The 72,089-nt window shown below is 44.0% G+C and overlaps 1 protein-coding gene and 1 long non-coding RNA gene across 2 annotated transcripts; both read left to right on the top strand.

Moving 5' to 3' along the window:
• The first annotated feature begins 12,189 nt into the window (after window positions 1-12,189).
• Window positions 12,190-24,090, top strand: LOC115460411. Its single transcript, XR_003940481.1, has 3 exons — window positions 12,190-12,291; window positions 13,487-13,491; window positions 24,077-24,090. It is a non-coding gene; the product is annotated as an uncharacterized LOC115460411 (long non-coding RNA).
• A 3,628-nt stretch (window positions 24,091-27,718) lies between these two features.
• Window positions 27,719-65,314, top strand: GDF6 (growth differentiation factor 6). The gene is made up of 2 exons (XM_030190187.1): window positions 27,719-28,072; window positions 63,378-65,314. The coding sequence occupies exons 1-2, from the start codon at window positions 27,736-27,738 to the stop codon at window positions 64,265-64,267; spliced, it is 1,227 nt and encodes a 408-aa protein (XP_030046047.1). The 5' UTR covers window positions 27,719-27,735; the 3' UTR covers window positions 64,268-65,314.
• Window positions 65,315-72,089: the final 6,775 nt, after the last annotated feature.

The raw sequence follows: 72,089 nt of genomic DNA, 5'->3' as shown, positions 1-72,089 counted from the left end.
GGTCTATGGATTTTTCCTTTAGGAAGCCATCCAAACCTTTTTAAAATCCCGCTAAGCTAACCGCTTTTACTACATTCTCCGACAACAAATTCCAGAGTTTAATAAAGTGAAGAAACGTTTTCTCTGATTTGTTTTAAATTTACTACTTTGCAGCTTCACTGCATGCCCCCTAGTCCTAGTATTTTTGGAAAGAGTAAACAAGTAATTCACGTCTACCCGTTCCACTCCACTCATTATTTTATAGACTTCTATCATATCTCCCCTCAGCCATCTTTTCTCCAAGCTGAAGAGCCCTAGCCCGGGGAAGGACGCATTAAGGCCAGTTTTTACTACACTATGGTAAAAGGGCCCCATGATCCTCCATTGTCTTAAGTAGAAACATAGGGGTCCTTTTACTAAAGGGTGTCAAGTCCTTAACATGTGGTTAGTACATGCCAACAGGCTGTTGCAGATATGTGTTAAATCATTTTGCAGTATTTTGCCTGTTTTTGTTCTCTAATCTATGCATTACTGATCTAAAAAAATATATTTTAGAGAGGGGGCATTCTTGCATTATCCAGCTAGTGGATTATGATTAATGTGTGAACATAAGAACATAATAATAGCCATACTGGGTCAGACCAGTGGTCCATCTAGCCAGGTATCCTGTTTCCCACAGTAGTCAATCCAGGTCACAAGTACTTAGCAGAAACCCAAATTGTGGCAAGATTACATGCTACCAATCCCGGGGCCAACAGTGTCTTCCCCCATGTCTATCTCAATAACAGACTATGGACTTTTCCTCCAGGAACTTGTCCAAACCTTTTTTAAACCCAGATATGCTAACCATTGTTACCACATCCTCTGGCAGAGAGTTCCAAAACTTAACTATTCATTGAGTGAAAAAAATATTTGCTCCTATTTGTTTTAAAAGTACTTCCATGTAACTTCCTTGAGTGTCCCCTAGTATTTTTACAGAGTGAACAAGTGAGCAATTCTCGCGTCCTGAATAGGAGGTGGGAAGTGCTCCCATGTTAATATTTTGCACGTTCCAGACACTAATGGGAATATTAGAGCACAACCTACAAAAAAACAAAAATGTCCTATAAATTGCCATGTTAAATCTGGGCTTAGCGTGTGAGAAAATTCCACATTACCATGCATTAAGCCCAGATTTTACTACCCTTTATTAAAAGGGCCCCATAGACTGCAAATTCTCTGGGGATAGAAAACTACCTACTCTGTCTCAATGCAACTGAAAAAGAAGTGAGCTAAATCCCAAATCCCTTCTTCTTAATGCATAGTAAATGTATTTTCTCTGTGTTAATTGCATGAGCAGAGGCTGGAAATGCCCCGAACAATTAACATAGAGACTGTGCAGTTACCATGCAGTAATTTAGGCAATTACCACATGGTAAATTGCAAAATTTTACTGCACTTTAATAAAAGAGTCCCTAAACTTTTATGGGTAGCTGAGAAAAACAAGATTCCAATGATACTTCTAGGACTGAATGTCAATGAAGCCTTTCATGGAGTTCATAGGGTTTTTTTTTTGTTTTGTTTTTTTGTGTGTGTATTTTTTTATTACTCTCAGAAGTAAAATGGGAATAGGAGTGAATTTTCTAAGGGGTCCTTGTACTAAGCTATGGTAGAAAATGGCTTTAGCATTCCCTTACACGGGTTTTTCCCATGTCCTGCAGCTAAGGCCATTTTTACCACAGCTGGAAAATGGCCGTTTTTCTTTTTTTCCTATTAATGGCCATACACTAATGTTAGACAAAAAAAAAATCAACTAAAATCCAGAATATGAAAATGGTTATAAAAGGAAAGAAAAAGCCTCAAAGAGCTCAAAAATCATGTTGATTTATAGAGCTGATCAAACAATCTTCTCTTCATCATCGGTAACAAACCTTCCTTACTGATGTCTTTATCTTTTTTAATGTTTATAATTATAATTGCAATATTAATCAAAAGTTTAGTGGTGTAGTCTGTACTATGTTAAGCTACAGCGGATTAACAAAAATCTGATTCTTAACTACAGTATCACTGCTAAATGAAGCAGTCACAATAGCAAAAGCACCAGGACTTGTCAAAGGCATTTATTGTTAATGAGACATTAAATCACTAATCTGTGAGAGGACTTGTAGGACTTGTGCTGTACCGATTTCTTCTCTCCTTGCCCCAGGCCAACGATGGCCAGCGTTTCGCTCTACTGTTTCAGGGTCCTGGTAAGCAGGGCTGCTTTGCATCGCCAGCACCTCTGATTCAAAGTGCCTGATGTGATTCTATATTTCCACACCCAAAACTTATTTTATTTATTTATTTATTGCATTTGTATTCCACGTTTTCCCACCTCTTTGCAGGCTCAATGTGGCTTACAATAATACATCATGGATAATGGAAGTAAGAAGAGATTAGATATTTGGTATTACAGAAAGGATTTTGGGTTGCATGGTAATAGAATACATGATAGTAATATAACGGTAGGCACTAATCTGGCCATTAGCACAGGGCCATTAAAAAGAATGATCACATAAGCAGTTACCGATACTTATTTTGTAGGTGGTAAGAGCTCACATGGTAATCCTGTGGCTAACCAGTTAGCGCACAGTAATTCAGATGCGCTAAGGGGGTCCTTTTACCAAACAGCGGGAAAGAAGGCCCTGTGCTAGTGGCGGGGGCCGTTTTTTCCATGCGCCAGGCAGTGGCGTAGCCACAGGTGGGCCTGGATGGGCCAGGGCCCACCCACTTAGGGTTCAGGCCCACCCAACAATAGCACATGTTTAGTGGTAGCTGGTGGGGATGCCAAGCTCCAGCAGCTGAAGACTTCCCCCTGATGGTAACTCTACTCTCCATGCTACTCTCCACAATACCAGCACCTGCGCATGCTCAGTTTTCAGTACATGCCTGCTGCAGACTGCCAAGATGGAAAGAAGCGTTTTTCTGCCAGCTGAGATATTTTTTGGGTGGTGGTGAAAGGGGAAAACACTTGGTGCCCACCCACTTCTTGCCTAGGCCCACTCAAAATCTGTTGTCTGGCTATGCCCCTGGCGCCAGGGACCTTTTTACTACAGCAGGTAAAACAGCCTCCAGCACATATGGCCAAGTGGTAAGAGAACTCTTACCGCATGACCGTGCAGCAGAGATCCCTTACCGCTACCCATTCAGGTGGCAATAAGGGCTCCTGCTCTAACCTGGTGGTAACCGGGCAGCGAGTGTTTTCTTTTTCCAACAGAAATGGCACACCCTCGGAGCGGGACTACTGCTGGCAGCCATGTTGGGCTGGCGGTAGTCCCGGAAGAGCAAGTGGTAAGCCTGCATTTGGGCTTACAGCTGCTCTGTCAAAGGGCCCCTAACTGATTAGAGCAGGAATGCCTACTCTCTGCTCCAATAATAACAAAAAAAGTTTTAGAATGCCATTAGCGCACTCTGATTTGGAACTTTACCACAGGACATCTGAGTGTGCCTACGGGAAGCCATTTTAAGCTGTGGTAAGTAAGCACACGTTAGTAAAAGTGTCCCTAAATTGGATAAATAAACTTTTTTTTATTAACTAAAAGCCGCTGCAAAATGATCATTTTTATCTGTCTGAGTCAGCATAGGGCACCCATTTGCCCTCTTCAGATAAAATCCCAATATCTCTGAAACACAGGTGGGTAAAGCTGCCTTGAAGGTAACCTTGTTTGTAGATAGTGCCTTTCTGAGGAATGGAAAGGCTAACAGGTCATTCAGTTCCCATTTCAATGCAGTACTGGCAGTTTTTAGCGAGACCTCAGGATTCAAAATGAACTTTCATAAATAATATCAATTGTGTCAACCTCTGTTTGTCATTGTTATGGGAAAATTTATTCTTTGAATGGGCCAACAATGTTATTAAGTATTTGAGGATAAATACTGCCACATGGAGAGATCAAGTACGATATCTGAATCTAATTTTATCCATTGTAAAACAGACTCAATCAGGACCCTCTGATGCATGCTTCCTGTTACTTTGGGAGCGGGACATTAGTAGAGCTCTGCTTTGTCCAGGCACTGGAGGCCTTCACAGGGTACCTTAATGTTTCTATTTAATGCTGTTCTTCTTGTTGCTGCGGCCTGGAGGGTATAGAAGCGCTGCATGGAGACAACTTTGAGGGGAGAGGGGTAGTAATGCTGCTTTGTGGCAGTGACAGTGAGGTCAGAGCTAGAGGTGCTGGACAGGAAGGGGTGAGGAAAGTAGAGAGAAAAGTGGAGATTCTGGACTGGAAGGTAGAGGGGAATAGAGAGGGAGGTGGAGGTGCTGGACTGGAAAAGGAAGGGCAGAGAAGGGAGAGGTACAGATGCTAGACTGGAAAGGGCAAGGAGAGAGGTAGAGATGCTAGACTAGAAAGTCAAGGAGAGAGAGGCAATGATGTTGATTGGCAATGAAGAGAGAGAGATGAAGATGCTGAACTGGTCAGAGGGAAGGAAAAGGAAGTGGAAGTGCCGAACTGGAAAGGTCTTCCTTCAATTTTTCACAGTCCGCATGTGTTTTAACAACATTGAATAGTTTTGTGTCATCTGCATATTTAATCACCTCACTTGTCATTCCAATTTCCAGATCATTTATAAATAGCACCAGTCCAAATACAGATTCCTGTGGCACTCCACTATATTCCCTCCTCCACTGAGAAAAATGGTCATTTAACCCTACCCTCTGTTTTCTGTCCAATAACCAATTCCTAAGCCACAACAGAACATTGCCTCCCATCCCATGACTCTTTAATTTTCTCAGGAATCTCTCATGGGAACTTTGTCAAAAGCTTTGTGAAAATCTAGATGTATTACATCAACCGGCTTACTTTTATTGACATGTTTATTCACGCCTTCAAAGAAATGAAGCCAGTTGGTAAGGCAAGACTTCCCTTGGTTAAATCCATGCTGACTCTGTCCCATTAAACCATGTTTGTCCATGTGTTCCATATTTTGCCTGGCACTGAAGACTGGCCTACCAGTCTGTAATTTCCCAAATCACCCCAGAACCCTTTAAAAAAAATCGGTTTTACATTGGCCACCTTCCAGTCTTTAGGTACTATGGAAGATTTTAACAACAGGTTACAGATTACTAACAGCAGATCAACAATTTCATGTTTGAGTATTTTCAGTACTTTATGGTGCATGCCATCCAGTCCAGGTGATTTACTACTCTTTAATTTGTTGATTTGGCTCAGTACATCTTCCAGGTTCACCGAGATTTCTTTCAGTTCCTCCACATCGTCATCCTTGAAAACCATTTCAGATACAGGTAGATCTCTTACATCTTCTTCTGTAAAGTCAGAAGCAAAGAATTCAATCCATCTCTCCACTATGGCCTTGTCCTCCCGGAGTCCCCTTTTGCTCTTTCATGATCTAATGGTCCTACGGATTCCCTCACAGACTTTCTGTCTCTGATGTACCTGAAAAAGTTGTTCCTGTGAGTTTTTGCCTCTATGGCAAGTTTCTCTTTATATTCTCATTTACCCTTCTTTATCAATGCTTTACATCTAACTTGCCAGTGCTTATGTTGTTTCTTATTGTCTTCATTTGGATCCTTTTTCTATTCTTTTAAGGATGTTCTTTTGGCTCTAATAGCCACTTTCAGTTTACCTTTTAACCATGCTGGCTGTCGTTTGCTCTTCTTTCCATCTTTGTAAATGATGGAATACATCTGGTCTGGGCTTCAAGAGGGTATTTTTAAACAACATCCATGCCTAATTTAACTTTCTAACATTTGCAGCAAATGCTTTTAGCTTCTTTGTAACCATACTCTTTATTTTATTACCGTTGCTGCTACAGTAGATTTGTTTTGTGACTCCACTCCAGATATTAGCTCAAATTTGATCATGTTATCATCACTGTTTTCCAGCGGACCCAACACTGTTACCTCTCATACTTTGCCCTGCATTCCACTAAGGACTAGATCTAAAATAGCTCCCCTCACAGGGGCGATCCAAAATGGTGTTAGAGTAAGATGCACCTCCAGGAACTCCCGCTTTGATTGTGTTGTTCTTGGTTCATTGTCATTCTTCACTGACATGCTTAAGTGTAAGGGGAAGCTGAGAGGGGTTCATCCTTCTCCTCCAGTTCTTGGCAGTATGCAACAGACCGCCATTACATCTTTCGCAGTCTCCTCAAGGCGTTTCTGCTGCTGGGGTGGGAAAGAGCCTGAGCTTAGACAGTGAACTTTCGCTGATCCTGGGAAGACCTGGAACTCCCCCAATTCCCAGAAGTGCTAACCAGGTTTGTTCCCTGCTGGTAATGGAGAATGCCAGAGGACTTGGCATAGTGGAGAACACTGAGAGGCTGACTCCAGGTGGAATTCTGACAACTGTGGTGCTTGTGAATTCATCTTCACCGCTTTCTGGGAAGACAGCGGTTGGGAATCTGACAGTGATGGAGGAGATGGGACCCACAGAATCACCATAAGCACATAAGCACCGCCATACTGGGAAAAGACCAAGGGTCCATCAAGCCCAGCATCCTGTCTCTGACAGTGGCCAATCCAGGCTTCAAGAACCCAGCAAAACCCATAAAAAAAAAATAATTTTTTAATAATGTGCAATGGACTTTTCCTTCATGAATCTGTCCAAACCCCCCTTAAATTCCGTAAGGCCAGCTGCTGCCACTACATTCTCCGGCAACAAGTTCCAGAGTCCAACTACACGCTGAGTAAAGAAAAACTTTCTCCTATTTGTTTTAAATCTACCATATTCTAGCTTCATCTTGTGTCCTCTGGTTCTATTATTGTTTGAAAGTGTAAACAAACGCTTCACATCTGTCCGCTCTACTCCACTCATTATCTTGTAGACTTCTATCATATCACCCCTCAGCCGCCTTTTCTCCAAACTGAAGAGCCCTAACCTTCTTAGCCTTTCCTCATAGGGAAGTCATTCCATCCCTTTTATAATTTTTGTCGCCCTTCTCTGCACCTTCTCCAATTCCTTTATTATTTTTTTTTTTTAGTAGCAGAAGTTCTGTCTGCCTCTTCAGTGTCTGTCTCCACTGAAGCCGCTGGTGAAGCCCCCGACAGTAAGCCTGGACACACTCTGGGAGGCCATTATGAATTTACACCAAGTTTGCTCATCATTTATTTCTGTTTCTATAGCTTCTTCAAGTAAATTGATAAATTTGGAGTCTAAGTTTAACTCCTGCACTATTAAAACTGATTCAATGGACAAAGCTATTGTTGATTTAAAATCCTCACAAACTTTGTTATTACAAGATAAGCCCATATTATTAAGGAAAGTAGAAAACTGGGAAAATATGCAAAGGGGACTTAATCTGCGATTTCTGAATTTTCCCCAAACCCGGATGACTTCAGCAAGTTTAACCACTCCAACCCTAGCTGAGATAATATTTAACCATCAATTTGACCTCATGTGCAACTTTCTTTAAATCAGTCACCTTACTTTCTAACTCTTCTTACTCTCTTACCTATCTATGTGTTTCATCTTTGCTTTACCCTTCACTATCAATTATAATGTTCTATCATGTATTGTGTTGACATTGTAAGTAGTATACCATGCCATATTTTGTATTGTTATTTGAATATTTTTACTGCTGTAATTGCCTATTGCTCAGGTTTGATCTATTCCTACTGTCATCGCCTTGAGTGAATTCCTTCAAAAAGATGGTAAATAAATCCTAATAAATAAATGAGAACTATTTTATACTTTCTTACAAACAATACTGAAGTTTCCAGAAAGCAGCTAGGCCACCTTTGCAAAGGATTTTCTATGTGGCTTCTATTGGAAAAAGATCTTCTGAAGTCCCTATGGATTTAAATATTTCAGATATATTGGAGTTATCAGATTCAGAGAGAACTGTGACTACTAGGGCTTCTTTTGTTTTCCATCAGGATAGGGACTCAATTCTGAGATTATATTTTAAGATTTCTGATGCTTCATTTATCGGTGGAAAAGTGAAGGTGTTTCCGGATGTCTACAATTATATACAGTCTAGGTGGAAGGAGTTTTGGGAGTTGTGTTCTTCTGTTATTGGATTAGCCACTTTCCAGCTTAGATTTTTTTGCAATTGTCATATTACCTATCGGAATGCACGATTATTTTTTATGAACCTTCTCAGTTGAGATTTTTTCTTGAGGGAAAGGGTGTATTTGTAACCTCTGTCTGACCTTCCAGTATTTGAATGTTTAGGATTATTGTTTAAATTTTAGGTCTAGTTCATGAAGATAGGTTTTCTTACCAATTGCCTATTTTTTTTCTTTTCTTATTTCTTTAATAAGATCCATCTTTCCATGGATTTACTATTCTTGGATCTCTGTGGTCTGAGCTTAAAATCTATTTCCTTTTTAGTTTTGAATGTATATTCTGATTTCTTTGTCTATAATCTGGATTTCTTGTCAAAGATTTGTATCTTTGTTGTAAAATTGAAATGCAAATAATAATAATAATAAAAAAAAAGCTCCCCCTCTTGTTTGTTCCTGGACCAGTTGCTCTAAGAAAGAGCTATTTATCCCACCCTAATTTCCTGTTCTTGCAAGGGCAGGGACCAGAGCTGAGAGAGACAGAAGGGAAAACTGAACTAAGCACCGAGCCGAGCCTGCATGGTTTTTACCGCTGCTGCTGCTCTAACCCCGACAAGGTAAGATAGATGACTTTTAAAATTTGGAGGGAGGGGGCCTGGAGCTCGAAGGGAGGAGGGAGGGAGGGAACGAACTTCCGGTGGGTGCAATTTTGGGGGTGCTCGAGTACCCACAGCACCCACGGAGTCGGCGCCTATGGCCATGCTCCCTTTTCAATTATGGGTACGTTTTTGTAGGATAGTGCATGTAAATTCAAATTGTTGCCAATTAATGCCAGTAATTGATTGTACGTGCCTGATTATTGTCACTAATTGGCTCGTTGAGCAATTAAATTGCACGGACAAATACGGCCGCATGATTAATTTTTTCTGCTCATAAATATGATCGTGTTTCTCCATTGCTGCGGGACCTCTACTGGTTACCAGTGGAGGCTCGAATCCAATTTAAGGTTTGCATTATAGTTCACAAGATTCTTTATGGACTAACCCCGGAATATTTGCTTGGTTGGGTTCAAATGGCTAATAAAGACACGAGGCCTTCGAGATCATTTTCTACTTCATCATCCCTAGTAAATAATGTTCTGCTTCATTATTCCTAGTCCTAATAAATTGAAAAACAAGACCATTTACTCTGCAAGCCTGATCTATCAGGCCCCTTTGTCATGGAATTCTCTCCCTATACAACTGAGAAAAATGCAGAATTTATCTATTTTTAGGAAAGCTCTAAAAATGTTTCTTTTTAAGAAATTTTTATAATTAGATTAACTTTTCTTATTTTAATATGTATTAATTGACTGGCTATTAATTTCCAGGGTTTACCTGTTGCTTCTGGTAGTGATCTGCACTGAACTCTTTGGGTAGTTGTGGAATGTAAGAAGTAAAGCAAAGGGTGTGAGCCCAAATTTGTGTGTGCAATTTTGAGCACCATATATAGAATCCAGGGGTTACTGGGGAATTCTACAAATGGTGCCTAAAGCTAGGCCTAATTCTACGACCAGATTTCAGTGTGGAAACGTATTCCAAAAGATGCAAGGTGCCGAAACAGGGCTGAAATGGCAGTTGGTGTGGAAGTAAACTTATGTGCCCAGTTATAGGATAACGCCTAAGTGCATCCATGCGCAACTGCAAAGGGGGGTGTCCCCGTGGAAGGGGCATGGACAGGTCAGGAGCATTTGGAAAATTGCATGCAGTATTATAAAATTCAGCGAATGCGCACCAAACTTGTTTTGTCAGAATTTAATTTCAGTTTATGCTTTAGCATCCAGTGTTCAAATTCTTTTACAATGTTTTGCAATAACTGTAAATGCAAAATAACTGAAAAAGTAAGGAAATCATAATCGTAATATCATCAGCAGAGCTGAAAAGATAAACTCCCAACTTTTCTAAAACAAATCCCGATGATTATAAATAAGCATTAAAAAGAACAGGAGATGCCATGGGGATGGGAATACCATTTATAGAATGGATAAAAGGGTTATATTCATCACCGACTGCAAGAATAAAGATAAATGGGGGATACTCTGAAATTTTCCATATTCAAAGGGGGACACGCCAGGGATGCCCGCTATCGCCCCTATTATTTGCGTTATCTATTGAACCCCTGGCACAGAGAATTCGAACCCTAAATGCGGTGAGGGGAATAAGACTAGGTGGAAAGGAACATAAAATTGCATTATTCGCTGATGACATTCTATTTTACGTGGGCCAACCAATACACACTCTACCTATCATAATTAAAGAACTTGAAGTATATGGGAGACCAGCAGGATTTAAAGTAAATTATGATAAATCTGAAATAATGGGTATCACAATAACAGAGGCAGAATGCACCTACTTGAAGGAAAAGTGCAGTTTTAAAATAACCGAATTGGGATTCCGGTACCTAGGAATAAAAATTACCAAAGATTTACAGAATCTATATGCCTGGAATTATGAGCCCCTGCTTAGGTCAGTAAGGAGGGACTTGAATAGATGGGGGTCAGGTTGGTTATCGTGGTGGGGGCGGATAGCAGTAATAAAAATGAATATCCTGCCGAGACTTCTATTTTTGTTTCAAACACTACCCATCCTAGTACCAAATAGGGAGTTGACAAGATTGCAATCAGAACTAGGGAAATTTGCTTGGGGGCGGAAACCGGCTAGGCTATCCAAGAGGATAATGTGGGGAAGAGTACAGGAAGGAGGGAGAGAAATGCCAAACATGCAATGGTATTACTGGGCAGGACAAATCACACAAATAGCAGAATGGTGTAAGGTAGATCTGTCACACATAACCACATTAGAGCAAGTGTTTGTCAGAGAGGGATACCTGGAGGGACTCTTATGGGCCTCCATCCCAGAACAAAATTATGGGAAAATGACTTTAAACCCGTTTATAACACACTTGTTAACTCTCTGGGGAACCCTAAAAAATAAATTAAGGGGGAGACAACAGAGATCCTCATATGCGTGGATTACGCAGGAGGAGGGATTCCCAGCGGGGAAAGAATCGAGGGTCTTCTCCACATGGTTTCAGAAAGGTTTGATCAGATTTCGTGACTTTATGGATGGAGGGCACATGAGGACATTTGAAGAGCTCCAAGAGAAATACGATTTACAAGAGACAGATAAATACGCATACATACAAGTCCAACACTTTATCATATCAGAAAAATGGATAAAACACCCACCAGTAGACCATGAGAAATTCGAAAATTTATGGGGAGAAATAGATGTGTCAGGCAGGGGAATTTCCAAGATATATGGTCATCTCCGGGGCCAAGATTTCAGAAAACATGCTTTTATGGAAGCATGGGAAAAAGACATGGGTCAGACATTAAGTGAGGCCGAATGGAGGAGGGTGTGTATTGAAATTAAGAAAACATCAATATGTGTGTTGATCAAAGAAAATGCCTACAAGATACTAAGTAGATGGTATTATACGCCAGAAAAAATTAATAAAATGTATCCAGGGGCCTCTGCGGAATGTTGGCGGTGTGGGAAAGGGAAAGGTACATTTTATCATATATGGTGGGAGTGTACCCAGATACAAGAGTATTGGAAAGAAATTGTGAACGAATTATCAATGGTCTTGGAGATTCCCTTTCCACATGAACCTAAATGGTGCTTACTTGGTTGGGGAAACCATAGAGGGCAAAAATGGCAACAAAGAGTTAAGCGGATAGGGCTCGCAGCAGCGAAAACGGGTATAGCACGCCATTGGAAAAGTAAATTGGGGCCCACAAAGACTGATTGGAAGGTTAAGTTAAGGGAGCTCATAGAGCTGGACAAATTAACAGATAAAAGAATAGGGAGATACAACTCTGAAGCAAAAGAATGGACACGATTGCAGGAACTTTTGAAAGATACGGGGAAAGAAGAAATTGATACGATATCCTGAGGATTAAAAGAAGTGGGGGAGGAGTGGGAGGAGAGGGAGGGGGGTGGAGGAGGGTGGGGGGGGGGAAATGTATAAAATACAGATGAGCATTGTTACAATATTATGAGAAATGCAATGTTAAGTCATGCTATAACACAGTTGTGATATTTTGTTTTCAATAAAATTTATAAATTAAAAAAAAAAAAAAAAAAAAGAACAGGAGATAACGGCGATCCCTGTGGGACCCCACGTTGATTATTCCAACTCTCAGAACAGTCGCCATCAAATCTCACTTTATAAAAATGATCTTTTAAAAATCCTGTGAACTATTTATGAACATTGCCAGTTATTCCTATGCTGTCCAGAATATGTAAAAGAATATCATGGTCTACCAAATCAAATGCATTAGATAGGTCGAACCAGAGGCGTAGCCAGACAACAGATTTTGGGTGGGCCTAGACAAGAAGTGGGTGGGCACCAAGTGTTCTCCCCTTCACCCACCACAAAAAAAAAAATCAGCTGGCGGGAAAACGCTTTAGCAGTCTGCAGCAGGCACGCGCTGAAAACTGAGCATGCGCAGGTGCTGGTATCGTGGAGAATAGCGTTTTCATTACCATCAGGGGGAAGTCTTCAGCTGGCGGAGCTTGGGATCCCCACCTGCTACCGCTAATACGTGTGCTACTGTTGGGTGGGCCTGATCCCTAATTGGGTGGGCCCCTGCCCACCCAGGCATACCTGTGGCTACGCCACTGGGTCGAACTGTAGCACTAATGCCTTCTTGCCCTCTGCCAAAATCTTATGAACATTGTCTATCAACGAGGCAATAACAGTCAGTTTTTTTATCTCCACCACTTCCACTGGGAGCCCATTCCACAAATTCATCACCCTTTCCATGAAAAAGTATTTCCTTGTTCCAGAGCTTCCTTTGGAAGAGTCTCACATCCTATGCATTTATTCCTCATAGGTATTTAAATGTATCTATCATGTCTTCCCTCTCCTGTCTGTTGTCCTGCTTCTTCTACTTGGAAAAGATATTTGTTTCGTAGAACACTTAAAGATCTGTTCTGGTCCTAGGACATCACCTTGAAATGATTTGCCTTTGACTTTCAGAGGCATTTGAAGTGAACGATATGGTGAGGTGGAAATCCATGTCTTTCTCATTGGGTAATTCATCCCACTATTTAATTTGTAAGGACTTCAACCAGAAATACACTTTATCAATTTCCAAAAAATCTAAGCAAATTCTGGAGATACTCGATTTGATTTTGTTTCCAGGATTTGTCCAAAATAAACGGCTGCCTCAGTTCAGCACCCAATGGATTTGACAGGGAAAGAGAAAATCAAGCGCAACATGCCCGGTAGGCCAGCATTCGCTTATATGGTCTGTATTCGAACAGTTGGATGATGATACTGAATAGAGCGGAGAAACTGAATTCTACGCTATGCAAAATTATAGTTAAACACAGCAATGGCACCCGTAATCTTTGGCAGCACATTGAAAGACATCATAAAGCAAACATTTTGGATCTGCAAGAGCAGGGCACTTGTAAAAAATCTGTAGGTCTCTGTAGCTACAAAGCCTAAAGCATCCAGCAGTGTCTTCTCAAGCCTGAGTTTCATTATTTTTCCACAAGCCACTCCCACCAGGAGATTAAAAAAATTTGACACTACCCTCATGTATTTTATTCTTAAAGATATGCAACCATTTAGCGTTGTTAAGGAAGATGGCTTTTTGGACTATTGTCAGGCTCTCAACAGAAGTTATGCCGTGCTATCATGCTAAACTCTATAGAATGATTGAATTTAAATATTTATTTATTTATTGCATTTGTACCCCACATTATCCCACCTATTTGTAGGCTCAAATATGACAAAGTGTCCACCTAACGTTTTGATTCAGCTTCAAAGTCTGAGCTATCTAAGTATTACCACAGATCTCTGGACCAGCAGAACCATGGGGGCTTATCTATATATATAAAAGGCACTTTGAAGCCTCAAGCCGGAAACTTGAGGCGCCCGAGATATCCGGTTTGGCCTGCAGGCTCCAGTCACTGTAGCTCCGCCCTCGCGTCAAAACGCGATGATGTTGAGGGCGGGGCGGCCCTCGCGTCAAAACGCGATGACGTTGCGGGCGGGGCGGCCCTCGCAACCACGTCACTGAGGGACGAAGGGACGAAGAGGAGAGGTGTGCAACTCGGAACGGAGGCACGGAGGGGGTGTCTGCAACTCGGGAGGGAGGGAGGGAGGACGGGGGGGGGGGGGGGGGATTACCCTGCTAGCGCCCGTTTCATTTTTGCCAGAAACGGGCATTTCTTACTAGTATTACAATAATACATGACATAGATAATAACTTTCATGCAATAAATGTTGTGCTGGGTACATGCCAGAGAGACACACAGGTGACAATATAGCAGATGCCATGGAAAGTGCAGTGAAGAAATGGAAGTTAGAAGGCAAAGATTTTGCAGTTGTTACTGATGATGCTGCATCAATGAAAAAAGTTATTGGGAAACTTATTCGAAAAGGAATCTATACCGCTCACCGTTGCTGCTTCGGACACACTGCAGTTATGTGAGGAAGATGGGCTGTAGTCTCATCCAGCAAGCAATTACATCATTAATAAATTCATGTGATATCGTCAACACTTTCCATCACAGTACTATACTCACTGACAATTTGAAAACTTTGCAAGAAGCAATGGGAATGCCAATGAAGAAACCGATTGCTGATGTCAACACATTTTGGACCAGTACTTGCATTATGTTTCAGCTGAATTACAGCAACCCATTGATTCTTTAAGCTGCTGCAATAAAAACACAGAGAAAGCTGCACCTGCAAAATGTGACTGTAATCTGGCTCACAGGCTCGTTGATGTCTTGCAGACCTTTGAAGAAGCCACAACAATTGCATCCGGAGAACAGTATGTTACTGTGTCTGTTGTTTATCTGCCGGTTGAACACCTGATTAATTCAATTGACACAAGATACTGGGAAGAATCAGGAGAGGCAGGGGAGGGTTGATGATGTTGATCTACAAGCAAAATGTTGGCTACTTTGGTTTCTCACTGTATCTTTAAAGAGCATGCATTTTCTGATTTGAAATGTGTTGTTTTGGAACAACGTCAGCGATCAGTTCATCATGGCAATTTTAAGCGACTGTTGTTGCAGCATGAACAAAAGTGGATATATTTTTTTTGATACACTGGAACCCAAGGGTTTGAATGCTAAAATATTTATTTATTTATTTATTTGTTACATTTATACCCTGCTCTTTCCGGCTCGATAGCAGGCTCAGTGCGGCTTACATAATATGGGTTACAAAGTATCATAGAAAGAACACAGCAGTAGAATCGTAGAGTTATGATGTGGTTGTTTAGAATAGGTCAAGATGGGTGAGATGTCAAGAGAGGGGGAGGTAGGGGTGGTGTGGAATGGGCTTATAGATTAAGTTGTCTGCATTTTTAAAATCACCCGTTTTTGTGTTGCTTTAAGAGGGTGGAGTTTTTGAGGGACATCGGTTTTAAATTGGTGTCTTCAGTGACCCAGCGCCATCTTGGCAGTTTTTGAGCCGCAGTAAAGAGTGTTCTCCCCTGAAGCAGTTTATGTGAAACAGGGAACCACTGTTGGGTGTATGCTGTGTTGCCTTCATTACTGGTGGTGGAACTGAAGATGATGTGATGGACAGTGTCTTCATTTTTGGGTAAGTATAGTGAAGTGTGGTACAGTATAGTAATTGCTCTATTTTGGGGATGTTGAGAGCACTGTCATTGCTTGTTTCGTACATATATTTTAAGGGTTTTGCTTTTTTTTTCTGAGAGTCCTGTGATTTTTTTTTTCCGTATGGTTGTTTTTTGACCTGCGTTGTGCTGAGGCCTCTCTTTTTTCTCCACATATGTTTTGAGAACATTGTGGCAGTGTTCTCTCATCTTCCATTTATAAGTTGTATTGTGTTTGGGTGACAGATGATGAAATTGAAACAGATTCTGTTATGAAGATACAGATCAGCAAACTTGAAAGTTATCACTGGCTTGAAAGAAGAGCTGAAGAAAGGTTTACTGCACAGATTTCAAGATAAATTGTTAATATATACAGATTAAGCAGCTTCCTGGATCCGAGATTCAAGTTAACCTATGATGAAGTATCAGATGTCATTAGTTGCAACTCAAGAGCTTGTAAAAATGCAAACCACTGATGTACCATTGCCAGTCAGCAGCAGCACAGCCTCTGTGGAGATGGCTCACACATTGTCAGCTGTTCCAAATCTTGGAACACAGTATGTGGATAAACCTCGACACAAATTCAGTTTCAGAGAAATAGTGGAAGATACCAATGTTGCTGCTAAGAAAGCCAGACTTCCATCACAATCAGAGTATGACAGCGATATTCAAATCAGATGCAGTGATGAATTTGTGTGCTATAAACACACAAAAATCTATTGGAAACTGGTGGCGATGTTTTTAGTTTCTGGCATCAAAGGCAGAGGAAATTGCTGCTGCTCAACTGGCTTGCACAGAAGTTTCTGTGTATACCAGTGACTTCTGTGCTGTTGGAAATACTTTTTTCTGCTGCTGGACAAATTATAGCTGCGAGACACAGTTGTCTGAAGCCAGTCAAAGCGAACAAATTGATTTTTCTCAAAACAAACTGGAAGATATAGGACACAACCTAACTTTGCTTTTGACATTATGTAAGACTGCACGGCATGCATGGGCGTAGACTGGAGGGGGGCGAGGGGGGCAGTGCCCCCCAAACGACGAGCGACTTACCCGATGTCACTTCGGTGAACTGGTGGGCGGGGCACCACTGAGTAAAAGCAACAAGCAGGCATGCTCGTCTCCGTCCGCTTCCCTGCCCTCTCAGCGTCCCGCCCGAAAGGAAATGACCTCAGAGGAAGGTGGGACACAGACTCAGAGAGGGCAGGGAAGTGGACGGAGACGAGCGTGCCTGCTTGCTGCTTTTACAATCTCCGCTCGCTCGTTCACCGACCCGCCTGTTCGCCGCTGGGAAATGCTGGCTCCTCGCTCCTGTCTAGTGCACTGGAAGGTAGGAAGCCATTTGGTAAATCTCTGCTTCCACTCCTCCGCGCAGCCATCGCCATTCACTCAAACCTGTGAGCTGCTGCATCCACATGTTCTTTATGGGAGAAAGATGCTGGGAAGGGGGAGAGGGGGAGACGCTGGATAGAATGGGGAAGGGGATGGATAGAAACATATTAGCATATTCATTTGCATATATATATATATATGCAAATGAATATGCTAATATGCTCCGCCCCCATCCTTTGCCCCCCCCCCCAAATGAAACAGTCAAACTACGCCCATGATGGCATGCTCACATTAAGAGTTGTTCATATTACAGTTTGTTCTTGTTCTTACTTGGGATCATGTATGTGTCCTCCTAAGTACCTTTGTTCTTTTCGGAAATGTATTGTGTTTACTTTCCTATGTGATTGGTTAAGTTACTTCATTGCATTATGATTTGTAAAAATCTTGAAATGCTCCATTAAAAAAATGACTTCACATAAATTTAACACACCTAATCTATTCATTTCCATAGTAGCCTTAAAGAAGTGAATCAAATCAAATCAAAAAATCAATTCATATGAGTGAATAGAAGCAAAATTTTTGGACTGAACCAGACAGCACTACTCTAAACTCATACCTTTGGTTAGATTCAAAGAATGCAGCTTCCACACCGGACTGTTTCTTGCCTCTCCTCGGAAGGGAAGCACTACTTGACATCTGACTATGCAAAGACCAGCAATATAATAACGCTCTCTGCAATGGTCTCATGTGTGCTGCATGTCGAAGCAGACTGTATGGATTGAGATGGCATCAACTGACCCTTGGCTGAGTTGACCAGCCAACCTAGATCTTGAAAAAGAGAGAGCCTGATTTGTGGCTTCAATGCTTACTTCAAATGACTTTGCTTTTATTAGTCAGTCATCCAGATATGGTGCACCAGTATCCCTGAACATTGCAGTGCCACCACCACCACAACCATCACTTTGGAGAAAGTTCTTGGAGACATGGCTATAAAAACAAAAAGGGAAGCACACAGAACTGAAATTCTGACCAAGAATTGCAAAGCATAGATGGACTGCATGAACTGGAATATGCAGGTATGTTTCCATAGCGATATAAGAAATTCCTTTGTTCAAACACTGCTGTAATGGATCATAGAGTCTCCATGTGGAATCCTGGAACCCTTAAAAACTCATTGACTCTTTTGAGAACCAAGATAGACCAAAATGTTCCTTCTTTCTTTGGTCCTACAAAGTAAATGGAATAGCAGTCTTACCTTGTTCTCTGTTTGATGCTGGTGCTATGGTCTGCAAGGCCAACAACCTTTCTGGAGTAACTTAAACTAATGCCACTATCAGAAACTGACAAAGAGACTCTAAGAAACTGTCAGGAAGAGGGCGAGTGAACTCTAAGTCATTGCCATCTCTGATTACTTCTAGAACCCACAGATCTGAGGTTATTTGGGCTCACTTCTAAAAAAAACCAAAAAAATCTCAGGTGACATCCCACCTGAGGAACAAGACTATGGGCCCCCAAATCTCATTGTAAAGTTCTGACAAAACTTGCACCTCTGGATGAAATTTCACAACTTCTTTTGTGACCCCTGAAAAAGGTCTTCTCTTGGGACACAAACCTGCCATGAAAAGAACCACTAACTCTTCCTGGTCTGTAATGCCTAGCTTCCAGAAAAAGATCTTGAGTTCACTGAAAACTAATTTGCTTGGTCTGCTCCTCTGGCAAACACAGAGTTTTTGACTCAGTCAAACTTTTAACTGAGCATTCCAGGTCATTTCCAAGTAGCATTTTACCTTAACAAGGCAACTCACTAAGATGGTTATTAGAAGATATATCAACTGCTCAATTTCTCAGCCACAAAGTCTACAAGGAATTCAACCAGATACAGTGGGGGAAATAAGTATTTGATCCCTTGCTGATTTTGTAAGTTTGCCCACTGACAAAGACATGAGCAGCCCATAATTGAAGGGTAGGTTATTAGTAACAGTGAGAGATAGCACATCACAAATTAAATCCGGAAAATCACATTGTGGAAAGTATATGAATTTATTTGCATTCTGCAGAGGGAAATAAGTATTTAATCCCTCTGGCAAACAAGACCTAATACTTGGTGGCAAAACCCTTGTTGGCAAGCACAGCGGTCAGACGTCTTCTGTAGTTGATGATGAGGTTTGCACACATGTCAGGAGGAATTTTGGTCCACTCCTCTTTGCAGATCATCTCTAAATCATTAAGAGTTCTGGGCTGTCGCTTGGCAACTCGCAGCTTCAGCTCCCTCCATAAGTTTTCAATGGGATTAAGGTCTGGTGACTGGCTAGGCCACTCCATGACCCTAATGTGCTTCTTCCTGAGCCACTCCTTTGTTGCCTTGGCTGTATGTTTTGGGTCATTGTCGTGCTGGAAGACCCAGCCACGACCCATTTTTAAGGCCCTGGCGGAGGGAAGGAGGTTGTCACTCAGAATTGTACGGTACATGGCCCCATCCATTCTCCCATTGATGCGGTGAAGTAGTCCTGTGCCCTTAGCAGAGAAACACCCCCAAAACATAACATTTCCACCTCCATGCTTGACAGTGGGGACGGTGTTCTTTGGGTCATAGGCAGCATTTCTCTTCCTCCAAACACGGCGAGTTGAGTTCATGCCAAAGAGCTCAATTTTTGTCTCATCTGACCACAGCACCTTCTCCCAATCACTCTTGGCATCATCCAGGTGTTCACTGGCAAACTTCAGACGGGCCGTCACATGTGCCTTCCGGAGCAGGGGGACCTTGCGGGCACTGCAGGATTGCAATCCGTTATGTCGTAATGTGTTACCAATGGTTTTCGTGGTGACAGTGGTCCCAGCTGCCTTGAGATCATTGACAAGTTCCCCCCTTGTAGTTGTAGGCTGATTTCTAACCTTCCTCATGATCAAGGATACCCCACGAGGTGAGATTTTGCGTGGAGCCCCAGATCTTTGTCGATTGACAGTCATTTTGTACTTCTTCCATTTTCTTACTATGGCACCAACAGTTGTCTCCTTCTCGCCCAGCGTCTTACTGATGGTTTTGTAGCCCATTCCAGCCTTGTGCAGGTGTATGATCTTGTCCCTGACATCCTTAGACAGCTCCTTGCTCTTGGCCATTTTGTAGAGGTTAGAGTCTGACTGATTCACTGAGTCTGTGGACAGGTGTCTTTCATACAGGTGACCATTGCCGACAGCTGTCTGTCATGCAGGTAACGAGTTGATTTGGAGCATCTACCTGGTCTGTAGGGGCCAGATCTCTTACTGGTTGGTGGGGGATCAAATACTTATTTCCCTCTGCAGAATGCAAATAAATTCATATACTTTCCACAATGTGATTTTCCGGATTTAATTTGTGATGTGCTATCTCTCACTGTTACCAATAACCTACCCTTCAATTATGGGCTGCTCATGTCTTTGTCAGTGGGCAAACTTACAAAATCAGCAAGGGATCAAATACTTATTTCCCCCACTGTATACACTTTATCTATTGCCAAATAAATGCCATAGACATGGAAGACCTCTGGAGACGATTGTAAAGTAAGTCTTCTAGAAAAGGACGTACCCATTTCCGTATGAACCAGAGAAGATATATCATTTCTTTCAGTTAACTCAGGAAAAAGATCAAAACTGTTAGCTCTTGCTGCTAAATTGCCATAGACCACTGCCTGCAAGGCCAGGGCAAACACTTCAAAGGCATGTTTTAAAAGTACTTCCAGTTGACTCGCAGCTGTAGCACGGTGGCCGTGACAGACGTAGCAGGTACTCACATGTTCAGTCTACAATTCAATACAGAAAGGAGCCACAAAACCCACCAAACAGAAAAGTGCCACTGAATGCTTGTATACAGTACAAACATCCTCCTCCCACTCCTGCTGAAAATCACTGCCTTGAGTTCTGCAAATTGGCCTTGGTTCTCAGCTAAAGCAGAGCTGTTGATTGAGCATAATAGCAAGGAATCAAATAAAATCTTTGTGTGTGTGTGTGTGTTTTACTCCTGGGGGGCTCTCAAAGAACCCCTCCCAGGAGGATGGTGATTGTGTCTCAGAGGGTGAGGAAGAGGAGTGGCCTAGTGGTTAGAGTGGTGGACTTTGGTCCTGGGGAACTGGGTTCGATTTCCACTGCAGGCACAGGCAGCTCCTTGTGACTCTGGGCAAGTCACTTAACCCTCCATTGCCCCAGGTACAAAATAAGTACCTGAATATATGTAAACTGCTTTGAATGTAGTTGCAAAAACCTCAGAAAGGCAATATATCAAGTCCCATTTCCCTTTCCCTATTTGAGATTCTACATGGAATGTTGCTACTATTGGAGATTCTAGATGGAATGTTGCTACTATTGGAGATTCTGTTGCTACTATTTGAAATTCTACATGGAATGTTGCTATTCCACTATCAACATTCCATGTAGAAGCCAGCTCTTGCAGATCAGCTACGCAGGCTTCTGTTTCTGTGAGTCTGACGTCCTGCACGTATGTGCAGGACGTCAGACTCACAGAAACAGAAGCCTGCGCGGTCGCACTGCTGATCTGCAAGGGCAGGCTTCTACATGGAATGTTGCTAGTGGAGGAGTAGCCTAGTGGTTAGTGCAGCGGACTTTGATCCTGGGGAACTGAGTTTGATTCCCACTGCAGCTCCTTGTGACTCTGGGCAAGTCACTTAACCCTCCACTGCCCCAGGTACAAATAAGTACCTGTATATAATATGTAAGCCGCATTGAGCCTGCCATGAGTGGGGAAGCGCGGCGTACAAATGTAATAAAAAAAACTACAAGGTAAAGAGTGTGTAGAAGAAATGGAAGATTGAGAGATAACTGAAAAAATATGATTGTAGAACTGTTCCAAATAAACCAGTAGAAGCTAATCTAGTCAGCAGTTATGATCTATCAGATCAATAAGCAGCTGTAAAATCGAAATGCTACCTTGTCAGTAACAAATGCTTCATGGAGCCCACTCAGCAGCAAGGTAATAACAGTTTTCATGTTATAGTCTGGTCTAAAACTAAATAAGTGCTTCAGATAAACTTCAGGAAATAGATGCATCAAAAGAATGAATTTTGGTAAGGTTAGAAATGAGGACCAACTGAGGAAATCTGAGGAATGAGGATGAGGTCAGAATTGGTCTGAAACCCCCAAAATACAAATACACTGGGCTTATTATTATTATTTATGGAAGAAGTTTATTAAACATCAAACAAAAATCAAGAGCCTTGCAACCACAAAAGCCATTAAAAAGAAAGCATCTGTAACAGTATCAATGCAGCCACTTACAAGCACAACATCCAAGTAGTATTCTCCCACCGTTTGCAAAGTTTTGACCCTTTTTATTTGGTATGAAACTCACACCCTCTGAATAAATCCCCTACCTACAACCATGCCCCTAGCTCACCCCCATCCTGATCGCCTCATCCCAACAATTCCAAGAGACCTGATAAAAGCCACAGATCATAACGGAGGGGCTAATCAAGCAGTTCACCAGGAAGCCTCAAAGGTATCAGAGGCTTCCAAATTTGCACCTAGTTTTGAAAAGCCTTCCTTCATTTAGCTAGAGACTTTTCCATGTCAGAGACACCACAGTACTCGTTCACTAATGGCCTGCAAGGACCAGCTTAACTGCGCTAAAACAGTGATAAAGCAAGGTGTTCTGAGTAATGTTTAAAGTTGGCATCTTTCGATTCAATAGGATAGTAGCGGGATCCCGTGTAATAGTCCAGCCTGTTCACTTCTGTATAGTGTAGTGTATACCTTTCCAGTATGCCTGCACCTTGGGGCACGACTACCAGACATGCCCTATAGTTCCCTTCTGCCCACACCTCTTTCAGCAGAGGGACAAGACAGAAAGGAGACAATGCTGCAAAAGCACCAGAGTCAAATATCAATGGTACATAACTTTTTAAAAAATATTATTCAATCTTTATTGAAAAATTTCTAGAACTTCATAATACAAAATAAAATGTAATATATAAACAGAACATTATTCTCCAGAATAGCTATTAACAGATACCTAACAAATAAAATAAACCTGGCCAGGGGCGTAGCCAGACTTCGACGGGAGGGGGCACATTTTAGCCCCCCCCCCCCACGGTGCCGCCGACCCCCCGCCATTGCTGACCGCTGCCACTGCCACCACCACCAACGTTGACCCTCCCCCTGCCGATGACCCTCTTGATCCCCCCTCCCGCTGCCAACCCTCCCTTGCCACCGCCATCACCTACCTTTGCTGGCAGGGGACCCCAACCCCTTCCAGCCAAGGTCCTCTTCTTCCGGCGCAAGGCTTCGTTCATGCAGGACATTAGACTCAGAAACAGAATGAAGCCTTGCGCCGGAAGAAGAGGACCTTGGGTGGGAGCGGCTGGGGTCCCCCGCCAGCAAAGGTAGGCGATGGCATTGGCGGCGGGAGGGGAGTTGAGAGGGTTATCGGCAGGGGGGGGTCCAGGACCAAATCTACGGGGGTCTAGGCCCCCGTAGCCCCACGTAGCTTTGCCACTGCTGGCCACACAGAAATAGTCCAACCCCCCCCCCCCCCCCCGTGATTGAGACAATTCTCATAAACTTCAACCAGTAGAGAACTCTCCTCTATAAACACAAACAAATGCTTACAGAAATAACTGTAAGCATGATTACAAGTGTAAATGTAAGTCTACATATAGAGACCAGAAGACATAGAGATAGATACAGGTACAGGGCAGCAATGAAAAATTATTTTCTCTTACTTTTGAAATTCACCCATTTCCACTTAGATGCTTTTTTTTACTAAGAAGTGGTAAAAAGTAGCCTTAGCATGTGTTTACAGGGGTCATTCCTGCATGCTAAGGAATTTTTACCACGTGAGTAAAATGGCCGTTTTTCCTATTTCCAGCATTAATGGCCACACTCTAATTTTTTTCATTAGTGTGTGAGCCTTTAACTACACCTGTTTTGTAAGGGCTGATGCACTAAACATGCATTAATTAATTAGCATACGGCAATGAACCTGCACTAACTGGTTAGCACAGAACATGCCTACTATCTGCCCCCAAGACTAAAAAATAAAACCTATTTTTATGTGGTTTGCATGCACACATGGAGAATTACCTTAGCGCGCCCCATGCTATGCCATTTAATGCTGAGGTAAGCATGCATTAGAGCTTAATGCAGTATAGTATAAGGGCCCCTTAGAGACTGAAGGCCTTTTGGATCCTTCCAAGCCCTTGACATGGTCATCTTGGCTGCTAGCTTTGCCCCCTCTATTTGCTCCCAGTCCTATGCATCATATTGTACACCAATTTCCTTTTCCCATTTCTCCCTGTAAGTAAGTGCCATAGAGGGGCATTTTCGAAAGGTCATCCAAGTCTGAATTAGGATGTTCTCACGAAGTCGTCCAAAATCAGGTAGGTATAATTGAAAAATAGTATGGACGTCCTTAGACATTTCATTATCGCAGTGCAAAACGTCCAAATCAGGGACATCCAAAGTATAGTAAAAAAGGACGCCCATCTTCCAGAACTGCCAAAGGACGTCTCCAAGACAAAGGTTAGCAAATACATTCACTGTATTTGCCAACATTTGTCATATGAACGTCCTTCGGCGGTTCTACGAGAAAGACGTCCTTATTACTATACTTTGGACTTCCCTGATGTACATGGTTGTTCTGCAAGTACAGTGCATGTAGTTGTGGACATCCAGGTCAATAATCGAAATTAGGACACCCATCTCAGGGAAATCCATCATGTTCTTACATGGGCGTCCCTGGGATAGTATTTAAGCGCCCTTCTCAGTATTTTCGATTCTTTGCATCGCATTGGTACAATGATACCAAAGCAAGCACCCACCCGCAAGGGTAATTTCAGTGACCCTGAAATTGAACTGCTGGTGCAGGAAATCCAGAGAAGGCACACACATCTCTTTGCTCCCACGGGCCAGAGACTGGCTGCTACAACAAAGCAGAGAGAATGGGAGGCAGTAAGGGACCAGGTCAACGCGGTCTTCCACTATGGCAAGGATGTGGAAGACTGCAAGCAGAAGTGGCGCCAGCTGAAGCGTGATGTGAGGAAGAAGGCTTGTGCCAACCCCCCAGCAGATGACACTAGTAACGACCCCCCTAGAGCACATCATTCATGGGCTCTTGCCCCAGGAGGGGATCCATGGCATTGGGTCCCTTGACATATTGGTAGGTTGACCATTAGGAAGCTGCGGTGTCTGTTGTGCTGCACTACACTCTGTTTTACACAAGTGGGGGACAGCGTGGTGCTCCTAAGTAGGGGAAGGGGTGAGAACACCACATGCAATACAAATCACTATTCATTACAGACCATGACACAGGGAGTAGCCAGGTGGAGGGGGAGGGGGAGGGTTTCCAGCTATGTGTGTGTAGGTTACCACTGTTTCACAGCTTTGGGGGCCTTCCCAAAGCTTATGACTTGAATTCTGAAGCCATTCAATCACTCCCTTGACTTGGGCTGCCCAATAATAAGTTGTAAAATTAGGGACACCAAGTCCACCCACTTTCCTATCCTGAAATAGAACAGAACGGGGCAACTGCAATCATTTGTGATTCCATTCAAATTGTTGCACAATTCTGATACCTACAATAGAAGAGGTAGTGAGAGAAAACTTTTCCTCTAAGAAAACCAAATAGCCTCATATTCTTGGAGGCTCAGGTCTAGCCTCGGTTGAGTTAGCCACCTAACCACTGCGTCATCATTGAAAAATTTGCCATAGAAGTACCTGCACAGATTTACACATACTCTTTGGCATGGACAAATTTCCTGTTGTATTTTGCATGCATACATAAGTCCAAACCCCAACAATACCTCAGCCCAGGTTGGATAAACATATGAGGATATAGTGTATACACTTAATTTTAAGCATTATGATCCTGCCAATTTTAGAAAAGACCATTTCTTTAAAAAAAAAAAAAAACCACAGAAAGAAAAACAAACAAACAAAAAAAAATAAACAACACCCATCTCCCCCCCCCCCCCCCCCCCCCCCACTGTTTCACCTGTGGAAATGCCTTTTAAAATTGCTCATATTGATAGAGGGCTAAGCGGTTTCTCTTGGAAGGTGACTACTTTGTAATATGAGAGTAATTTTACAGCAGGTCAGCTATTTGTGATGGCCAAGTAGGAGTAAGTGCCACTTCTGTGGGTGCAGTGGGCACTGAGCACCCCCAATATTGAGCAACCTCCTTTTTACCCAGAGAGGGGAAATCTGTGTTGCATTTATGAAAAGTTGGCACTTATTGTGAGACTGTTTTTTTTTAAGTCACATAGGTGCTTATTTACTCCTCACCGGCCTCCCACTTAGCCATCTATCCCCCCTTCAATCTGTTCAGAACTCTGCTGCACGTCCTATATTCCGCCAGAACAGATATACTCATATCACCCCTCTCCTCAGGTCACTTCACTGGCTTCCAATCAGATACCGCATTCAGTTCAAGCTTCTCCTTCTTACCTACAAATGCACTCAGTCTGCAGCCCCTCATTACCTCTCTACCCTCATCTCCCCTTACGTTCCCGCCCGTAACCTCCATTCACAGGACAAATCCCTCCTCTCAGTACCCTTCTCCACCACTGCCAACTCCAGGCTCCGCTCATTCTGCCTTGCCTCACCCTATGCTTGGAACAACCTTCCTGAGCCCTTACGCCAAGCCCCCTCCCTGCCCGTCTTCAAGTCTTTGCTTAAAGCCCACCTCTTCAATGCTGCGTTCGGCACCTAACTCTTACCGTTCAGGAAATCCAGACTGCCCCAATTTGACTGCCCCTATGGGACTGACTGTTCACGTGTCCTTTAGATTGTAAGCTGTTTGAGCAGGGATTGTCCTTCTATGTTAAATTGTACAGTGCTGCGTAACCCTAGTAGCGCTTTAGAAATGTTAAGTAGTAGTAGTAGTTATGTGTCTTTTTTTTTTTTTTTTTACTAGGGGCAAAGTGGCAGAAATTGTGGCTATTCTGAAACCACAGACATTTATGCCTGCTCAGAAGCAGGGTATTTGATATTCCACTAAATTTGTACACCTTCTAAGAGATTTATAAAATTATATAACATTCTAGGAAATATATAAGAAAAAGGAAGTGCATCAAGGTAGGGGAGAGGACAGGTGACGATAAAGCGATAGCCTGGCACTCCCGTCCACTGCCCCCTCCCCTCCCAACAAGGTGCAGAGAAGCAAACAAGAAGTATATTTCTCTTGTCTGGTTTATTTCTTCAAATTTCTAGCCCCTGGTCTGAAAAAATAGCTGGCTGTGAGCACCTTTCCTGTTCTCTGCCTTGTGTTGCCTGCTGCTTGTACTCCTGCGCTCTTCCAAGCTACCTCCCCGGGGCCAGTTTTTCTGACGGTGGCAGTAGAGATTGGGAAAGATGCATCAAGCAGGGCAATTGCTTAAGAAACCAACACCAACAGGGAAAGCTGGATAATGTCAGTGAAGCACTTGGCACCTGCTGGCCCTATTCGCCCTGTGCCTCGGGCTGTCCAGCCCCCCTGCAGTCTTCCCTCCTGCTATCTATCCCGGTCCTTTCCCACCTTAATCTGGCGTCTCACACCTTATTCCTTCACGCGATGTGCTGTATTTGCTCTCCTGCGCTAATACCGCGCAGTAAGGCGCAACCTGCTCCTGGCCGCCCATCCTGAACAGTGCGATCCCGACCTGCCCTGTCCTATTTGCCCGCCACAGTCACCCCGCCGTGTATAGGGCGTGCACCGGGGCGTGTCTGAGCCCCCCCCCCCCCCTCTTTCCCTCCTAGAAGTAAAGTCTCTGGGAGGATCGCACACATCTCTTATCCTCCCCGGCTCCCCTCCGCATCGAGCCAGGAAACAGCAAGTCCGGTGTGGGCAGAAATGGATGGCCAGCGAGCTCTTCTGCTGCTCAGTCTCTTCCTCTGGGATTTACCCTCTTTCCAGCAGGCTTCCATTGTCGGCTCGCCGGAGCTGCTCGCCCTCAGCCCAGACCCCAGGAGGCTCAGCAAAGAGGGCGAAGGGCACCGCGGCAGGTCCCAGGGGCACGGGGGTCGCTTGATGGGCAAGCACGGCAGGACCCTGGCAGTGCTGCCCCACGAATACATGCTGTCGCTGTACAGAACTTACTCGATGGCCGAGAAACTGGGCATCAATGCCAGCTTTTTCCAGTCCTCTAAGTCTGCCAATACCATCACTAGCTTTGTAGACAGGTCAGGAGGTAAGTTGAAAGAGTGCTGCCGTCTTCCTACAGGCTGCAAATGCGAAACGTGCCTGTAGCTTTATCGCGATATATGTGTGTGTGTATGTGTGTGTGTGTGTGAGAGAGAGAGGCTTGAAATGACAGAACCTTTAACCTGAATATTATGAAATCGGATTTAAAATATTAGATATATTCAAATTGAATAGAATTAGAGAAAAGGATGTGAGTTTGATTCATGAATCTAGAAAAAACAATCTCTAGACAGAAAATGTTGAACACGTTTTTATGAAGACAAAAATGTAACCTGTTGCCTTTGCTATTTTATTGAAAAAGAAAGAGGTTTTATTTTAAAAAAAATCTATTCGGTTTAGACAAATATAAAGTTCAAACTGATGGAGAGCAAACATCAGCTGCCTAGCTGTGTCTTGTCAGAGAAACTGTTTATCGAGATTACCTGGACAAACAGCAGAGATTTTGGATACTAAGGCATTTTTTTAAAAGCTGTGTGCTTAAAGTTCAGAGAATGCGCCTGTTTTATTCTTTAATACTGACAAGTAACGTTGTTTCCCGTGCATCAGAATCTCAAGGCACAAGCAACGAATGTGCCTATAATAATAATAATAATTTTTATTATTATTATTATTTTGCCATTTGCTAGCAGCAGCGCCTACAGCGTCTTCCTTTTATATCTGCCCACAGAGCCGCTGCTGAAAGCCCTGTAGAGCAAATGAACTTACTATGTTTTATGCTGATATTAAGAGGACTAACTCCACTTTCAAAAGCCAGATGACTCCTTTGTAGTTAAACGAGCTGGTTATTTGGTCCTCAGCTTCAATTTTAAAAAGGCAGAGTTGAGACTTGCTTCCCCCCAAAGGGCATCTTTTTTGATCTGCAAAGGGACAGCCTGTACTTTGCGGCAGACGAGAACGACTGTAAAAATCCTCGAAAGAAAGTTAGAGATCTTTCTTTTTTTCCACTCTCTTCCAGCAGAATATAGTTGAGGCGAAAGGTCTGTGGAAAATAATTTTGACAAAAGAGAGGCATGCACATAATTGGGGCTCGAGGGTTTCTGTCAGTGTTAACATTGTCTGAAACAGTATTTTAAATTAAGACTGATACGTTTTTTCTTTACCACCTGTATTGTAAGGCTTCATTTTCATATAGAAAATTCATTCAGTTCTGAAAATGGGAGAAAAAAAAGGCCCCCGGACAATACGATGGGAGTTTAAACAAATGAATACCTGCTTCTGTTTTTTTCTGTGTTCCTTAGTGCTAAGTGAAGCCCGCTGAAAAATTGGCGCACAAAATATTGTGCGTTAAGCGCTATTCTATAAAGGGTATCCGCACGTTATGCACTTCGTTATAGAATAGGATGTGCGGCTAACTCCCAATTAAGTCCAATAATTGATTGTTAACAGCCAATTATAGGCGCTGATCTGCTTAATCGATTAAGTTGCGCGTTGCGTGCACTAAATCTGCACTTTAGTCGCCATATATAGAATCCGGAGGTTTGTGGTTAATTTAATAACATTTTTGTCTTCGGCATATGACAAGGAGACGGTGTACAGAGGAAAATCGATTCGAAGATAGAGCAGGATGTGGGTAAACACGAAAAGGTTATTCTGAAAGAATAACAGTTCCCCCTCCACCTGGCAAAACTTGCAAGAGTCAATGAAAAAAAAATTGGGATTACTTGTCATGGGAACGCTGATGAAAAACTGGTACAACATTTGCACGGGAGCAAAACTGAAACAATCCTTAAACCAGTTCTAAAGTTTACTAAAAGCTCCTAGAAGTGACAAAATAGTTTTCTCTCGCTCTCTCTCTCTCTCTTCCCGCCAGAGTTTAAAGGTTTCTTTACCAAATCTGCCACAGGGGGCAGTTTTGTGGGTTTCTTATTTATTTAGTCTCTTTGGGAGAAGGGAGGGGGGGGGGGGGGGGTGAGCGAGAGGATTATTTGCTCAGCTACTTTCCTACCTAATTAGAACCAACACGACCGAGGCCGGTGTCAAACTTCTTTACTACTTCACAATCAGGTCCAGCGTTTTGTTTTGTTTTTTTTGCATTTTTTTTAAACACTTTTGTGAATTGCTCTGGAAAACGTTTAGCTTTCTGCCAGGCTGTATATATTTCTGGTGGCAAAGTCTGTCGCCTTTAGGGGCAATTTTGTCCTAGCCTTGGCCTGCCTAGTGCAAAGAGCTTCGTTGTGCGTAAAGTCAGCAAACGAAGTTTAGAAAGGGTTAAGCTGCTCCTGTGTGCGGTAGAGTTTATGTTTCCTCATAATCCGTTATGTTTGACACTTAGTGCGTTGGTTGTCAACGTTTTTAAAGTCAATAAAATGAAAGCATGCACGGATTTTTTTGCGGGGGACGGGGGAGACAAAGTTGCCCCATTCTGATTTTATGACTTTGCTACAGTTATTAATATTACACTCTGGAACGTTGTAAATACAAATATATGCTTTGTTTTCTCTGCAGATACGATTTATCTGGTGTGCTAGGGTATAGGAATAAGTTTGTTGTTTTAGGCTATTTTTGCATTGTAAAGATCCCCCTTTTCCCCCCCTCAAATTACTTCTGAAAAAAAAAACCCCAACAACTTTCATCCACCGGCCAAATACGTCCCACTGAAACCATAATCCTTCCGAGAGCAACATTAGAACAGTGAAAACATTAGGCGCATTTAAAGCTGCGATAAATACGGTTTTAACAAGACAGTTCAGCAACAGTTCGTCTCGCTGCATGAGAGTCTTCTGTGGGGAAAGCGGTTTGTGAACAGAAGTCCTGGTTTGATTAAGGAAAAACCTCACATTTTCCCCTCATTGATTTTGATTCGATGTGTCATAAGCTGTGACCTTGTGCCGGACCTTCCTCATGGAGCCACTGACTGGAGTATTTGAACTCGGTGATCTAATTGAGTAGTAGCTCAAATATTGTCTAGTCTCCTATAATGAAGAGTGCCAGTCAATGACATAGCATCAAAACATTTCCAGAGAACTTCCGTGGTAGTTGTTTGGGTTGTTTTTTTTTCCTGCCCATTTCCCTGTGAGATAGTTGCCCAGTTAATTGCTGAACTGCAGTGCGACGGCAGCTGAACCCTAGATGACTCGGGAAGGTTATGTCAATTCATTTAGAAACAGTAGGATACCTCCTCCCCCTCCCCCCCCCCCCCCCCCCCCCCCCCCCAACGCTGACTGAGCTGGAGATCTGGGAATAGGAAGCTGCCTTGTTTGTTTCGGACACTAATCTAGTCTAGGGAAATTCTAATACAGAATGTGGGCAAATTTTGTGTGTGTGGGTGTGTGTTGGGGGGGGGGGGGTTATGATGATCTCCTTTTTCGTTATACCAGAAAGAGCGTTGTTTTGAGATACAAAGATAGTACTAGTTTATGACATCTCTAAATACTTAAGGAGAAAAAAAAAGATTCGTTGGATTATTTCATGAAACCGAAGCCAAAGAACATAACATCAGAAGTTCATTCCACACCCAGGATTTAAGAGCATCTCGGGGGAGAAAGAGCACCAGTTATTTAACTCATTGCTCATAACATTATTATTATTATTATTATATTATTATTACTTCTCACTTGCTTCCTTTGCACACAAGTTAATGAGATCATTCACCGTCACCCCTGTCCGAAAGTGTTGCTTGTTGAGAAAGTAACAAAAAAAAACGTGCTTTTTTTTTTTTCTTGCTACGGTTGTCAGATTAGACAAGACCTTGCCGATGTAGGAAAATTACTGTTGGCGCATAAGGTAACTCATTAAAACGCAGATGGTGCTCACTGGCCTCAGGACTCCCTAGCACTGGAGCTGCACAGTAAACCAAAGACAGGGCCTGGTAGGGAGAGGGGAAATGACTACCTGACGGCCGAAAAATTAATAAATGCACACACAACAGACTTTGTTGCCTGTACCTATAAAAGTAGAAACGATTCAGACTAAAACAAAGTCAGAGAACCTAGAGAAACATTTGTTAGGCATTTTTATCGACATGCATCATTCTGATTGAAAAGGAGGTTTCAGAGAAACGTTTTTTTTTTCAGAATATAATCTAAAAATGTACAACATACTGTATTTCAAACATAACCCCCCCCCCCCATATTTCCAGTTATCGTACCCCCTTCTTTTTCTTGCGTCCAAAATGTTAAGCTGTTTCTTAATAATAGAAATAAAGGAATCGTCTTTCAAACGCATCTTCTGAAACTTACTGAGGCAAACCCAAGGGTTTTGGGTGGACCAAAAGTTGTAGTGCGGGGTGATGAATAGGGAGGGCAGCGAATGTTGCCCCAGCCCTGGTGTTGATGGCAAAGGGGAAATGAAATATAATCAGGGAAGTGTTTTAATGGGCAAGAAGGGAATTCACAACTGTTAATTATTTGGTGACCTTGTACTGGATTTGTTGGAGCCCCTTATAGAAACACTAATTCAGTCCAGAAACAGCAGAAGGTTGTACTGTGTTGGTTTTAGGAGAAATTTATAACAGACAGCAGCTTATAAACCCTTTGTAGAAAAAACACCATCTATAAAACTCCGAAAGCTTTCTGCAAACTCCTACACACACATTTTTAACTATGGGCCCCCTTTACAAAGCTGCTGTACAAGGGATCCTGCGGTAGCGTTGACGCGTGGATTTGCCGTGCACTAATACCCTCATGATCAAAAGCAAACGCCAGCGCTAGAGGCTGTTAGCGCCATACTAGCACTGGCGTTTGCTACCGCCCCATGATTAGAGCCCTCGAGCGTGTGAAACAAGGCGCTCGAGAGCTCTTTGCGCAAGTAGCATGCTAATGCATGCTAAACAGGGCTCAGCGCATTCATCGCCAATGATCAGCGGCCAGCGTGCCAAAATTTGGGTCTCTTTTACTGGAGCAGGTAAAAGCAGAAGCGGAGCCAGTTTCAGCCAGGTGGACGGCGCAGGGGGAGCGAGAGCGAACTTCCGCAGGTGCACATTTTCAGTGCTACACAACAAAAAAAAATAGGCGCCCGCAGAACTCCATTTTGGGGGAGCGGCCGCTCCCCTGGTGCCCCACCTAGCTATGCCACTGGGTAAAAGGCAGAAAAAAAGAAATAGCTGGGCATTAAGTTCACATTTGCCAAGTGGCCATTTCCTGGGGGAGCTCTTACTGCCCGATTAGTGCCAGGTAAACCCCCAGCACTAAAAATAAAATCAATTTCCTGTTACATGGGGAAAAGGTGCATGGTGGGGGCGGCATTACCGCCAGCCCCCCGCTGCAGGCCAGCAGTAGTGCTGGATGGGTACATGTCAGCACCATGGTTGCTCTACCGCGGTGTTGTAAAAGGGCCCCTGTATTCCCCGAGAACTGGGAGGAGTATTAATATTAATGCAAATTGTTTGTCTGGGGTTCTTTCCTCAAATCGGACAGTCTTATACTTTTGGCAAAATACAGAACTTGGGAAAATATCTGCAAAGTTTTCAGTCATGTTCACGCTAAATTAAATTGATCATACAATAATTTTTCATTTCTGATTTAAATAAGTTACCAGCATGGTAAGAAAGAAAAAGAAAGAAAGAAAGAAAGAAAGAAAGAAAGAAAGAAAGAAAGAAAGAAAGAAAGAAAGAAAGAAACCAAAACGTTGGAGCTAATTCTCTTCCAAATGTACAATCTTGTCAAAAGCCACTAACCTCTGTTCTTTAATCATGTACTCTTGGATAAGTTAGGGAAACAGGAATGGGATTATATACCACCTTTCTGTGGTTTTTCCAACTACATTCAAAGTGGTTTACATATTATATACAGGTACTTATTTGTACCTGGGACCATGGAGGATTCAGTGACTTGCCCAGAGTCACAAGGAGCTGCAGTGGGAATTGAACTCAGTTCCCCCAGACTCCGCTGCACTAACCACTAGGCTACTCCTGCACTCTAGCCAGAAACTCTGATAATGTAAAATAAATTCAACAGATGTGCATTCTATCTGCTTATATATTTAACCCTGGGAGATGATAAGGATTCTAAAATCTTGTTAATATATATATATACACACACACACACAACCCCAAGGTCCAATATCCAATATCCTTTTTTTTTTTTTAAGAAGGGACCCACACACAGGCAGCTAGTAAACTACAGGTTGCAATTGAGTCCTTATTATTAGAAAGTAAAATAAATTATTTTAGATGTGGTGCCAGAGTGTTGGTGTGTGTGTGAGGGGGGGGAGGGGGGGGGGAGACTGAACTGTTGAGTAAAGGAAAGAACTTCTCTTATATGCTTTTACCAATATTTGTATTCATCAAGGTTTTTTTTTTTGTTTTTGGCTACAAGAGGAAACGTTAGGATGTGGGGCAGAGCTTTGTGACAGGCATATACTTGTCCCATCTGCCTTGAAGTCTGTCCATGGAATTAGAAAGAGCGATAGAGATGAAGAAGTTGGCAGTAAGCCCAGAGCAGAACTGCCAAAGCAGAGAAAAGCCTGTTTCAATTTAACCTACAGAAGGTGCAGATTTAGCCTTGCAGTCAATAATTTCAGAAGTTCTGAAGGATGAGTGGTGGGTCCAGAGACCAATGTCAATGGGGGGGGGGGGGGGGGGGGGGGAGCGAGCCTAAGCATTTATGGTGGGCATCAGGGATTCTTGTTTGCCCAGACCATGGGGGACTAGAGGCCATAAAGTTTTGAGGTTGACCAGGGTGGCGGAGGAAGTCTCTGCTGGCCATGGCCAAGCTCTGGGATTGGGCAGAATTATTTAAAATTGGCAGCTGTGGGAAGGTTGCCCAGTTGCAAGCTTCCTTTTTGTTTGCTGGGAGGAGCTGGAAAGGGAATTTTAAGGCTGTGCCTCCAGTGAACAGGATTCTTCCTGCTCCTCAGAGGTTTCCCTTCCCAGTCACCCTTACTTTCATTACTTGCTGCTTGTATATTGTCACAGCTTGAGGGGGGGGGGGGAGGTATAATGGAGCTAGGAGCACCTTCAATGGAGGTCCTTTGAACAAGGCCTTAACATCCACCATGTGGTCAATTTTAGGCCTATGTTCACAAGCTCAGGCCTGGTCCTTTCTGTAGCTGGTATGGCGGGGAACAGGGTTTTTTCTCACGTTTTTGTTAAAGTTTACTTGGGCACCTCCCTGTATATGGCAGGCTGTCCACCTGTTGATACGGTTAAGTTTTATTCTTATGGCTTGGGTAAAAATTTGTAATTCGTCAATAAATGGAAGCTGCAGCCTTTGTTGTATTCCAATAAAGTTTTTTTATTTTGAAATAAATATATGTTATGGTATTATATGTTTAAATTAGTTTGGCATGGAGGGGTGAATAGTTTCACATCCCCTGTTAGTAAGACCGTTCAAAAATATAGAATCCAATGGCAAGAACTGGGAATGTGCGATCTTAATAAGTTATGTTGTGCACAGTACAGAAAACAGCCAGTGCTGGGAAGGAATGCTTGTGAAGAATTTCTCTTGACATAGCTGGGATCTGAGATGCTTCAGGATATTACATGATTTTCCCCACAAATTAATCGGGAGTGTGCAGTTTAAGGCTCGCTTCCTGTGTGGGGCTTTACATGTGGTTGGAAATAGCTTCTCAAAGCAGCAAACTATTATTGCAACTGCGGTTTTTAGTGTAATTTGCCATGATGTAAAGTTAAGATCCCAGCGCTGATGAGCTGGCCTGGAGCCCAGCACTTGATCCGCCATGAAAAAAGAAAAGTTCACAAAAATAAAAGAAAACAACTTTCCTTTTTTAATTAATCTCACCATTTCGCCAGAGTCCATCTCTATAAGGGGAATGACATGTAGACAGTAGGCGTTTCTATGTCCCCAGAGGGTTTGGGTTTTGACCCCTGCCTTCTCCTCCACTCGGAATTAAAAAAAAAAAAAAAAGATTCTGTTTTACGGGCAGATAAAAACTGTCTCCGGAGGGACGGTGTCCTAATTAGTAAGATAATGAAAAGACTATTTCCTCTTTTCGTTTCTAAATATGTTGGTTTGATGGAAAAGCTTTATCCAGCTATATTATTTGAGGGTTGGCAGGGAGGGGACGATAATTTCTAGCGCCGGAAAATAATTGTATTAAATTTAAATGTAGACTGCTGTGGCTCCCTCTTTTTAAGGAAAACGTTTAAAACAAAATGAATCAAAACAAAACAGAACTATACATACATAAATACACATACACAAAAACACCAAGCCTGCCTCGCTTCCCTAATTAGACGCGCATACACATCAATAAGTAAGTAACAAAAATCAGATCAGTTATTAAATTAAATCCAGCGCTTGAACATTCTCTGCTTTGAATCTCTTCGATTTCCTACAGCAATGACATCTGAAAACTAGGGTGGACTGAACGAACCAGGAAAAAGGCTGTCGTACATCTGGCCCTTAGTTGGTGAACAAATATTTCACGGGGGCTAATGAAGATGTTAAGTGACGGTCTGCATTCCAGAGGGTGCAGCAGAAGGCAATGGACAGGAATTCCTTTTCTCTGGTCACCTGTGGTCTTTTTTGTGTGAGAAAAACCCAAAGCAAATTTAAGGAAAGATTAGGAAAGGGACCCAGCTAGTCCTTACAGCGTTTCACTCAGCTTGCTTTCATTGTAAATACGACTAATGTGCTCTCCCCCTCCCTTTGTCTACCTCTCCTGAATGTTTGCACCGCTAGCAAGTCAATATGCTTTAGGGATTATGTATTCACAAGAGAACAAATACAGTTTATCCGACTAGATTGAAAGCTGATTTGTAGTACCAACCGGTCTCTAATCACAAAACGTGTGTACTGTCGGGGATGAAAAAAAAATGCTTGTCAGCAAAGATCCCCACACAAGGAGGAAATTCAGGACCTCTAGTGTTCGTTAGCCCACGTTCAGAAACGAACAATTGAAGAAATATTTTTCTAGGATAGAAAATATTTTTAAACCCTGCTGCGTGCACGTTTCCACCTCCCTCTTGGTTGACGCTTCTCTCCCTACGTGTTTGGATCGTCAGCTGTGCTTTTTTTTTTTTTACATGCTCTTGTTAAGATGAACTCAGAAATATATTAGTTACGATGTGCAATATATTGTATAATCGGTAACATTTTTTTTGTTAATAATCTTTATTGGCAAGAGAAATACACAAGTGTAACTATCAACAAACCGTATCAATAAAAATACACTACATCAACATACATATATCAGCAAACAGCATACATATAGGTCTCCCAGCTCAAAACCCCATCTCGAAATGGTTATACAACATAATATATTAGCTATGAGAACTCTGCTGCAAACACGACTTGCCCTATTCCCTTGCACCAATGAAAATTGGTAACATTTCAAGGCAAAACTATGCCAGCTTCAGTGTTTAACACAAATACTGTGTTGTTTGGCATTAGAAACCAAATTGCAAAAGTTGAGCAAAAAAACCCTCTGTTCAAAAGGAATTAAGGATAAATAACCCCTCACTTCCACATTTCAACTTGGGGAAAAAAAATTCTGCAGAGCATATTTGTCAGCATGAAAACATAGCGGCTGAGTTAATTACTTAATAGGCGGTGGGAGCGGGATGAGCCTGGAAATAGCAGATGGCTGGTGAGTCTCTCGCGTTTCATCGGAGTAACATGGGGATATGACATTCGCTTCTAGAGATTTTCCTGAGAAAGGAAAAGGGATACTGCTTATACACGAAGTTCAAAGCATCTGGATGACCGCATGCGTAATTAAAAAGGAATCTTGGTTTGGTTGTTATGATTATAAGTGAAGACGGGGGGGGGGATCTGGGGCCAAAAACTTTGACAGCTCTCTCTGCCCCCTAGGAACAGAGACACACTCTCTGCCTGTCTTGCTTTCAGACTGTGAAAACTATTGGCGTGACATTTTGTACACCTGTTGCCAAAATATTATATACACTGTGATTAAAATAATAGAAGACCATGTCTGTGTAAGTTACAAAATACTAAAATAAAACTAAACACAATTTCGGGATTCCGGTATTATATGCTCAAAGATTCAATGTTTTAAAGATTAGTGGGCACAAGATTCATCTGACCAATTCGACTACATCCTTTTACCGGTCCCTCTGAAAGTTTTAAACCTCACGTTGTCTCTGGTTTTTACCAAAAAAAATATAACTAGATGATCCGTTCTTAAAAGGCATCTGCGCGCCAAAGAAATCAGGACATTTGTCAAAAAGACTGAAATCCTGTAAAAGAGAAACATATTGGCGTTGTCTGATTTTCGTCACAGGGCCCAGCTGGACTGTCACTTATGCTTTGCTGGTTTTGCAGCCCGCGCAGTTATAGGGGAGAAATGAAACACAGAGCAAACGTCTCTTTGGCCAAGACTACAAGGGCAAACCCGATCTTTTCCATGAGGTCTGCACTTTACTCTGAGTCAGCATACATCAGAATCAAAACTCATGGTTCATAAGGCGATTTTATATCTCCAATAAATATTTAAATGCACTGTTGGGCGGGGATAGTGCTGGGCAGACTTATACGGTCTGTGCCCTGAAAAAGACAGGTACAAATCAAGGTAAGGTATACACAAAATGTGGCACAGACTATTGTTGGGCAGACTGGATGGACCGTGCAGGTCTTTTTCTGCCGTCATCTACTATGTTACTGTATTAACACAAGAGACCTTAAATCTGATGGGGGGGGGGGGGGGGGGGTAGCTTGCCTGCCGAAACTTAAAGTAATTATACATTTTTCCAAGGACATCTGCTAACTTTGCCCTATTCTGTGCTCGAAAAGGGAGACTATTTCCGTCAATATTTTGTTAACAGCCTAGCAGTAGTAAAAAGTAGGCTACAAAGTAATATTAAAGATTGGTCCACATATTTCCTGTGAATTAACATGGGGAGCAGCAAATGCCCTTAACAACCTATTCAACCTTTCTCCCCCTTCAGGCTATCCCTTACCCACATGACCGTTTGGTCCCACCTATATTAACTATAGCAATCTCAAAACCAGTTAGAATAAAAGAACACATAAGCAAGAATAACTGTAGCAGTAATCAGGTCACAGCTCTGTTTATTGTTAAAGAACTTAAATTAAACATAATTGATCATCCACCCCGGATGTATTACAAAATTGCATTTTAAACACAAGATAACTTGAACCAATCAGTCAGTGCTACCTATCATTTGAGCTAAGTAGTTTGTCCATTTTCCATTGTCTTCTGCTCACCATTCCAGTTAAGGCTTCAGGAAACCAGCAAGGACCCCCTTGCTATGAAGCTGGATCAGATGATCCACATAACAACTTAATTTTCTCCTACTGGGTGAAATTAAGGAGGACTATTTGTTATCTCACAAATAGGCAAATCAGCTCGGGTTCTGGCCAGCTGCAACAGTTATAGAACCCCCCCCCCCCCCCCCCCCCACACACACACACACACTCTTCAAACATGTGGAGGCATAGGAGCCAACTTTTCAAAATAATTGGGGGTGCTGAATTTTTTTTTTAATAGGTGGTGCATTCACCCTTTCCCCTCCTCCCCCTCTCTCCCCCCTCTCTCCCTCCCTCCACCCTCCCCATCCCCCTCCCTCTCCCCCTTTTCTCCTCTGAGTTCCAGGACCCCTCCCTCCCTCCCTTTGAGTTCCAGGCCCCCCCTGTCATAGGTGTAGTTTGACTGTTTCATTTGGGAGGGCAAGGGATGGGGCAGAGCATATTAGCATATTCATTTGCATATATACATATGCAAATGAATATGCTAATATGGAGGAAGGAAGGGAAAAAGAGCTGGCTTTTTTGGGGAATAACCATAATGAATATGTATGAGGTATCAAGCCAGCTCTTTCTTCCTTCCTTCCTTCCTTCCTTCTTTCCTCCTTACCCAGCACTCCCTCTTCCTCTCCAGTAGTATTTCCCCACCTCCTTTCCCATACCATACCAGTGTTGACCTTAGAAATGCATAGGCTCTATATGTAGATCCTTCAAGAGGTAGTGTGTCATGATTTAGGCTCTACACCCTTTCTGATGTTTTGGTGCCACCTCAGTAAGGCCAACACACAATCTCTCCACTGCAAAATGCTATACACAAACTTGTGCAAAAACACACTCATATCCTTACTAACCCATAGCAGCACTAATTTCAAGGACAGGACGAGCTACAACCTAATGCGTGAAAAGGCAGAACTGTAATTACACCAGGCTCTAAAACACCAATACACTACCTCATGAAAAAAAAGCAAAACAAAAAGGGCTGAAAATACTACATGCTAGCAGAATACTGCACCTTGATCACACATGAAAAACACATGACACAACAGACATGACACAAGGAACTAGAAATCAAAAAATATGAAGGCAAAATACTGAACTGGAAAGTTAACTCAAGAAGTCAGACTCAGCATGCAGCAATACCAGAAAAATTGAAACTTACATGCAAAATATCACAGATGCACATTTCCAAAAGCTGACATATTCCAATTAATAAATTCTGAATAAAATATTTTTTTCTACCTTTGTTGTCTGATCATTTAGTTTTTCTATTTGCTTTGGTCCCAGTGTCTTCTGTTTTATGCAGTGTCTTCTTTCCATTTGATATTTTTTCTCTCACCATGTCCACCATCCTCCTGTGTCCTTATGCATCCTGTCTACCATCTATAGCCCTGTCCCTATCCTTCCTCGAGTTTCAGTATCTGCCCTCAACGTGTTCCAAACCAGCCCTTAAACTCAGCAGTTTTCCCTCCATCCATATCCATTTCTCCTCACTTCCCTCCATCCATGTGCATCTACTTCCTCTGTCTTCCCTCTCCTCCATCCATGTCCAGCATTTCTCCTCTCTCCCTTCCCCTCCATCCATGTGCATCTCCTTCCTTTGTCTTTCCTTCCCTCCATCCTTGTCCAACATTTCTCCTCTCTTCCCTGCCCTCCACTCCATCCATGTCCAGCATTTCTCCTCTCTTCCCTCCATCCATGTGCATCTCCTTCCTGACTTCTATCCCCTCCCTCCATCCATCCGTCCAGCAACTCTCCATTCTCCCCTGCCCTCTCCTCCATCCATCCATATCCAGCAAATTTCCTCTCTCCCCTTCCCCTCCATCCATCCATGTCCAGCAATTCTCCTCCTTCCCCTGCCCTCCGCTCCATGTCCAGCGATTTCTATTCTCTCCCCTGCCCTCCTCTCCATCCATCCATGTCCAGCAACTCTCCATTCTCCCCTGCCTTCTCCTCCATCCATCTCCTGCAAATTTCCTCTCTCCCCTGTCCCCTCCATCAAGCCCTGTTGTCCAGCAATTCTCCTCTCTCCCCTGCCCATCCTGTTTCTGCTTCCTTAACTTTCTTTACAAGATCTCCAGTCCATTTTTTCTCTCCCTTCCTGTCTTCTTCACTTCTTCTCCCATTTCCAGCATCTCCCCTGTCTTCTTACTCACCCTATGTCCAGCATCTTCCAATATCCCTTTTTCCCTTCCAGCATTGTCCCTATGTGTCCTTATCCCCTCTCTGTCCAGCATTGTCCCTTTGTGTCCCTGTCTCTATGCTCCCTCGCTGACCAGAATCTCGCTTCTCTGTCTCCCTGACACTCTCTTTTCTCTTCCCTTCCTCTTACCATCCATTCACGGTCCAGTGTCTCTCCTCCTTTCCCCAAGTCCAGTCTCCCTTCTTCCCTCCTACCAGCTAATCCACATCCACAGCAGTGACTCTTGGGATTTGCTCACACCAACCGGCTCCATTCTATCCAGGTTCAGCCTCCTTCCTGCACAACAGCCAAACACCCTGCGACTTTTCTGCCTGCCTTGTTTGTATTCCGGTGGTGACACGTGGCCAGGAGAACTGCAGTGCAACTTTCCTAGAGAATGCAGGGGACTTCATGCTATGTCTGAGAGTTTGCTGGTGGCTGAGGGTCCTTCGCTTCTACCAGGGGCCTCTACTAGTGCAAGCAGTGAGTGAGGGCAATGTTGTTGGCGGTAGTGGTGCCTCCAGGAACCCGTTCTCCCGGAAGCTGCACAAGATCAGGCAGCAGGCTCGCTCAGGCAGGCTGCTCGTGACGTCACTCACGTCATCAAACGTCTTCACTCTCCCAGTCTCCGGCGGGGGCGGGGTGCAGCTGCTGCAGGCATTTAAGAGAAGCCTGCAGCCCGCCTCTGTGGGGCTTCTATTGGTCCAAATTGCCAGCAAATTGCAAATTGGCAGCAAATTGGACCAATAGAAGCCCCGCGGAGGTGGGCTGCAGGCTGAAGAAGGGAGGGGAATGCTGGGCTTGTCATCGGACCTGCTTAGTGCTTGCTGCTTTTACTATTGGAGTGGCGCCCCACCCACCAGTTCACCGCTGCGGATCATCGTTGTTTGGGGGGGGGCAATGCCCCCCTCGTCCCCTTAGTCTATGCCCATGCCCCCTGTCCTCTGAGTGCCAGTCCCAACCCCAGCCTGACCTCTTCTCCCACAACAGTCCTCCGCCCTTGCCTTCCTGTGTGCCACCCAGAATTTTAAAACTCATCTTACCTCAGGGTCCCAGCGGCAGCAGTGAAAGGCGAGCAGGCTCGGTGCTTCAGTCTTCCCTTCTCTCTCAGCTCTGATCCTGCCCTCATTTCCTGTTTCTGCAAGGGCAGGGCCAGAGCTGAGAGAGAAGGGAAGGCTGAAGCGCCAAGCCTGCTCGCCTTTCACTGCTGCCGCTGGGACCCCGAGGTAAGATGAGTTTTAAAATTCTGGGCGGCACACAGGAAGGCGAGGGCGGAGGGCTGCACTGGGTAGGTCGGACTGGCTGGGAAGGGAACTTCCGGCAGCTGAAAATATTGGGGGTGCTCGAGCACCCTCAGCACCCACGGAGTCGGCACCTATGTGTGGAGGGGCATTTTCCATATGACGTTTAAATCTGGTTTTGGACATTTTGTGAAAAACATTCAAAAGTAGCAAACATGATCATTTTCAAACCAGAGAAATGTCCAACTTTTTGTTTCGAAAATGGCAATTTCCTAGATGTTTTAGTGCTCAGTGCATCTATCTTGTAGGACCATTTTTGGAAAACAAAAAAGTCCAAGGGAATACCACACAAAAACAAGCAATAGGTGGGAAAATGTGGGATACAAATGCAATAAATAATAATTGGGATATAGGAGGAGCCAGCATTCTTAGTAGACTTGCTATGCAGACATCCCAGCAGAGGGGGCACTGCAGTGGACTTCACATAAAAGGTTCCAGGTACACATTTTACTGTTATCCCCTTATATTGTATGGCAAGCCCTCTAAAACCCACCAGAAACTTGCTGTACTCAACTATAGACCACTGCAATATACCTTGTACTGCAAGTGTCACCTATATGTAGGTACAGTAGGCTTTTGGTGGGTTTTGGAGGGCTCAAACTTTCCACCACAAGTGTACCAGTTACAGTGGGATATGGGCCTGGGTCCCATTTTCTACAGTCCACTACTCTTTCCACTAGACTACTCCAGGATCCTGTTTGTTGCTTGAATATGACTGGCCATAACATCTGAAGCTGTCATAGAGGTTGGTATGTACTGTTTCTTTCACATCTTTGGGGGGTGGGAGGGGGTCATGACCACTTAAGTAGTAAGGAGGTTTATGCCTTAATCCTGCCAGTGGTCATCTGGTCATTTAGGGCACCTTTTTGTGACTTGGTCATGAGCAAAACAGGACTAGACCAAAACATCTAACTTTTAGCCCTGGACATTTTTGCTTTGTTCCAATATGGCAGAAAAACATTAAAGTTTTGGAAACATCCAAATCCTTCTCCCAACATGCCCCTTTGTGATTTGGATGCACTGCAGAGGAAAACATCTCAAATCTGAGAAAAATGTCCAAATGCCACTTTATGCCAATTTTGAGTCATTTTTCTCTTTTGAAAATGAGCCCCATAATGTTATAATAAAACAAAGAGCAGCGGCTGGACTTCAATACTTTCATGAGATAAGGGGAGGAAAGGAATTAACCTGAGCCCCCAGGGTGCAGCTATATAAGAGGCTACATGGCTCTCTCCCTGCTAGTGAATCCACCTCTTATGGCACGGGAAATCTGTGCCAAAATGATTTTAAAACATTACTGCCCAATTAGGGCAAGAAAGGGCAGCCAAGGGGGGGGGGGGGGGCAGGGGGGACAAAATTCTCTGGGCCCGGGTCTCCAAGGGGGGCCCAGCGCTGCAGTCCCCTAACCCCCCCCCCCCCCCCCGTCCACCACCGGGCACCCCTGAATTCAAATCAGCGCCTCACCTCGACTTCACTCCATGTGTAAGAAGTGCAGCAGCGGCAGTCTGCAGATCGCCTCCCTTCGGGTCTTCCCTCCCTGTGTCCCACCCGAAGGGAGGCGATCTGCAGACTGCTGCTGCTGCGCTTCTTTCACACAGAGCGAGGTTGAGGTGAGGGGCTATGATTTGAATTCAGGTGGGTCCAGCCCAGTGGTGGACGGAGAGGGGCAGGTGGAGGAGGGGCGGTGATGACCTGGGGGGGGGGGGAGCGGCGGGGTGGCCCAGTCTCTCAGCGGCCCTGGGGCAAGAGGACTGAACTTGGGTGCTATGTCTGACCTTAGCCACCCCTCTCGCTTAGGCAACTAAGGTGGAGGCTTGAGACAGGGCCCTCACCCTAGAAAAGTAGGGGTCCTTTTACAAAGGCTCACTGAAAAATGGTTTGCGGTAGTGTAGGTGCAGGTTTTGGGTGCACGCAGAATCATTTGTCAGCGCACCTGTAAAAAAGCCCTCTTCCCCCCCTCTCCCCCGAAATTGGACATGCGGCAAAACGAAAATTTTCACTTCTCCATTTTGGGTCTGAGACCTTACCGCCAGCCATAGATCTAGCGGTAAAGAATTTGGGCGGTAATGACCTACGTGCGTCAGATGCTACTTGGCGTGCATCCGCTACACGTGTCAGAAAATAAAAAAATATTTTTCAGACACGCGTATCGGATGTGCGCCAAAAATGAAATTACCGCAAGAGCCATGCGGTAGTTGGGCAGTAACTCCATTTTGGCATGCATTGGGCACGTTTAGGCGCGTACGCAGCTTAGTATAAGGGGCCCTTACTGTCAGGACTTTGAATTTTACAGTAGGTATTAGCCTCCCAGCCAGGGGCATAGCTACGTGGGGCCACGGGGGCCTGGGACCTCGTAGATTTGGCCCTGGACCCCCCTGCCGGTGACCCTCTCAACCCCCCTCCCGCCACCAACCCACTGTCAACCCGCTGTCGCCGCTGCTACCTTTGCTGGCGGGGGACCTCAAGCCCCGTCAGCCGAGGTCCTCTTCTTCCTTTGTTCTGTTTCTGAGTCTGACATCCTGCAGGACGTCAGACTCAGAAACAGAACGAAGGAAGAAAGGACCTTGGCTGGCGGGGGTTGGGGTCCCCTGCCAGCAAAAAATAGGCGATGGCGATGGTGATGGCGGGGAGGGTTGGCGGCAGGAGGGGGTCGAGAGGATCGTCGGCAGGGGGGGTCAAAGGTGGTGGTGGTGGTGGTGGCGGCAGCGGCAGGGAGGTAGGCGGCGACGGGGGGGGGGGGCTAAAATGTGCCCCCTCACCTCGGGCTCTGGACCCCCCTCCTGCCGAAGTCTGGCTACGCCCCAGCTCCCAGCAGCACTTAGATCAAATTAACTTATGTCTTTCTGCCCTGTTGATGAAGATTTGCCTCCATCTGTTCCTGTCATTCCTTTAAGAACTGTACTCCTAAAAAGCAGAAGCAAAGAGGCACAGAATTCACTCTGCCTAACCGTTAGGCAAGAGTAGGCGGCTGCTTAGTGGAGAAGCTTCTTGGAGAGGTAGCAAACTATAACATGGAGAAGTAGCCTAGTCAGTGGCATAGCCACAGGTGGGTGGGCCTGGGTGGACTGCGGCCCACCCACTTAGGGCTCAGTCCCACCCAACAGTAGCACTCATTTAGCGGTAGCTGGTAGGGAGCCCAAGCTCCGCCAGCTGCCCCCTGATGGTAACAGCCTAGTGGTTAAAGTACAGAGCTTAACATCCAGGGTGCCTGGTTCAGTTCCTACTGCTATTCCTTGTGATCAGTAGGCAAATCACTTAACTCTCCACAACAGAGGGAAGCAGCAACTCAGCCGTTGCTCCTCCCTCTATCCTCCAATTCTCCCTTTTGCCTTTTTCTCGCAGTTTTTTTCTTTTCAATGAAACACACCTGCGACGAGGTTTATCTTCCGAAAGCGGAATTTACTGTGAAGGCCGCAGCAACACAAACAGTACATTTTATTTTCAAACTTAACAACAATTTTAACCATGTTTATCTAATACAACATCTATCTTAAACAGTCATCCTATGCTAACTTTGTATATATAACCCTCCAAGGACAAGGAAATAGCCACCTTGAGCTACTATTGAAACAGGTGTGAGCAAAAGCCTATTAAATAGACGTATTCCCCCGGATTCTATATAGCATGACTTATGTCGCTTGCGTAAGAAACAGGCATGTTCTGTATTTGCACGTACAACTTAATTAGTTAACAAGCCAATCAGTGCTGATAACTGCCAATTAACAAGCAATTATTGACACTACTTGGCATTAATTCGAATTTATGCGCAGAACTGTCTAAGCATATTTTATAACGTGCTGCATGTAAATTCTAAGTCGCATAGTTGAAACATGACGTGGCCATGGGCGTGGACTGGGCGGGTTGTAAGTGTTTCTAAAATCTATGCGCATTGTTATAGAATACACCCGGCCCACGCCTAAGTTAAGCATGGGTATTGTAACTGCCTGCGTCTTAATTTAGTCACATGGACCAGCTCTCAATATTTTTTATACACCACATGGAAATTTAGGTTTATTCTATAAAGTACGCCTAAATTAAGGTATACTTTATAGAAAACGCTTAGGCAAATTTCATTTCAGTGCCGATTTTTTAGGCATGATATGTAGAATCTAGTCCATTATGTCCAATTATACATTTTTATATGATAGTTGTGGGTTGATCATGATTGCTGAGCTTAATCATCAAACTCTTGGGGAAGGGGAAAAGGGCTCAAGGCTAGAAGTGTAATTAAAGGGGGCACAAGGCTGAAGGTTTGCCTAGGGCAGGGGTAGGCAACTCCGGTCCTCGAGAGCCGCAGGCAGGTCAGGTTTTCAGGATATCCACAATGAATATGCAGGAGACAGATTTGCATACCATGGAGGCAGTGCTGGCAAATCTATCTCCTGCATATTCATTGTGGATATCCTGAAAACCTGACCTGCCTGCGGCTCTCGAGGACCGGAGTTGCCTACCCCTGGCCTAGGGGCACCTAACCCTCTTGCCTGATGGTTGGGCTGGTCCTATTTCGGTACATTGAGATAAAAGCCTAATGTAGGGAACAGCTATAATTAGGTTGAATAAAACAACTGAAGCAAACACCCCTCCTTCTAAACAAGAGCCCTATGTGCGGATTTCATGAAAAAGTGATAGTTTCAACCACCACCACCACCTCCACCTTTTCAGGCCCCATTTTTGATTATCCAAATGCACATGTGGAAAACGTTGCCAAGCTCCAAGGAGAATTGCCATATAATTTGTTTCCCTTTCCTTTGAAGGCTGCCAGAGGATTGTTTTGAAAACACCTTAATTACATTAACTGCTAACACAATAGCATGATAACTGGTTTTTTGCATTATTTTAATGGTTAGCATGCACATGTTAAGGACATCGGGTGTTAGGGGACAGTAGGTGGGGCATAGGTGGAGACTGGGTATGGAGACTATACTGCAGTTAGCCCATGGCACAAACCTTGAACTAATCAACAATTGTGCAGTTAGCACAGATCCACATGGGGTGGGGGGGATTCTATATATGATGCCTAAAAAATCTGTGTGGAAGACGTTTCCCCGTAAGCATAATCTATAAACTGCGCTTAGATTTAGGCACAGTATATAGAATACTAGAAATAAATGCCCGTTTCTGAGGGCAATGAAACGGGCGCTAGCAAGGGGCCCCCTCCCTCCGAGCTACTTGCCTTGTTCGGTGTTCGCGTCGCTGTGTGTGGGTAGGGTTTTTTTTTTGTTTGCTGCGCCTCCGTGGCCGTGCCTGTGGCGTTTCGGTTTCGGGCCTCGAGTGTTATAGCTCCGCCCTCGACGTCATGACGTTTTGACGCGAGGGCGGTGCAGACACTCCAGGGCACACCGGATATCTCGGGCACCTCAACTTCCGTGGAGGCTTCAGAACGTTGGGGTTGCCTTTTATATATATAGATGCTTAGTTGATATCCTTGCACCTAAAGCTATGCGCGTCCATTTACACCATCGAAAACATGGTGTAAATCCTGGCGCGTAGATTTAGGTGCAGGGCCGCCGAGAGACTTGGCCGGGCCCGGGGCAAGGCCGCCCCGCCTCCGTCCCCCGCTGCCCCGCCTCTGCCCCTGCCGCTCCCCCCGCTGCTGCAGTCCGTGGTCTCACCTGCCTGCCTTCACGGCTCCGGGCCCCCTTCATTCAAAGCGGCAGTCACAGATCACCTCTCTTCTGGCTTTCCCTCCCTGTGTCCCACCCTCATCTGATGTAACTTCCGGTTTCCGTAAGGGCGGGACACAGGGAGGGAAGGCCAGAAAAGAGGTGATCTACGACTGTCGCTTTGAATGAAGGGGGCCCGGAGCCATGGAGGCAGGCAGGTGAGACCGGGCACTGCAGCGCCGGCGGCCTGACCCCTGCTCCGGGCCCCCCTTGGAGGCCCGGGCCCGGGGAATTTTGCCCTCCCTCTCGGCGGCCCTATTTAGGTGTACTGGGTCATATTCTATAATTACACGTGTACATTTTGGAATGCCCATGAAATGTCCATTTCCTCACTCATAACCACACCCCTTTTTGGCTGCATGCATTAGAAGTTAGGCACACTGCGTTACAGAATACACTTAGAGAGTTCTGTGCATAAATTCTAATTATTGTCAATTATTGCTCATTATTGCTTGTTAAGTGTTGTTATCAACACTGATTGGCTTGTTAAGCCAATTAAGTTACGTGTGTTGTTACAGAATACGCTTGGATTTCAGCTCAAATCTCTAGGCGTGCTATATAGAATCCGGGGAATAGCTCTTCCTAAATAGGAGACACCGGGTGCATGTTTGCTAATTGTGATCAGGTACCGTGTGCTAAGGGACATTTTAACATAGGACCTTTAAAGGACTTGCTGGGCACACCCTCAATGTTTCTCACATTAAATTTGCCCTTACTGCACATTAATTTATTGCAACAGTCCTTCAAAATCTATTTGGGGTATAGAATCCAACTCTACCCCCCTAGACCCAATTGTTTTCATTTCTAGCCTGTTTATTTTCTTTGTTTGTTTTTTTAAACATACATTAGCTTTACTCAGTTTACATTGTGGGCCTTGCCTGTTATTTGCCTGTGTTGCATTCCCTCTTTTTCTTTTAAGACAGCCTGGTAGCTAGATTTCATCCTGCTTGCTCTCGAAGAAAACAAAGTTACTTACCTGTAGCAGGTGTTCTCTGAGGACAGCAGGATGAATATTTTTCTTACCCTGTCCACCTTCCCTTGGAATTGCATTTTATAAGCTATTACAATAGGCTGAGCAAGTCCCTCTTGAGGATGGTGGGAGAGGAGGGATGGTGTGTGTGCATTGAGCCAATGCTGGAGGCTTCTGAGGGGGGACACTTGGGGTTGTTCCCGTGCTAGGTTCCATTGGATGACATCACCTGGTAGTGGGAATATTCATCCTGCTGGCCTTGGAGAACACCTGAAACAGGTAAGTAACTCCATTTTCTCACATGCTACAGACCCTAAAGCCCCTTTGATTTTGTTTTGTAAATACTTTTTCACGTAAAGGGTGGTGCATGCCTGAAATGCTCTCCTGGTGAAGGTAGTTGGGACAAAAGCAGTGACAGAATTCAAAAAAGTATGGGTTAAATACAAAGTACATAAGTACATAATTATTGCCACACTGAGACAGATCAAAGGTCCATCAAGCCCAGTATCCTGTTTCCAACAGTGGACAATCCAGGTCACAAATACCTGGCAAGGTCCCAGAAAAGCTCAATACATCTTATGATGCTTATCCCAGAAATAAGCAGTGGATTTTCCTAAGTCAATTTAATAATAGTCTATGGATTTTTCCTTTAGGAAGCTGCCCAGACCCTTTTAAAACCCGGTTAAGCTAACCGCCTTTACTACATTCTCTGGCAACAAATTCCAGAGTTTAATTACACATTGCGTGAAGAAAGATTTTCGCTGATTCATATTAAATTTACTACATTGTAACTTCATTGCATGCCCCATAGTCCTAGTATTTTTGGAAAGAGTAAACAAACAATTGATGTCTACCCGTTCCACTCCACTCATTATTTTATAGACCTCTATCATATCTCTCTTCAGCCGTCTCTTCTCCAAGCTGAAGAGCCCTAGACGCTTCAGCCTTTCCTCATAGGGAAGTCGTCCCATCCCCTTTATCATTTTTGTTGCCCTTCTCTGTACCTTTTCTAATTCCACTATATCTTTTTTGAGATGCGGCCAGAATTGAATATTCGAGGTGCGGTCGCACCATGGACCGATACAAAGGCATTAAAACGTCCTCACTTTTGTTTTCCATTCCTTTCCTAATAATACCTAACATTCTATTTGCTTTCTTAGCCACCACAGCACACTGAACAGAAGATTTCAACGTATCATAAATGACGACACCTAGATCCCTTTCTTGGTCTGTGACTCCTAATGTGGAACCTTGCATTACATAGCTATAGTTCGGGCTCCTCTTTCCCACATGCATCACTTTGCATTTGCTCACATTAAACATCATCTGCCATTTAGATGCCCAGTCTCGTAAGGTCCTCTTGTAATTTTTTACAATCCTCTCCCAATTTAACAACTTTATGTCGTCAGCAAATTTAATTACCTTACTAGTTACTCCCATCTCTAAATCATTTATACATTTTATTTTTTTTATTTTTGTTACATTTGTACCCCGCACTTTCCCACTCATGGCAGGCTCAATGCAGCTTGCATGGGGCAATGGAGGATTAAGTGACTTGCCCAGAGTCACAAGGAGCTGCCTCTGCCTGAAGTGAGAATTGAACTCAGTTCCTCAGGACCAAAGTCCACCACCCTAACCACTAGGCCACTCCTCCACTCAAAATAAATATGTTATAAAGCAGCAGTCCCAGCACAGACCCCTGAGGAACCCCACTCTCTACCCTTCTCCATTGAAAATACTGACCATCTAACTCTACTCTCTGTTTTCTAACCTTTAACCAGTTTTTAATCCACAATAGGACACTACCTCCTATCCCATGACTCTCTAAATTCCTCTGGAGTCTTTCATGAGGCATTTTGTCAAATGCCTTTTGAAAATCCAGATACACAATATCAACCGGCTCAGCTTTATCCACATGTTTGTTCACCCCTTCAAAGAAATTTAATAGATCAGTGAGGCAAGATTTCCCTTCACTAAACCCATGTTGGCTTTGTCTCATTAATCCATACTTTTGAATATGCTCTGTAATTTTGTTCTTTATAATAGTCTCCACCATTTTGCCCGGCACCGACGTCAGGCTCACAGGTCTATCATTTCCCAGATCCCTAACTAGCAAGAGGATAGGATCAAAGCAAAACAAATGCCATAAAAGAGTGTCGCCTACATAGAGCAGCAGGTATGATCCTAAGCAAAGGCATAAAGGAGGTAACCTGCATGTTCTGCACAGAGCAGCCGGTACAACTCTAGTCACCTTGCAATGCAGACTAGATGGACAAAGCTGGTCGTTATCTGCCATCTGTTATTATGTTATGGCATAGTGACTGCAAAATCTAATGCACTTTAGTGAAAGGGTCCCTTTATGTGCTTGTAGGAGATAGAAATATGCTGCCCTTTTCTTTACCTCAGAGTGGGCTGCACACATTTAAGACCTGTTGGGTTCCTGTGTATACGGGTTCTGTGCATTAACTTTTGGGAGCTATTTTTTCTGCTTTCTCTTCATAAGAACATAAGACCATCCATACTGGGTCAGACCAATGGTCCATCTAGCCCAGTATCCTGCCTGCAACAGTGGCCAATCCAGGTCACAAGTACCTCACAGAAACCCAAATAGTAGCAGCATTCCATGCTACCAATCCCGTGGCAAGCAGTGGCTTCCCCCCTGTCCATCTCAATAACAGACTATGGATTTTTCCTCCAGGAACTTGGCCAAACCTTTTTTTAAATCCAGAAACACTAACCACTGTTACCACATCCTCTGGCAACAAGTTTTTTTTTTTTATTACATTTGTACCCCGCACTTTCCCACTCATGGCAGGCTCAATGCGGCTTACATGGGGCAATGGAGGGTTAAGTGACTTGCCCAGAGTCACAAGGAGCTGCCTGTGCCTGAAGTGGGAATCAAACTCAGTTCCTCAGTTCCCCAGGACCAAAGTCCACCACCCTAACCACTAGGCTACTCCTCCACTCCAGAGCTTAACTATCCTTTGAGTGAAAAAAAACTTTTCCTCCTATTTGTTTTAAAAATATTTCTATGTAATTTCGTTGCATGTCCCCTGATCTTTGTACTTGTTGAACGAGTAAAAAATGGATTCACTTCTACTCGTTCTACAACACTCAGGGATTTTGTAGACTCAATCATATCCCCCTCAGCCGTCTCTTTTCCAAGTTGAAGGGCCCTAACCTTCTTAGCCGTTCCTCATATGAGAGGAGTTCCATTTTTTTTGCGAAGAACACCTGCAGTCAAAGCAGAACACTAGATCTTGACAGCCACACAAACTCAAAAAAACTGTCTTCTCATACTTTTACCTGTGAGGAGGGGTAGACAGTTTTAATATAGCTCATTTACCAGGATAAATAACCCTCATTAGATCTGTACATATAGAACACAGTTTATTATTTAAAAGTGTGATCTCCATCTATGCATTTTTACAGGATTATTCTGGGATGGATGAGGTGGGGTAATTCTGAATGTTCATACACGTTATGTCAGGGGGCATCTTCAGGAAATGAAAAATAATCGGGGAAGGGGACAAGGCTGAAGGGTCACCTAGGGTGTTTAATACCCTTTAACTTGCCAGGTTGTTTCAGCTGCAACAAGCGTTTGACTCTATCGTACTTCTACATGGAAGGAATTATGAGACAATGGCCTATATATTATTTTAGCCCATCCTAATTTTGAACTATGAAGGTGTTTAATAGATCCAATAGTTCACCCTTCTAACAGGGGATGTGAGATATCCACCCCTTCGGTCTACCAAATCACATAAAGTTAAAATTCTGATTTGTTACTAAACTACAAGAAAGCAGTCAGACAACCAAGTGAAACAAAACAAGCTGCAGCTTCTTTTATTGATGAGGAACAAAATAACTAACCCGAGCAATAAAATAAAATACTTTAACAAACCGACAATGGACTACCTGCCATCCACAGCTAGAAGTCCGAGTACAAACAGTCAAAGCATAGTAAACATGAGTTACTCTGCCATAAACAGTAAGAGCAAAGAGAGACCTGGACCTCCAGGACTGAGTTTGAAAGCTTAGGCCCAACCATCACCACCTGGTGACAGTTACGGCCTTGTTCAAAGAACCTCCTTTGAACGGATTCCTAGCTCGGGTATCCTGGAAGGTGAACCCCCTCCCCCCTCAGACCATAAGAAAATGAAGCTGCAGGCCACGATCATTCAGGAACAAGTCAAGGCCCATGTCTGACAAATAGACATTATCCCAGCCATAAAGGCCCAGGCAGGACACATCTGCCCGATCATGGCAAATAGGATGGCCGCTCTCTTGTCACCAACCATTTTCCAACTTGGCAATTCACTTTTGCGAAGCCTCTAGTCCACCTCCTGTTGCCAAAGCAGCTTGGGTGAGGAATAATGTCTAATCACAGAAGGGTTTTGTAGAGAAACCTATTCAACAAGATCCTGAGGTCATTCTTGAGTATATTCACCAGCTGCTTTCCCGTTAGGGAGCTGACATTTTTTCTACCAAGATGTAACACCAACAAGTTGGGGCAGTTGTCTTGCTGCTTATATCACAGGTCCTGCCACCACATTCCCCGGTCTCCCCACCATGATAGCTTAACTCGAAGATGAGATAGCCCCAAGTGCAATCCTCTTGGATGATTTGCCGCCTGCCGACTCACCGAATGGATAAAGGAGTGGTCAACAATCCAAATGTAGGAGGCAACCACACCTGCAAGAAAAGAAAAAACACCAGGAAGCAAGAAAAAGGACCCACAATAACAAGGAACCATGATATAACAGATAGACCAATGTCAGCCATAATAAAGCTTGGCAAAATAATCCTACTTCCTTACATAGCCCCTGAAGGTCCCATATTTCCACCTGCCGACACAAAGCTATTTAAAGTTGTTAAATCACAAGAGGGTTGCACAAAATTAAAAGAGGACCTTACAAAACTGGAAGACTGGGCATCCAAATGGCAGATGAGGTTTAATAGAAGCAAGTGGAAAGTGATGCATGTGGGAAAGAGGAACATGAACTATAGTTACGTGATGCAAGGTTCCACTTTAGGAGTCATTGACCAGGAAAGGGATCTAGGTGTCATCATTGATGATATGTTGAAACCCTCAGCTCAGTGTACGGCGGCGGCTAAGAAAGCAAATAGAATGTTAGGTATTATTAGGAAAGGAATGGAAAACAAAAATGAGGATGTTATAATGCCTTTGTATTGCTCCATGGTGCGATCACACCTCAAATACTCTGTACAATTCTGGTCACCACATCTCAAACAAGATATAGTGGAATTAGAAAAGGTACAGAGAAGGGCGACGAGAATGCTAAAGGTGATGATACGACTTCCCTATGAGGAAAGGTTAAAGTGGCTAGGGCTCTTCAGCTTGGAGCAAAGATGGCTGAGGGGAGATATGATAGAGGTCTATAAAATAGTGAGTGGAGTGGAACAGGAGATGTAAATCGCTTGCTTACTCTTTCCAAAAATACTAGAACTAGGGGGCATACAATGAAGCTACAGAGTAGTACATTTAAAATGAATCGGAGAAAATAGTTCTTCACTCAACGTGTGATTAAACTCTGGAATTCTTTGCCAGGGAATATAGTAAAAGCAGTTAGCTTAGAGGGGTTTAAAAAAGGTTTGGATAGCTTCCTAAAAGAAAAGTCCATAAGCATTATTAAAATGACTTGGGGAAAATCCACTGCTTATTTCTAGGATAAGCAGCATAAAATGTATTGTACTGTTTTGGGGTCTTGCCAGGTACTTGCAGCCTGGATTGGCCACTGGGCTTGAAGGACCTTTGGTCTGTCCCAGTATGGCAACACTTATGTTCTTATGTTCTAATGACCTTTGAAATTCCTAAATAACTAGATTCCTGTTCTCTTTCTGGCTGAGTTGGTTTTGAAATGCCTGCTGTTACATTACATTACAATCAGGCTCATTTTTGAAAGAGATGGACGTCCATCTTTTGACATAAATTGGCACTTGGACATCCATCTCACAGAGACGTCTAAATCGGTATAATCGAAACTCGATTTTGGACATCTCTATTGGAAGTCTGTCGTAAGGACATCCAAATCTCGGAGGCGTGGTGGAGGCGGGACTTGGGCGTTCCTAAGACTTGGACATCTTTGAGCTATAATGGAAAAGAGCAAAGACATCCATGACTAAAACTTGGACGTTTTCACCCGGACCTGTTTTTATTATGAATAAAGCACAAAAAGGTGCCCAAAATGACCAGATGACCACTGGAGGCAATTGGGGATGACCTCCCGTTACTCCCCCAGTGGTCACTAACCCCCTCCCACCCTAAAAAGCATCTATGCCAGCCTCAGATATCAAACTCATGTCCATGACAGCACATGCAGGTCCCTGGAGTAGTTTCGTAGTAGGTGCAGTGCACTTCAGACAGGTGGACCCAGGCCCATACCCCCCTTATCTGTCACATTTGTGGAGGAAACAGAGAGCCCTCCAAAGCCCACCAGAAACCCTTTGTACCCACATATAGGTGCCCCCTTCACCTGTAAGGGCTATGGTAGTAGTGTACAGTTGGGGGTAGGGGGTTTGGTTTGGTTTTTTTTTTGGGGGGGGGCTCAGCACACAAGGTAAGGGAGCTATGTACCTGGGAGCATTTTATGAAGTCCACTGCAGTGCCCCCTAGGGTGCCCGATTGCTGTCCTGGCATGTCAGGGGGACCAGTGTACTACAAATGCTGGCTCCTCCCACATACAAATTGCTTACATTTGAACGTTTTAGACTTGGACATATTTGGTTTCAAAAATCGCCAAAAATCAAAGACGTCCAAATCCAAGGACGTCCATGGTATTTTTGAAACCAAAGATGGACGTGCATCTTTTTTCGAAAATGATCTTCTCCCCGCCTCCAAATTTGGACGTTTTACAAAGATGTCCAAATTCCAACTTAGATGTTTCTTTCGAAAATGCCCCTCACTATATACTTATATTCCATGTTTACCTTGTTGGCAAGGGACTGCAGGTCTGACACTTTTTCTATTGAAAGCTCTGCCAGTTGTCACCTTTCCTGCCTTGTGTAGGGGAAAGAGGGGCCCTGAGTTTGTGTGCTTGCTGGACTGTAAACATTTTGTTGGAAGGATGTTCATGGGAAACTAGTTTAGTTTTTGTGCTGTAGGATGCTACACAACCCAATCAGAAAAAAAATACACTCATATTTTTGTGTACTGAGCATGAGATCACAAAAAGAAAGAGAATTTAACATACACTCAAATGTACACATGTAAAGGGAATTTTAATAACTGGCTGGTCCTGTACAATTTTTCTCTGGTCCTCCCTTTTTTTCCCCTCTATGTGCTTTCCCCCTCCTTCCCAACACATTTTACACCCTGGCTTTAGAAATATGCATGTATTTGCATTGCAGCAGATTATTTTTTATGATTTAAATAAACCTACATATGGAGCAGACACCATGCAAAACAGAGACTGGCTGTATTCTGTGAACATTTTTGTAAAAAGGTGCAATATGTCAAAAAACATGCAAAATGTCAAACTTTGGGGGTAGTTTTTGGTATGTTTACAGACATTCTGTTCATTTTAGCCGGCATTGTTTTCATTTGGGGTCCTTTTACTACGCTGCAGTAAGAATTGGCCTTAGCACAACCTTACGCATGTCTTTCCTGTGAGCTAAAGCCATTTTCACCACAGCCATAAAAAGTCTTTTAAAAATGATTTTCATTAATGGTCATGTGCTAATGGTAACAGTGCATGGCCATTAAAAAAATTACTGTGTGAACACTTACTGACACCTATTTAGGTGATGGTAAGGGCTGCTGAATTAATTGTGCACTAATCAGTTAGAGCATAGGTTTTTTTTTTTTTTTTTGCTTTGGTGGTTTCTTGATAGCGTTTTCAACATCCACTAAACTAAGATATTTATCTCATCTGTATGCACTAAAAATGTGTATTTTGTTACCAGGATTGTATTTGCAGTGCATCATTTTTTACAACTAAGCCCTGTTAGTGACAGTTTGGCTACCACTTTAAGAGAGCTCTGCAATCTTATGTGACCTCTGATGCAGACAAACAGTTGCCAAAACAGGACCTGTGTCTGGTCCATCTAATGAAAGAATTGTGTCATTTCCATTGTCCTGCTCCTGAAAGTCTCTTTCTGCTTTTTGTTCAGCAGAGGAATGCCCACTTTCCTCCCCTGGCAAACCCCTCAAAAAATTCCCCCAAAATAATTAGTTTTTTTTAGTAGCCAAGAGATCTGTGTGGATAAGTTAATATTAATATCAATATCAATGTTATATTAATATTCTTAATAATTTTGCTCTGAAAATGTAAAAAAGAGGCACTTTGTAATCACTCAGATTTTATTCCCTTATAATATTACCCATATAATAATCCCACTTATGTAATCTTGGATTCTATATTGTGGGCTTGAGTGTAACTATTTGATAATTCCCTTTAGTTTATAATTATATTGTGTAATTAAATAGCGAATAGTTTACTTTTCTGTACAAGTTGTATTTGATTGAAAGAACTGAAAATATAATTAAAAAAATAATAATTAGGTTTTTTTCTGTGTTAGACACATTGGGCTAGATTCTATGTATGGCACCTGAAAATTTTGAGGGGAGGTATGATAGAGCTCTGTAAGATAATGGTTGGAATGGAACGGGTCGATGTGGAGCGTCTGTTTACGCTTTCCAAAAATACTAGGACAAGGGGGCATGCAATGAAGCTGCAGTATGGTAAATTTAAAATGAATTGGAAGAAATTTTTCTTCACTCAACGCATAGTTAAACTCTGGAATTCGCTGCCGGAAAAGGTGGTTAAGGCAGTTAGCTTAGCGAACTTCAAAAAAGGGTTGGATGGCTTCCTGAAGGAAAAAGCCATAGAATGTTATTGAATGGACGAGGGAATAATACAGTATTTCTAGGATGGGCGGGACAAATTGCTTGTTCTTTTGGCCGCTGTCGGTGACAGGGTGCTGGGCTCGATGGACCCTTGGTCTGTCCCAGCATGGCAATGCTTATGTACTTATGTACTTCCACCTAAGGGTATTCTATAAGTGGCACCTAGATTTAGGTGCAGTATATGGAATACGCTTAGTTGACATCCCAGTGCCTAGAACTAAGTGCATCTGTTTACACCAAGGAAAATGTGGTGTAAATACCAGCACATAGATTTAGGCGCAGACGTTTTGGAATGTCCAAGAAATGCCCATTTCCCTGCCTATTACCTCACTCCTGTTTTGCTCCACGCATTAGAATTTAGGTTCTGTGCATCACAGAATATGTTTTGGGCCAGATTCTATAGAAGGTGCCTAAAATATTCTGTGCAGTAAACATTGTGGCCTGAGCGTATTCTATAAGCAGCGCCTAGATTTAGGTGTGGTTTATATAATACACTTAGTTGATATCACAGCGCCTAAAAGTAGGCACATCCATTTCCACCACTGAAAACATGGCATAATTCCCTGCAAGTAGATTTATATGCACTGGGCCATATTATTAACTATGCATGTAAATTTCATATTGCCCACAAAATGCTCATTTGCCCACCCATAGCCACACCCCTTTACAACTACACACATTAGAATTTAGGTGCAGTATATGCTTAACAAGTTAGTTGTGCACATAAATTCTAATTAATGCCAATTAATGCTCATTATTGCTTGTTAAGTGCTGTTATCAATGCTGATTAGCTTGTTAAGTTAGTTAACTTATACACATTGTTATGGAATACACTTAGATTTCAGTGCAGAACGCTAGGCACACTATCAGGGGAATTTTCGAAAGAGAAGGGCGCCCATCTTCCGACACAAATCGGGAGATGGGCGTCCTTCTCTCAGGGTCGCCCAAATCGGCATAATCGAAAGCTGATTTTGGGCGCCCTCAACTGCTTTCCGTCGTGGGGACGACCAAAGTTCACGGGGGGGGGGGGGGGGGGGGGGGGGTGTCGGCACCATACCGAAGGCGGGACTGGGGCGTGATTAAGAGATGGGCGTCTTCAGCCGATAATGGAAAAAAGAAGGGTGTTCCTGACGAGCATTTGGCCGACTTTACTTGGTCCGTTTTTTTTCACGAACAAGCCTCGAAAAGGTGCCTGAACTCACCAGATGACCACCGGAGGGAATTGGGGATGACCTCCTCTTACTCCCCCAGTGGTCACCAACCCCCTCCCACAAAAAAAACATTTAAAAACATTTTTTGCCAGCCTCTATGCCAGTCTCAAATGTCATACCCAGCTCCATCACAGCAGTATGCAGGTCCCTGGAGCAGTTTTTAGTGGGTGCAGTGCACTTCAGGCAGGCGGACCCAGGCCCATCTCCCCCACCTGTTACACTTGTGGTGGTAAATGTAAGCCCTTCAAAACCCACCCGAAACCCACTGTACCCACATGTAGGTGCTCCCCTTCACCCCTTAGGGCTATGGTAGTGGTGTACAGTTGTGACAAAGCAGTATAATTTTATGGTTTATAATATATTCTGATATATGTCATCATTTGCTCATTTCTGAATTTCTGATCCAAAGAAGAAGGGTTACCTTCGAAATGTATTAAGTTAGTCCAATAAAAAAGGTATCATTTTCTTTTCTTTTCCTTTACTTTTTTTAATTTCCATTTATTACCTAAAAATGTTTTAATGCTAATATCTTTAGTGCATAATATCTGCACTTTACTGACTCATATTAATGGTGCCAGGTGCTTCCACAATTCTGAATTATCTGTCATAATGTACCTGTCCCTGGATTCTCTATATTGTGCCAAAAGTGGCGTGACGAATTTTGGGTGCATGCCCAAGATGTGTGCGCAACTGAATTGATTAATGAGCCCTTAGCTAGCGATAATTGGGGGCAAACAACCAATTTTTGCAGTTAATTGGATTCGCTTGGCAGTTGTGTGCTATTCTATAAAGATCCATGCACAACTTTTATAGCATGTATCTTAAAAGGGACTGTGGCCAGGGGTGTGTTGGAGACATTCCGAACGTTGCACATGGAATTATAGAATCAGATTGATTCATGCCTTAGGGGTCCTTTTACTCAGCTGCTATAAAAAGGGCAACTTCACTAGCAGTAGGGGCTGTTTTTGCTGTGCCCTGAGGCCCTTTTAACTGCAGCAGGTACAAAGGCCAAAAAAAGACATGGCCATGTGGTAAGACTTCTCTTACCACGTGGCCATGTGTGTGTGTGTGTGTGGGTGGGGGAGCACTTACAGTCAACCATTGAGGCACTGCCCGATTACCGCTGGGTAAAACCCCTGCAGAAATATATTTTGAATATTTCCACTAATGCTGGAAATGCTGTATGTTGGGGGTGGAACTTCCGCTGATGCCCATGTTGGGCTGGCTATAGTCAGGGCCGCCGAGAGACTAGGCCGGGCCCGGGGCAAAGCCTCCCCGCCCCCTCCCCCTGCCCCCATCGCTCCCCCTGCTGCTGCCATCCCCTGTCGCTCCCCCGTCGCTGCCGTCCCCGGTCTCACCTGCCTGCCTCCACGGCTCCAGGCCCCCTGCATTCGAAGTGGCAGTCACAGATCGCCTCCCTTTGGGCCTTCCCTCCCTGTGTCCCGCCCTCATCTGATGTAACTTCCGGTTTCCGCAAGGGCGGGACACAGGGAGGGAAGGCCTGAAGGGAGGTGATCTGTGACTGCTGCTTCAAATACAGGGGGCCCGGAGCCGAGGAGGCAGGCAGGTGAGACCGGGGACTGCAGCGCCAGCCGCCGGGCCCCCCTTGGAGGCCCGGGCCCGGGGAATTTTGTCCCCCCTGACCCCCCCCCTCTCGGCGGCCCTGGTTATAGCTGCAGATTGGCACATGGTAAGCCCGCGGTGGGCTTACTGCTGCTTCGTAAAAGGGCCCCTGAGTTAGGTGCAGCCATTCACTCCTGCTTTTAGCAGGCATAAATCCCCTGTCCAACAGTTAGGGGTGGATCCGCTGCCTAAGTGCAATTCTGTAAAGCGCACGCACCCTTTATAGAATTATGCTTAGCACTAATTTTTTTTTTGGCTGTGGAATTTTGAGCACCATTTATTGAATTCCCTCCTCTGTGGGTAACATGGGAACACCCACTATCTACCTATGATATTACCCCTCCCAAAAATTATTTTCCAAAAACGAGGTAATGTGTAGGGTTAGTGTCAGCAAACAGGCAAATTACTGTAAAGGGCTATATCAGGGGTGTAGTCAGACTTTGGCGGGAGGGAGGTCCAGAGCTCAAGTTAAGGGGGCACATTTTAGCCCGCCCTGGTGCCAACGACCCCCCTCATTTTAACCCCCCCGCCCCCCATTTTTAAACTCCACGCCGCCACCACCACCTTAGACCCCCCCCCCCCAGCGCCAACCCTTTTGACCCCCTCTTCCCGCTGCTGCCAACCCTTCCCCACCGTCAGGTACCTTTGCTGGCGGGGGTCCCCAACCTCCGCCAGTTGGTCCTCTTCTCCGGTGTAGCCACGTTGCTGATCTGCAAGGGCAGGCTTCTGTTTCTGTCAGACTCACAGAAACATAAGCCTGCGCGGCCGCGTTGTTGATCTGCAAGGGCAGGCTTCTGTTTCTATGAGTCTGACGTCCTGCACATGCAGGAGGTCATACTCACAGAAACAGAAGCCTGCCCTTGCAGATCAGCAATGCGGCCGCTCCAGAGAAGAGGACTTTGGCTGGCAGGGGATGGGGACCCCCACAAGCAAAGGTACCCAATGGCGGAAGGGGAGGGTTGGCGGCAGGAGGGGGGTCGAAGGGGTTGGCGGTGGGGGAGCCAGGGCCAAATCTACGGGGGTCCATGCCCCCATGGCCCCAAGTAGCTACACCCCTGGGCTAGATTCTCTGTATAGCGTCTGAAAAATCTGCATGGAAAAAAACATGCTTAGACATACTTTATAGAATAGGTCTAAATTTCCACGTGGTTTACAGAATACACCGAGCGCCCATCCCATCACGGGCAGTTACGTCAAGGATAACTTGGTGTAAATCCCAATGCCTAAAATAGGCGCAGACTGGCTGTATTCTTTAACAACACACGTAGATTTGAGAAATGCCACCTTTTCAACTATGCAACTTACAATTTACGCGCATCATGTTTCAGAATACTCTTAGTTGGGTGCGTAAATTCTAATTAATGCCAATTAGTGTTAATAATTGCTTGTCCAGTGGCAATTATCAGTGCTGATTGGCTTGTTAACTAAGTTGCATGTGCAAATCTGGAATGTGACTGAATTTGCACACGCAACTTAAGTCACGCTATATAGAATCCAGAGTGAGCGCATGCTCAGGCACAATTCTCCCGCACTTCTACCCCATGATCAGAGATAATTGCGCTGCTTAAAATTGCATGCATTATCTCTGATCATAGGTCTAACAACGGCCCGCCCTGTTCCAGCGCTATTTTAGAGCGCTGTTTGGAACAGCGCAGAGCTTTTGATCATCTGCCTATAAGAGCCCTCGAGCGTGTTGTTTCACGAGGGCTCTGATCATGGGGCGGTAGCAAACGCCGGCGCTAGTATGGCGCTAACAGCCTCTACCGACGGCATTTGCTTTTGATCATCTGCCTGTAAGACTGTAAGCCCTTTAAGGACAGGGAAAATACTATAGTATCCAAATGTAGGTTTCTTTGAACCATTATTGGAAAAAATTAGAGTTTCAATCTGTACAGAAATAGAAGAAAAGTGATGCTGGCTTTTTGCTGTTTCTTTGTAAAAGATAGTGCTGGGCAGACTATACGGTCTGTTCCAGAGATGGTGGTGGGAGGCGGGACTGGTGGTTGGGAGGCGGGGATAGTGCTGGGCAGACTTATACAGTCTGTGCCCTGAAGAGGACAGGTACAAATCAAAGTAGGGTATACACAAAAAGTAGCACATATGAGTTTATGTTCTTGGGCAGACTGGATGGACCGTGTAGGTCTTTTTCTGCCGTCATCTACTATGTATGTTACTATGTATGTATTGGGCAGCTGAAAAGACTAGAGCTGTACCTGAGAGGTAGCCATTTCTTCCTAGGTAGATGTCATGTAGTAGCACTTTCAAGTCTAGATTCCCCTCCCCCCCCCCCCCCCCCCCCCCCCCCCTAAGTGAAACTAACTTTATTTTATTTTTCTCTTTATCTTGCAGACGATCTCTCGCACACTCCTTTAAGGAGACAGAAGTATTTGTTTGATGTCTCGACTCTCTCGGGCAAAGAAGAGGTGGTGGGGGCTGAGCTGAGGGTCCTTCTCAAAGCTCCTGGGGATGGTGTATTCAGACCTGGAGCTGCTGTCTACCACCTGCAGTTATCCCCCTGTGTGGCTCGGACAGTGCTGCACTCCAGGACTTTGGACCTGCAGGACCCACCCAGATCTGGATGGGAAGTGTTTGACGTCTGGCAAGACCTCCAGAGGTATCGGAAAGCCCCCGGACCGGACAGGAAACAGTTTTGTTTGGAGGTACGAGCCATTAGCGCCAAATCGAACCTGGAAGCGGACCTGAGAAACCTGGGCTTGGCCAGGAAGGCACGTACCCAACAGGAGAAAGCACTTCTGGTGGTCTTCACCAAGTCCAAGCAAAAGAATCTGTACAAGGAAATGAAGGAGCAGGTCAGTTCCTCCCAGAGGGCGGACGAAGAAACCAAACTTCAGTTTAAAACCCGAAGGAAGCGAAGGACAGCCTTTAAAAATCGCCACGGGAAGAGGCATGGCAGGAAATCGAGATTAAGGTGCAGCAAAAAACCGCTTCATGTCAATTTTAAAGAACTGGGCTGGGACGACTGGATTATAGCCCCTCTGGAATATGAGGCTTACCACTGCGAAGGGGTATGTGATTTCCCGCTTAGATCCCATCTGGAGCCTACAAACCATGCCATTATTCAAACTCTAATGAACTCTATGGACCCTAGTTCCACCCCCCCGAGCTGTTGTGTGCCAGCAAAATTGACACCCATTAGCATACTGTACATTGATGCAGGCAATAACGTGGTTTACAAGCAATATGAAGACATGGTAGTGGAATCGTGTGGGTGCAGGTAGCAGCAACTGGCTTGGCAAAAACTGTGAGATGGTGAAGCTATAAAGGCACTCAAGGACAAAAGTCAGCTGGCTGGGCCGGAGGTCCTGCAAATTTTGCCCAGAAAAGGGGAAACTAGTCCTCAAGTCAGGTGCCCCTATAAAACCTTTTACGGATGTTTGTTTATTTTTCTCGCCAGTGTCTACAAGCCTCTCAGATTTTACTGAGTGGACTGTGTGGCGCGTTTAACCAATTTTACCCAGCCTGAACAACAAATCTGCTCCTTCCAAGTCAACCTGTGCTTTCCACTGGAAGTGAGCAATTCAATCCTAGCTTTCGAGCTTGATCCTACATTTCTGCTCAGAGAGGAATGGACCCAATTTACTAGGTTTGATTTGCTGAACCACAGTTTCTTGGAGAGTGTGGCCCATCATGACAGCTTCCCTTCACCTGCATCCCTCAGAGCACGATTTCTCCATAAGGAGACAACTAAGTGGCCGGGCTAAGAAGAGGGCGAGGAAGGGGCGTTTGGGGGAGAAAGCTTTTCTTCAGATCAGATGGAACCAGCGCCATCCAGCTCGGGTTGTAGGAGTCACGTCTGGACAGCCAAGGATTAGGTGACTGCCTCCTCTGTTGATTTCTTTTTTGGAGTGTACACAAGATACAGTGACAGCCACCTGTTCAAACTGAGGCTATTTAAGATGAAGGCAAAAAGCAATAGTGGCCCTCTTTCAAGAGCTGGCATGCGGAGAGTAATGGAACCAGAAACCAGACAAGGCCAAAAAGCCCCCAATAAAAGATTTTTATTCCCATCTCAGCAGAATTATCTGATAATCTATACTGCCTTTAAGGTGAAAGCAATTTAGGAGCTACTAAAGCGTTCAAACGAAAAGAGAGGGAGAGAAAGGAAGAGGGGAAAAAAAAAAGAGAGAAGGGGGAACGGCTGGTCTGTGAAGTTCTCTAAAAGGGGTTATTTCGTTTCTTCTCTCTCTTTGACATTCCTGCAAGATTACCAGCCAGAAAAAGCCTAAGGCCAAAAAAAAAAGTATTGTCCCAGATTGTAATTACAAGTTAGGTATATATTTTAAGACTCCGTAATGAAAAACTGTGAAAAGAGCAAAGTGTTACAAAAAGCACAAACGGGGGGTGGGGGATGGGGGGGGGGGGGTGTTGGAATGACCCTGCCTTACTTCAGGGAAAGGGAATGTGTTTCACTCTGTCAGAGATGTCAGGCGCATGGGCTCTGTTACAGTATTATATGCAAATCCCATTAGAAGGCGTCTGTCAAAGCCTCTCTTTAAAAATGCCCAAGAACAACGCACGCACTTCTAACTAAACATGAGTTTTCTATTCCTTACCTCCTTTCGATTCAATCATTTTTTTTTTGTTTTGTTGTTGTTGCTTATGTGGGTTCCCAGAACTGCAAACTGGTGAAAACCAGAACATTGTTCTTATCAAATGTAATAATACCGAAATGTTTCGAGCAGTAGAAGTAATTTAAAAATGCACACTTGCTTTTCATGCACTGTCGTTCCTGTTAAAGTTGTAAATAGGTGTTTATTTAAGCGAACTTTAAAAATGCAGATCAGCTGCATTCCTTCAATGTAAAACATATTATATGCACTCAGAATGTTTTAATTTCTAATATTTTTTTTGGGGGGGGAGGGGAGGAAAAGTTTTTATTCGAGTTGTACAGGGTTAAGCATTAATCAAATGTTTCATCTTCACTTAACGTTTTAGGTTTCTTAAAATATTACATAATTGAAATTCTGGGCTAATAAAGTTTTGTCTGTCTACCTCACTTTGAAGCAAACCAGCTACAATTCTGAAGTTATTTGAGGTACATTGCTATTCGTGGCACTTTTACAAGACACTTGCTGGATGATGCTCCGTATTAAATACTGTATAACTAAACTTTTTAATCAGAAAAGAAGGCTTGCTTTTACTTTCTTAATCCCCCTGAAACAGCAAACGTATTCACAGTCAGCCACTGTATAAAAAGAAAGCAGTGGCTAAAGCCTTTAGTTTGCTTATATTATCTTTTCCAGTTAAAATGGTTGCATTATTTTCAGGAACCTTTTGTCCCAAGTCAGATGCCCATTAATTGGGGTTACTGTAACCATATAGATTCCCTGGATTTGCAGTTAGCAACGTTCCAATAAAGCTTGCAATTATGTAATATAGAAATTGAACCTACCTTACATTGCTCTGAAAAACATCAGCTATAAAGAATAATACTATGAGGAAAGGCTAAAGCGGCTAGGGCTCTTCAGCTTGGAGAAAAGGCGGCTGAGGGGAGATATGATAGAGGCCTGTAAAATAATGAGTGGAGTGGAATGGGTAGATGTGAAGCGTCTGTTTACGCTTACGCTTTCCAAAAATACTAGGAGTAGGGGGCATGCGATGAAGCTACAATGTAGTAAATTTAAAACGCATCGGAGAAAATGTTTCTTCACTCAACATGTAATTAAACTCTGGAATTCATTGCGAAGGAATGTGGTAAAGGTGGTTAGCTTAGCGGAGTTTAAAAAAGGTTTGGACAGCTTCCTAAAGGAAAAGTCCCTAGACCATTATTAAATGGACTAGGGGGAAAATCCACTATTTCTGGGATAAGCAGTATAAAATGTTTTGTACTTTTTGGGGATCTTGCCAGGTATTTGTGACCTGGATTGGCCACTGGTGGAAACAGGATGCTGGGCTTGATGGACCTTTGGTCTTTCCCAGTATGACAATACTTATGTACTTACATAATGGAGAGGAGAGCACCCTTTTATTCTTGCCAGACATGATTTATTTTAGATTTCTTTCAGTTGCTTAGACACTTCCCCCTCTTTTTAAAAATGAATGCATGTTTCAAAGATCTTCCCCCCCCCCCCCCCCCCCCCCCACACACACAAGCTTTGATCTGCAGATTCAAAACCAGAGGAAACCCTTTGGACATTCAGGCCTTCAAATATGTACAAATAACTCCTGTTTACTAAGCCCTGCTAGCGGCTGCTGCGCGGCAATGCCGACACAGCCCATTCAAAGGGGTCCTTTTACCCAGCCACTAAAAAAAGATATGGCCATGTGGTAAGATTATTCTTATGGCCATGCAGAGGGGAGGGGGCCGGAGGAGGGGGGAGGAGCACTTACCACCACCCACTGAGGTGGCGGTAAGTGCTCCCATGCTAACCCAGTGGTAACTGGGCAGCACTGATTACTGCCAGGTTAGTGCTGCACTAGAAATTCTGGAATCATTTTCCACAGCACCACAAATAGCGTGCGCCTGAGGCAGAAATACTGCTGGCACCCACAGGGGCGTAGCCAGACTTTGGTGGGAGGGGGGTCCAGAGCCCAAGGTGAGGGGGCACATTTTAGCCCCCCCAGCGCTGCCGTTCCCCCTGCCATTGCCGACACCCCCATCATTGCCGACCCCCCACCACCGCCGCCACCGCCGCCGCCAACTTTGACCCCCCTGCCGCCAACCCGCCCCCGCCTCCACCTACCTTTGCTGGCGGGGGACCCTGACCCCTGCCAGCCGAGGTCCTCTTCTTCCCGCGCAAGGCTTCGTTCTGTTCTGAGTCTGACATCCTGCAGGGGTCCCCCGCCAGCAAAGGTAGGCGATGGCGGGTTGGCGGCGGGAGGGGGGTCAAGAGGGTTGTCGGCATGGGGTCCAGGGCCAAATCTATGGGGGCCCAGGCCCCCCTGGCCCCACGTAGTTATGTCACTGACCCACATTGGACCAGTGGCAGTTCCAGGCAAGCCTGTTGCACAGCAACCCTTCAGTAAAATGGCCCCCAAAGTGAATGGGCTGCATCGGCATTAGCGCACAGCAGAAAGCGGGTGTGACAGCATGAATTAGCACAGCCACATTACTGTGCATTAACTAATCAGCGTGGGATTAGTGCATGAGCCCTCACCACCTACAAAATAGGCGGCAGTAGGGGCTCACGTGGTAATTTCTGGTAATGGCTGCATGCTAATGTAGCAAAGAAAGCACCAAAAGCCTTCAAAAAAGGCATACCATTTTAATCGTATAGCTTGAACATCAATCTTCCATAAGATGACCCAACACAGGCTGTGTTTCAGCACACAGCGCCTGCTTCAGGGGTCAAATGTGCAACAGCGTCAAAATGATGAAATGTGCAGAGAACAAGCTTTCTCCCTTGCACATATATCAGTAGCAGAGACGGTCCCTTTGTAAACAGATCTGTGGAACATGGCCATTAATTTGGAAAATGGAAAATTGGCCGTTTTCTGGCTTCAGTAAGAATGGCCTTAGTGCACGGGAAAAGCCCATGTAAGGGTGAACTAAGGCCACCTTTTACTGCAACTTAGTAAGAGGCCCCCATAGACTGCTCCTTTTAAACCACGTGTATCGTGGGGCCATTGTTATTGTGTCTTTATTGGGATTTATTAAACGCCTTGATGAAGAGATTCACCCAGGGATGATAAATATGGTTGTTTCTCCTTATGCCTTTGACACCTAAAATTATTTAGTATAAATCATTATGGTTGGAACTTTCTTTTAAGATGAGGAATATTATACCAATGCAAATAACCTCTACATGAAAAATTAAATTTCCACTGTGTTACTGAGTCAACATCCCCCCATTTGGCATTGTATGAGAGTTTTTAAGGTAGGAAGGAATTCTGTTTATTCAGGTAGTTTATTCATGCTCTGATACTCTGTTTTTTACTGAAATGTAGTAATACTCTATAGTCCTAGTAGCCCGGAGCAATTCATAGTACACATGTGCTTTGGCTGTGGGTAGTGAGATCACTTATATAAATAATTTAATGTCAGTTTTTATCAATGTGTGGGATTTCCCAGACAGAGTAGAACAGAGATTAATGAGGAGTGAGGCAGTGCCCCCAGGTACTTCTGTTTTCACTAATGTAATCTCTAATGAAAACAGATTTTTGTAACATGTTAACTTTACTGGTGCATAGCGCCATACATGATTTTTCAGAGAAAAGGCTCACCATAAACCAGCACTGAAACTTTAACAAGCCCCCCTCTTTTAATGTGCTGTATTTGCTCTTTGTCACAGAAAAAAAAAAAGCCAAAGGAAAGAAAGCACATTAAGAGGGACCAAGCCAAGGGTTACCGCTTTGAATGTAGTTGCAAAAACCTCAGAAAGGTGGTATATCAAGTCCCATTTCCCTTTCCCTTTTCCTTAAACATATAATTTAGCAGTGTACCATGCTGCTGTAGCACTAAATATTTCAAATGCATCTCTTTTATAGTATTATCTGGACAAAAGATTATTTAAAAGCACCTTTCTTAAATTTAATTCATGTTTTGTATCTTTATATTTAATTCTATTTTCTCTCATCCTCATTTCCACTTTTTTTTTCTCATTATGTCTCTTCTTTCTCATTGTCCCCTTTTACAGACACCAAGCTTGTCTTTACATATTTTTGGATATGTTTCATTTATAGATAATGAGGTTTTTAAATATTTTCCATTGTTTTGCTACCCCTCTCTCACCCACATGTAGGATATTGAGTTATCCCACCTGTTTTATTCAAATATTCATGTTGGAAAATGTTTATAATGTTGTCAGCAATGCACCAAATTCTTTTATTAGGTAATAATAATTATTATTAAACAGTACTTTTCTATGACATTTCACTCCTTAGTCTCAACCGTTCATAACCTGTAGCGGTAAGCAACGAGAAATACTTATTTAAGGAACAAAAGGCTAGATCAGTGGTTCCCAAACCCGGTCCTGGAGTTACCCCAGCCAGTCAAGTTTTCATGAGAGAGTTTTGCTTGCACTGCCTCCACTGCATGCAAATCTCCCTCATGAATATTCATTGTGGAGGTCCTGAAAACCTGACTGGCTGGGGTGCCTACAGGACTGGGTTTTGGGAGACACTGGGCTGGATTCTATATATGGAGCCTTAAAAATCATCACTGAAAACAATATGCCTAGGTGTATTCTATAAACTTTGCATAAAGTTAGGCCCAATTTACAGAATACGCCTTGTTTCCATCAGGGGCGTAGCCAGACACCCAGTTTTGGGTGGGCCTGGGCCCAAGATGGGTGGGCAAAAGAACTCCGCCTTGTCCCACAAGTGATATGGTCTCGCCCTCTCTCGCCTGCATGCCATATGGTCTCTCAAACATCCCCCTTCCCCCGCATACCTTTTAAATAGCAGATTCTCACTGGCAGCGAGCAAGTAACTAATACACACTGCTCATATTGGCCTCACAGTCTTCCCTCTGATGCAACTTCCTGTTTCCGCATAGGTGGAAGAATACATCAGAGGGAAGGCTGTGGGTCCGGAGTGAGCAGTATGTATCAGTCGCTGCTCACTGGAGGCGAAGATCTGCTATTTACAAGGTACGCAGGAGGGACAGTTGTTGGGAGTTTTCGGATAGTGGGGCTTGGGGATCCCTGCCAGCCACATCATAGGTTTGCTGCTACTGGGTGGGCCTGGGCCCATCCCAGCCCACCCTTGGCTACGCCACTGGTTTCCATCTGTGTGACTAAATTGAGTTGCAGGCACTTACATCAACGCCTAAATTACCAAATCAGCCTGGCACTGCTCTACTAAACTTGCAAAATACAAAACAAAAAAATGTAGTAAAGAATTCTCTCGGAGTAACTTTACACCATTCATATATTGTATAGGGTGGAGTCTCATATAATCACCACGGCTGGTTTCACTTCACTCCCACGGTGAACCTCTGCCCGTGTATATTTGTAATCATCGACTCTTCCCCCAACCTACCTATGCTGCAATAACTATCACATTTACTCTTAACCTTGCATAAGCATATATCATCAGTTGGCTACGTGACACTTATCTGTTTGAACCGGTGTCCTCGTAAGTCCTGACAGGTGCCTGTTTCGCAATTTGAGCTTTGTCAAGGGGAAGCCAAACTGCTTAAAGTGTCCTCTTGCTGCCTCACGCTGCAACCTCACTATGGCGGTGTCAGCATTTTATACCATAGTGAGGTTGCAGCATGAGGCAGCAAGAGGACACTTTAAGCAGTTTGGCTCCCCCTTGACAAAGCTCAAATTGCGAAACAGGCACCTGTTGTGACTTACGAGGACACCGGTTCAAACAGATAAGTGTCACGTAGCCAACTGATGATATATGCTTATGCAAGGTTAAGAGTAAATGTGATAGTTATTGCAGCATAGGTAGGTTGGGGGAAGAGTCGATGATTACAAATATACACGGGCAGAGGTTCACCGTGGGAGTGAAGTGAAACCAGCCGTGGTGATTATATGAGACTCCACCCTATACAATATATGAATGGTGTAAAGTTACTCCGAGAGAATTCTCTACTACATTTTTTTTGTTTTGTGCGCCTAAATTAGGCACGGAGTGGATGTAGTCTGTAAGAGTGCGCATAGTTTTTAGAAATGCCCATGACCTGCCCATTCCACACCCCTGGTCACACCCCCTTTTCCAATCTGCATCTTAGAATTTACATGCATCACCTTACATAATATGCTTAGAAAATCGTGCGCGTAAATTCTAATTCCTGCCAATTAGTGTCAATAATTGCTTGTTAAGTGGCAATTATTGGCGTTGATTGGCTTCGTGCATGCAACTCAAGTCACACTATATAGAATCTGGGGGAAAATGGGTAAAGAAAAACCATGTAACAAAATTATATACATTATGGAAAAAGGTGACTATGAAGAAGGAATGACTCTCCTATGAGGATGGATTAAGGAGTTTTTCCAGCTTGGAGAAGAAATGGCTAAGGAGAGACATGATAGAGGTCTATAAGATCAGTTTAGTTCTATATTTATGGTGATCTGATAAGAGTGCCTTACAACAGATATGAATATAACATAGTAATCATTTGAGGCTCCTTTCACCAAGCAGCGGTAC

Source organism: Microcaecilia unicolor, chromosome 1 (genome assembly GCF_901765095.1).
Source record: "Microcaecilia unicolor chromosome 1, aMicUni1.1, whole genome shotgun sequence".
Classification (NCBI taxonomy): domain Eukaryota; kingdom Metazoa; phylum Chordata; class Amphibia; order Gymnophiona; family Siphonopidae; genus Microcaecilia; species Microcaecilia unicolor.
The sequence above is the reverse complement of the archived record's forward strand: the minus strand, read 5'-3'. Positions and strand labels throughout refer to the sequence as shown.

Coding starts and splice junctions, on each gene's coding strand:
- GDF6 (XM_030190187.1), top strand. CDS start 27,736: ATGGATGGCCAGCGAGCTCTTCTGCTGCTCAGTCTCTTCCTCTGGGAT. Junction 28,073..63,377: donor CTTTGTAGACAGGTCAGGAG/GTAAGTTGAAAG, acceptor TTTATCTTGCAG/ACGATCTCTCGCACACTCCT.